This window comes from Xenopus tropicalis, chromosome 5 (assembly GCF_000004195.4).
Source record: "Xenopus tropicalis strain Nigerian chromosome 5, UCB_Xtro_10.0, whole genome shotgun sequence".
Taxonomy (NCBI): Eukaryota; Metazoa; Chordata; class Amphibia; order Anura; family Pipidae; genus Xenopus; species Xenopus tropicalis.
The window spans coordinates 7312344-7384432 of record NC_030681.2 but is presented as its reverse complement, the minus strand read 5'-3'; the positions used below and the strand labels follow the sequence as shown (position 1 = coordinate 7384432).

Below are 72089 nucleotides of genomic sequence, written 5' to 3'. Positions count from 1 at the left end.
TCTTTTTGGCATTTGGTGCAGGAGATTAAGGGGAAATCAGGGACTTTTCAGTAAGAATCCGGGACTGTCCAGTGAAAATCGGACAGTTGGGAGGTAGGTCATTGTTACTTTTTATTACTTTTCAAGCATGTTTAACTATTGAACTATTGATAACCCTTCTCCATTCATTGTTACCTATAACATTATTCTTGGCCACTGATACCCCTTCTCCATTCATTGTTACCTATAACATTATTCTTGGCCACTGATACCCCTTCTCCATTCATTGTTACCTATAACATTACTCTTGGCCACTGATACCCCTTCTCCATTCATTGTTACCTATAACATTATTCTTGGCCACTGATACCCCTTCTCCATTCATTGTTACCTATAACATTATTCTTGGCCACTGATACCCCTTCTCCATTCATTGTTTACCCTATAACATTATGCTTGGCCAACTGATACCCCTTCTCCTTCATTGTTACCTAGAAACATTATTCTTTGGCCACTGATACCCCTTCTCCAATTCATTGTTACCAGAACATTATTCTTGGCCACTGATACCCCTTCTCCATTCATTGTTACCTATAACATTATTCTTGGCCACTGATACCCCTTCTCCATTCATTGTTACCTAGAACATTATTCTTGGCCACTGATACCCCTTCTCCATTCATTGTTACCTAGAACATTATTCTTGGCCACTGATAGTCCTCCTCCATTCATTGTTACCTATAACATTATTCTTGGCCACTGATACCCCTCCTCCATTCATTGTTACCTATAACATTATTCTTGGCCACTGATACCCCTTCTCCATTCATTGTTACCTAGAACATTACTCTTGGCCATGGATAGTCCTTCTCCAAGCATGGTTGCCTATGAACTTTTCCTTAGACACTGATACCCCCTCTCCAATCGGGGCTGCCCATGAACTTATGAATGTTGAATAGTTCCCAGTGCAACTGTTCTTAATTCAAAGTGCTACAAATGATAGAGGAGTCACGAGTCCGACTCGTGACCTTGTGAGTCACTTAATCCCCTCAGATCCCAGCATGCACAATGCTACTCAAAATGGCTGCCTTGACCGCCGTAAAAGTGTTACGAGCACCCATGGGAGAACCAGCATGTCGCCGTATTGTAAATCTGCGTCTGTTCTATGGTTAATGCAAGGAACTCGCCTGCTCTAGAGAAGGGATTAGCAGATCAGCCACATTAATCCTCAGTTACTGTTATTACGAAGGCGTTGACAGAAGAGGAAATACTGTGACTTTACCTACGGGAGAATCATGTTCTTGGTGTTCGTTTGGCACCGTGCTGCCAGCTATGGCATTTACCCTGGCACAGACATATATACACATCATCGTTTGGCACAATAGCAAGTCGTGCATCTCTAACTGGGTGGGGTTTATCCAATAAGGATGGAGTCCTTTTTGGATACATTTTTGGAGATAAACCTGCACCTCCTATAGTGGGCTGCTGTGTCTGTGGAGCTTACAGTCTAATTTCTGGTGCTTTAGGTACAGGTGGGATGAAAATAATATTGCATGGAGTCCCAGGTGGATTCTTATTGTATTGCCTCATATCTCACTATGGCTCTCGGCACCAAAGTATTTCAGCCACCACCCCTGGACTTCAATGGGGATCATCTGGCCCCATCAGTACAGGCAGCTCTCAGCCCTAAATGCCTTAATATCCATATTAGATAGTGAAGAAATTACACTACTGTCAGTCCCAGTGATGTTCAGGGGAGGGGGGTAATTGGGGCTTCTCCGCCAGCTGAACTACCCAGGTACCAACAGCCTGAGAGTAGCCAAAGCCCACGGCTCTCTGATTGCTCCATTATTTCCGATTTTGGGTGTCCTGTGGGTGTTGGGTATAAAGTATAACAGCTGAATATTCCTATTACTATATATTTCAGCATACAGCATATGACATGTCTGATGAGAACCCCAGCCAGGAATTTAGTTTGTCATGGAGGAAAGAGATTTTATTATCAGTCTGTAGCCAAACGGGTTTAACCTGTCCTGTAATGTATGGGATGCCCTCCAGCTGGTAATGAGAATCTGGGTCTTGTTTAATATAAATACTTACTGTATAATGTATATCCTACAGATACAGAGTGATTCCTTAACCTGTATAACTCAGCCTGCAGCCTTGTGCCTTTATATGGGGGGCACAGAACCCCTCAGTGACTGCTAATATCCTTATCATTTACAGTAGGGGGTACATTATCCCTTATAATACATGAGTGATACTCAGAGTTTCCCTGTATAACTCAGCCTGCAGCCTTGTGCCTTTTATGGGCACAGACCCCTCAGTGACTGCTAATATCCTTATCATTTACAGTAGGGGTACATTATCCTTAATAATACATGAGTGATACTCAGAGTTCCCTGTATAACTCAGCCTGCAGCCTTGTGCCTTTATATGGGCACAGAACCCCTCAGTGACTGCTAATATCCTTATCATTTACAGTAGGGGTACATTATCCCTTATAATACATGAGTGCTACTCAGAGTTCCCTGTATAACTCAGCCTGCAGCCTTGTGCCTTTATATGGGCACAGAACCCTCAGTGACTGCTAATATCCTTATCATTTACAGTAGGGGGTACATTATCCCTATAATACATGAGTGATACTCAGAGTTCCCTGTATAACTCAGCCTGCAGCCTTGTGCCTTTATATGGGGGGCACAGAACCCCTCAGTGACTGCTAATATCCTTATCATTTACAGTAGGGGGTACATTATCCCCTATAATACATGAGTGATACTCAGAGTTCCCTGTATAACTCAGCCTGCAGCCTTGTGCCTTTATATGGGGGGCACAGAACCCCTCAGTGACTGCTAATATCCTTATCATTTACAGTAGGGGGTACATTACCCCTTATAATACATGAGGGATACTCAGAGTTCGCTGTATAACTCAGCCTGCAGCCTTGTGCCTTTATATGGGGGGCACAGAACCCCTCAGTGACTGCTAATATCCTTATCATTTACAGTAGGGGGTACATTATCCCTTATAATACATGAGTGATACTCAGAGTTCCCTGTATAACTCAGCCTGCAGCCTTGTGCCTTTATATGGGGGGCACAGAACCCCTCAGTGACTGCTAATATCCTTATCATTTACAGTAGGGGGTACATTATCCCTTATAATACATGAGTGATACTCAGAGTTCCCTGTATAACTCAGCCTGCAGCCTTGTGCCTTTATATGGGCACAGAACCCCTCAGTGACTGCTAATATCCTTATCATATACAGTAGGGGGTACAATATCCCTTATAATACATGAGTGATACTCAGAGTTCCCTGTATAACTCAGCCTGCAGCCTTGTGCCTTTATATGGGGGGCACAGAACCCCTCAGTGACTGCTAATATCCTTATCATTTACAGTAGGGGGTACATTATCCCTTATAATAACAGAATTTGAGTCACTATATGTGGATTTCTGATTCTGCTTAATACTGAGAGCCTGAAGAGCTAAAAGTGACAGTTACTTTGCTGTTTATTTCCTGCCTGGCAGTTGGTACCACAGTAGCTGCAGGATAAATTAGTCACTTCCAGTCAATAGATAATAAAGTGCCCCGTGATAGGGTATTTATTGCCTTCAGTGCACTTTACAGTTCTTTGGAAGTGCAGAGTCCGGGCAGATTTATTTATACCTGAGGCCGCACAGAATAAATCAGCATTTATGTCTCTGATTTTTTTTTTAAATAAAAACCAAAAACATTCCTGCAGCCAAATAATGGGAGCATTTCAAACACTACTACTACTGGAGAAACCATGTCCCATGTGATACAGTCAGTACCGACTGGCGCCCATTTCCTTATCCAGTACCCCTTGGCCCAAATCTGCTTATGGCCCTTCAGCTAAAGGCTGGGTATGGGGAAGTGAGGAACAGTAGGGAGGGAAACACAAATATGAAGTTATAGTATCTCCATACACTACTGTCTCCATCTTGCCCTACTGTCTCCTCCTTGTCCTACTGTCTCCATCTTGCCCTACTGTCTCCTCCTTGTCCTACTGTCTCCATCTTGCCCTACTGTCTATTCCTTGTCCTACTGTCTCCCTCTTGCCCTACTGTCTCCTCCTTGTCCTACTGTCTCCATCTTGCCCTACTGTCTCCTCCTTGTCCTACTGTCTCCATCTTGTCCTACTGTCTCCTCCTTGTCCTACTGTCTCCATCTTGTCCTACTGTCTCCTCCTTGTCCTACTGTCTCCATCTTGTCCTACTGTCTCCTCCTTGTCCTACTGTCTCCATCTTGCCTACTGCTCCTTGTCTACTCCCATCTTGTCCTACTGTCTCCCTCTTGCCCTACTGTCTCCATCCTTGTCCTACTGTCCCATCTTGTCCTAACTCATCTCCCTCTTGCCCTACTGTTCCTCCTTGTCCTCTGTCTCCATCTTGCCCTACTGTCTCCATCTTGCCCCTACTGTTCCATTTGCCCAACTGTATCCTCTTGTCCTACTGTCTCCATCTTGCCCTACTGTCTCATCTTGCCCTACTGTAATCCATCTTGCCCTACTGTCTCCATCTTGCCCTACTGTCTCCATCTTGACCTACTGTATCCATCTTGCCCTACTGTCTCCATCTTGCCCTACTGTATCCATCTTGCCCTACTGTCTCCATCTTGCCCTACTGTCTCCATCTTGACCTACTGTAATCCATCTTGCCCTACTGTCTCCATCTTGTCCTACTGTCTCCACCTTGTCCTACTGTCTCCACCTTGTCCTACTGTCTCCATCTTGCCTACTGTCTCCATCTTGTCTACTGTCTCCAACTTGTCCTACTGTTCTCCATCTTGCCCCTACTGTCTCCATCTTGCCCCTACTGTCTTCATCTTGCCTCACTGTCCCATCTTGTCTACTGTCTCCATCTTGCCCTACTGTCTTCATCTTGCCCTACTGTCTCCATCTTGCCCTACTGTCTCCATCTTGCCCTACTGTTTCCATCTTGCCCTACTGTCTCCATCTTGCTCTACTGTCTCCATCTTGTCCTACTGTCTCCATCTTGTCCTACTGTCCTTCATCTTGCCCTACTGTCCCCATCTTGTCCTACTGTCTCCATCTTGCCCTACTGTCTTCATCTTGCCTCACTGTCTCCATCTTGCATTACTGTTTCCATCTTGCCCTACTGTCTCCATCTTGCTCTACTGTCTCCATCTTGTCCTACTGTCTCCATCTTGTCCTACTGTCTCCATCTTGCCCTACTGTCTCCATCTTGTCCTACTGTCTTCATCTTGTCCTACTGTCTCCATCTTGCCCTACTGTCTCCATCTTGCCCTAACTGTCTTCATCTTGCCTCACTGTCCCCATCTTGTCCTACTGTCTCCATCTTGCCCTACTGTCTTCCATCTTGCCTACTGTCTCCATCTTGTCCTAACTGTCCCCATCTTGCCCTACTGTCTCCATCTTGCCCTACTGTCTTCATCTTGCCTCACTGTCTCCATCTTGCCCTACTGTTTCCATCTTGCCCTACTGTCTCCATCTTGTCCTACTGTCTTCATCTTGTCCTACTGTCTCCATCTTGCCCTACTGTCTTCATCTTGCCTCACTGTCCCCATCTTGTCCTACTGTCTCCATCTTGCCCTACTGTCTTCATCTTGCCTCACTGTCTCCATCTTGCCCTACTGTCTCCATCTTGTCCTACTGTCTCCATCTTGCCCTACTGTCTTCATCTTGCCTCACTGTCTCCATCTTGCCCTACTGTTTCCATCTTGCCCTACTGTCTCCATCTTGCCCTACTGTCTCCATCTTGTCCTACTGTCTCCATCTTGTCCTACTGTCCCCATCTTGTCCTACTGTCTCCATCTTGCCCTACTGTCTCCATCTTGTCCTACTGTCTCCATCTTGCCTCACTGTCCCCATCTTGTTCTACTGTCTCCATCTTGCCCTACTGTCTCCATCTTGTCCTACTGTCTCCATCTTGCCCTACTGTCTTCATCTTGCCTCACTGTCTCCATCTTGCCCTACTGTTTCCATCTTGTCCTACTGTCTCCATCTTGTCCTACTGTCTCCATCTTGCCTACTGTGTCCATCTTGCCCCTCTCTCTCCATCTTGCCCTGTTGTTGGCACCCTCTGGATACCCCGGGCTGATAAGAAACACCCCTTTCTGTTATTTCCTTGTGTTTACAAACAGGTTGTGACAGTACAAAGCCCATTTGCTGTGGATTCCCTGCTCCCAGGAATACAATGGGAGTGTCCCAGTGAGTAAGATGTGAGAGTTCTGTTCCGGGAAGCTTTATTCTAAGAATCTTGGGTTCAATTCCCCTACCTGCTCTCTGTGACCATGTGACCCCGGAGGTAAGTATAATTTGCATGCCACAATAGAGCAATCTGTAAAGGGAAACTCCACCCAAAAACTGTTTATTGCCTAATAAAGGGAAATGTCATTGTAAGCAACTTCCCAATATAAATTCGGTTTTCAGTAATTTGTAAATGTCATCACTACTGAGTGTCAGTCTGGCTGTTTGTACTCCCTGCACTGCTGGCTCTGACTCCGGAAACAATGTATCCCATGGTCCTGGCCCCCTTGATGCCCCGGCCCCCCTAGGGGGTCAGCTGTATTTGTAGCCAATGGTAGCGAGGGGCCGACGATCCGACACAAGATATAACTGGATAAAGGGGTTATGGGTTGATGGTTACAATACAATTAATTACAAATAACAATAACAATGACGTAATGATCTTCATGTTGCTCAATTAAATTCCTGTTCCATTGAGTTGCATATTAGATCTGATTATTACTGACCTCTAGTGGTGACAATGTAGAATGCAGATTTGCACAATCCAGTTTCCCACTCAGCAATAACATCCGGTGTAACTGGGTTTATATGAGCCAATCAGCCTGAGGGGCTGACAGTTACATGGCAGTTTGACTCATCTGAGCTACCGTATCTATAAATATATAGTTCACACTTGGAAATAAAAGCTATGCGTGAGCGGGTGATTTTCCTTGGAATCTATAGATACTGTATATATAGTCAGTTTAGAAAAAGTTCCCTGCCCTCTTGCTGTTTGGTCTGATTGTAATTACCCCTAACGACTGGCTGGTATTTATTAAAAAAAAAGGCAAAGTGCAAAGACCCCAAGACCCAAGTATTTAGCCAATCACAGACTGAGAGCCTGGTGTCTCCATTATTATTATTGTTTATATAGCAACAGCATATTCCATAGCACTTTACAGAGATTATACACCATTCCCATCAGTCCCTGCCCCAATGAGCTTACAATCTAAGGTCGCTATCACATTCCCATCAGTCCCTGCCCCAGTGAGCTTACAATCTAAGGCCCCTATCACATTCCCATCAGCCCCTGCCCCAGTGAGCTTACAATCTAAGGCCCCTATCACATTCCCATCAGTCCCTGCCCCAGTGAGCTTACAATCTAAGGTCCCTATCACATTCCTCATCCTGCCCCAGTGAGCTTACAATCTAGGGTCCCTATCCCATTCCCATCAGTCCAGCCCCAGTGAGCTTACAATCTAAGGCCCCTATCACATTCCTCAGCCCCTGCCCAGTGAGCTTACAATCTAAGGTCCCTATCCCATTCCCATCAGCCCTGCCCCAGTGAGCTTACAATCTAAGGTCCCTATCACATTCCATCAGCCCCTGCCCCAGTGAGCTTACAATCTAAGGTCCCTATCACATTCCATCAGCCCCTGCCCTTGAGCTTACAATCTAAGGCCCCGTATCCCATTCCCATCAGCCCCTGCCCCAGTGAGCTTACAATCTAAGGTCCCTATCACATTCCCATCAGCCCTGCCCCAGTGAGCTTACAATCTAAGGTCCCTATCACATTCCCATCAGCCCCTGCCCCAGTGAGCTACAATCTAAGGTCCCTATCCCATTCCCATCAGCCCTGCCCCAGTGAGACTTACAATCTAAGGCCCCTATCACATTCCCATCAGTCCCTCCCCAGTGAGCTTACAATCTAAGGCCCCTATCACATTCCCATCAGCCCCTGCACCCAGTGAGCTTACAATCTAAGGTCCCTATCACATTCCCATCAGTCCCTGCCCCAGTGAGCTACAATCTAAGGTCCCTATCCATTCCCATCAGTCCCTGCCCCAGTGAGCTTACAATCTAAGGTCCCTATCACATTCCCATCAGCCCCTGCCCCAGTGAGCTTACAATCTAAGGTCCCTATCACAATTCCATCAGCCCCTGCCCCAGTGAGCTTACAATCTAAGGTCCCTATCACATTCCCATCAGTCCTGTCCCAGTGAGCTTACATCTAAGGTCCCTATCACATTCCCCATCAGTCCCTGTTCCAGTGAGCTTACAATCTAAGGTCCCTATCCCATTCCCATCAGTCCCTGCCCCAGTGAGCTTACAATCTAAGGTCCCTATCACATTCCCATCAGTCCCTGTCCCAGTGAGCTTACAATCTAAGGTCCCTATCACATTCATCAGTCCCTGTCCCAGTGAGCTTACAATCTAAGGTCCCTATCCCATTCCCATCAGTCCCTGCCCCAGTGAGCTTACAATCTAAGTCCCCTATCCAATTCCATCAGTTCCTGCCCCAGTGAGCTTACAATCTAAGGTCCCTATCCCATTCCCATCAGTCCCTTGCCCAGTGAGCTTACAATCTAAGGTCCCTATCACATCCCATCAGTCCCTGTCCCAGTGAGCTTACAATCTAAGGTCCCTATCCCTTTCCCATCAGTCCCTGCCCCAGTGAGCTTACAATCTAAGGTCCTATCCCATTCCCATCAGTCCCTGCCCCAGTGAGCTTACAATCTAGTCCCTATCCATCCCATCAGTCCCTGCCAGTGAGCTTACAATCTAAGGTCCCTATCACATTCCCATCAGTCCCTGTCCCAGTGAGCTTGCAATCTAAGGTCTCTATCCCATTCCCATCAGTCCCTGCCCCAGTGAGTTTACAATCTAAGGTCCCTATCCCATTCCCATCAGTCCCTGCCCCAGTGAGCTTACAATCTAAGGTCCCTATCACATTCCCATCAGCCCCTGCCCCAGTGAGCTTACAATCTAAGGTCCCTATCACATTCCCATCAGCCCCTGCCCCAGTGAGCTTACAATCTAAGGTCCCTATCACATTCCCATCAGTCCCTGCCCCAGTGAGCTTACAATCTAAAGGCCCCTATCCCATTCCCATCAGTCCCTGCCCCAGTGAGCTTACAATCTAAGGTCCCTATCCCATTCCCATCAGTCCCTGCCCCAGTGAGCTTACAATCTAAGGTCCCTATCACATTCCCATCAGCCCCTGCCCCAGTGAGCTTACAATCTAAGGTCCCTATCACATTCCCATCAGTCCCTGCCCCAGTGAGCTTACAATCTAAGGCCCCTATCCCATTCCCATCAGTCCCTGCCCCAGTGAGCTTACAATCTAAGGTCCCTATCCCATTCCCATCAGTCCCTGCCCCAGTGAGCTTACAATCTAAGGTCCCTATCACATTCCCATCAGCCCCTGCCCCAGTGGAGCTTACAATCTAAGGTCCCTATCACATTCCCATCAGTCCCTGCCCCAGTGAGCTTACAATCTAAGGTCCCTATCACATTCCCATCAGCCCCTGCCCCAGTGGAGCTTACAATCTAAGGTCCCTATCACATCCCCATCAGTCCCTGCCCCATGGAGCTTACAATCTAAGGCCCCTATCACATTCCCATCAGTCCCTGCCCCAGTGAGCTTACAATCTAAGGTCCCAATCACATTCCCATCAGTCCCTGTCCCAGTGAGCTTACAATCTAAGGTCCCTATCACATTCCCATCAGTCCCTGCCCCAGTGAGCTTACAATCTAAGGTGCCTATAACATTCCCATCAGTCCCTGCCCCAGTGAGCTTACAATCTAATGTCCCTATCCCATTCCCATCAGCCCCTGCCCCAGTGAGCTTACAATCTAAGGTCCCTATCCCATTCCCATCAGTCCCTGCCCCAGTGAGCTTACAATCTAATGTCCCTATCACATTCCCATCAGCCCCTGCCCCAGTGGAGCTTACAATCTAAGGTCCCTATCACATTCCCATCAGTCCCTGCCCCAGTGAGCTTACAATCTAAGGTCCCTATCCCATTCCCATCAGTCCCTGCCCCAGTGAGCTTACAATCTAAGGTCCCTATCCCATTCCCATCAGCCCCTGCCCCAGTGAGCTTACAATCTAAGGTCCCTATCCCATTCCCATCAGTCCCTGCCCCAATGAGCTTACAATCTAATGTCCCTATCACATTCCCATCAGCCCCTGCCCCAGTGGAGCTTACAATCTAAGGTCCCTATCACATTCCCATCAGTCCCTGCCCCAGTGAGCTTACAATCTAAGGTCCCTATCACATTCCCATCAGTCCCTGCCCCAGTGAGCTTACAATCTAAGGTCCCTATCACATTCCCATCAGTCCCTGCCCCAGTGAGCTTACAATCTAAGGTGCCTATCCCATTCCCATCAGTCCCTGCCCCAGTGAGCTTACAATCTAAGGTCCCTATCACATTTACACACACACTAGTATCAGTTTTATTAGGAGCAAATGATTTTGGAGTGTGGGAGGAAGGTATTTGCCTGGCTTAGTACATACCTACACACCGTCAGCAACGCCCCAAGTCTGATCACTGTACAAACTAAATTGTGAAAGATAAAGGTACGTTAATACTTTTGAAAGGACAAAAATGCTGATAAATACCCTAAATGCACTGCTTTGTTCCACAGAAAAGGGATTGTTTACCTGCAGCTTTTCCAAAGAACTATGAATTACAGCAAAAGCAAATCAGGTTACACGGCACATTTTTTTGAAAGACCTGAATGTCTCAATTTTGCCTAAAGCTACTGTATCAGCAACATCCAATGTCAGTAAATGATAAGGATATTAGCAGTCACTGAGGGTTCTGTGCCCCCCATATAAAGGCACAAGGCTGCAGGCTGAGTTATACAGGGAACTCTGAGTATCACTCATGTATTATAAGGGATAATGTACCCCCTACTGTAAATGATAAGGATATTAGCAGTCACTGAGGGGTTCTGTGCCCCCATATAAAGGCACAAGGCTGCAGGCTGAGTTATACAGGGAACTCTGAGTATCACTCATGTATTATAAGGGATAATGTACCCCCTACTGTAAATGATAAGGATATTAGCAGTCACTGAGGGGTTCTGTGCCCATATAAAGGCACAAGGCTGCAGGCTGAGTTATACAGGGAACTCTGAGTATCACTCATGTATTATAAGGGATAATGTACCCCCTACTGTAAATGATAAGGATATTAGCAGTCACTGAGGGGTTCTGTGCCCCCCATATAAAGGCACAAGGCTGCAGGCTGAGTTATACAGGGAACTCTGAGTATCACTCATGTATTATAAGGGATAATGTACCCCCTACTGTAAATGATAAGGATATTAGCAGTCACTGAGGGTTCTGTGCCCCCCATATAAAGGCACAAGGCTGCAGGCTGAGTTATACAGGGAACTCTGAGTATCACTCATGTATTATAAGGGATAATGTACCCCCTACTGTAAATGATAAGGATATTAGCAGTCACTGAGGGGTTCTGTGCCCCCCATATAAAGGCACAAGGCTGCAGGCTGAGTTATACAGGGAACTCTGAGTATCACTCATGTATTATAAGGGATAATGTACCCCTACTGTAAATGATAAGGATATTAGCAGTCACTGAGGGGTTCTGTGCCCCCCATATAAAGGCACAAGGCTGCAGGCTGAGTTATACAGGGAACTCTGAGTATCACTCATGTATTATAAGGGATAATGTACCCCCTACTGTAAATGATAAGGATATTAGCAGTCACTGAGGGGTTCTGTGCCCCCCATATAAAGGCACAAGGCTGCAGGCTGAGTTATACAGGGAACTCTGAGTATCACTCATGTATTATAAGGGATAATGTACCCCCTACTGTAAATGATAAGGATATTAGCAGTCACTGAGGGGTTCTGTGCCCATATAAAGGCACAAGGCTGCAGGCTGAGTTATACAGGGAACTCTGAGTATCACTCATGTATTATAAGGGATAATGTACCCCCTACTGTAAATGATAAGGATATTAGCAGTCACTGAGGGTTCTGTGCCCCCCATATAAAGGCACAAGGCTGCAGGCTGAGTTATACAGGGAACTCTGAGTATCACTCATGTATTATAAGGGATAATGTACCCCCTACTGTAAATGATAAGGATATTAGCAGTCACTGAGGGGTTCTGTGCCCCCCATATAAAGGCACAAGGCTGCAGGCTGAGTTATACAGGGAACTCTGAGTAGCACTCATGTATTATAAGGGATAATGTACCCCCTACTGTAAATGATAAGGATATTAGCAGTCACTGAGGGGTTCTGTGCCCCCATATAAAGGCACAAGGCTGCAGGCTGAGTTATACAGGGAACTCTGAGTATCACTCATGTATTATAAGGGATAATGTACCCCCTACTGTAAATGATAAGGATATTAGCAGTCACTGAGGGGTTCTGTGCCCCCCATATAAAGGCACAAGGCTGCAGGCTGAGTTATACAGGGAACTCTGAGTATCACTCATGTATTATAAGGGATAATGTACCCCCTACTGTAAATGATAAGGATATTAGCAGTCACTGAGGGGTTCTGTGCCCCCCATATAAAGGCACAAGGCTGCAGGCTGAGTTATACAGGGAACTCTGAGTATCACTCATGTATTATAAGGGATAATGTACCCCCTACTGTAAATGATAAGGATATTAGCAGTCACTGAGGGGTTCTGTGCCCCCCATATAAAGGCACAAGGCTGCAGGCTGAGTTATACAGGGAACTCTGAGTATCACTCATGTATTATAAGGGATAATGTACCCCCTACTGTAAATGATAAGGATATTAGCAGTCACTGAGGGGTTCTGTGCCCATATAAAGGCACAAGGCTGCAGGCTGAGTTATACAGGGAACTCTGAGTATCACTCATGTATTATAAGGGATAATGTACCCCCTACTGTAAATGATAAGGATATTAGCAGTCACTGAGGGGTTCTGTGCCCCCCATATAAAGGCACAAGGCTGCAGGCTGAGTTATACAGGGAACTCTGAGTATCACTCATGTATTATAAGGGATAATGTACCCCCTACTGTAAATGATAAGGATATTAGCAGTCACTGAGGGGTTCTGTGCCCCCCATATAAAGGCACAAGGCTGCAGGCTGAGTTATACAGGGAACTCTGAGTATCACTCATGTATTATAAGGGATAATGTACCCCCTACTGTAAATGATAAGGATATTAGCAGTCACTGAGGGGTTCTGTGCCCCCCATATAAAGGCACAAGGCTGCAGGCTGAGTTATACAGGGAACTCTGAGTATCACTCATGTATTATAAGGGATAATGTACCCCCTACTGTAAATGATAAGGATATTAGCAGTCACTGAGGGGTTCTGTGCCCATATAAAGGCACAAGGCTGCAGGCTGAGTTATACAGGGAACTCTGAGTATCACTCATGTATTATAAGGGATAATGTACCCCCTACTGTAAATGATAAGGATATTAGCAGTCACTGAGGGTTCTGTGCCCCCATATAAAGGCACAAGGCTGCAGGCTGAGTTATACAGGGAACTCTGAGTATCACTCATGTATTATAAGGGATAATGTACCCCCTACTGTAAATGATAAGGATATTAGCAGTCACTGAGGGGTTCTGTGCCCCCCATATAAAGGCACAAGGCTGCAGGCTGAGTTATACAGGGAACTCTGAGTAGCACTCATGTATTATAAGGGATAATGTACCCCCTACTGTAAATGATAAGGATATTAGCAGTCACTGAGGGGTTCTGTGCCCCCATATAAAGGCACAAGGCTGCAGGCTGAGTTATACAGGGAACTCTGAGTATCACTCATGTATTATAAGGGATAATGTACCCCCTACTGTAAATGATAAGGATATTAGCAGTCACTGAGGGGTTCTGTGCCCATATAAAGGCACAAGGCTGCAGGCTGAGTTATACAGGGAACTCTGAGTATCACTCATGTATTATAAGGGATAATGTACCCCCTACTGTAAATGATAAGGATATTAGCAGTCACTGAGGGGTTCTGTGCCCATATAAAGGCACAAGGCTGCAGGCTGAGTTATACAGGGAACTCTGAGTATCACTCATGTATTATAAGGGATAATGTACCCCCTACTGTAAATGATAAGGATATTAGCAGTCACTGAGGGGTTCTGTGCCCCCCATATAAAGGCACAAGGCTGCAGGCTGAGTTATACAGGGAACTCTGAGTATCACTCATGTATTATAAGGGATAATGTACCCCCTACTGTAAATGATAAGGATATTAGCAGTCACTGAGGGGTTCTGTGCCCATATAAAGGCACAAGGCTGCAGGCTGAGTTATACAGGGAACTCTGAGTATCACTCATGTATTATAAGGGATAATGTACCCCCTACTGTAAATGATAAGGATATTAGCAGTCACTGAGGGGTTCTGTGCCCCCCATATAAAGGCACAAGGCTGCAGGCTGAGTTATACAGGGAACTCTGAGTATCACTCATGTATTATAAGGGATAATGTACCCCCTACTGTAAATGATAAGGATATTAGCAGTCACTGAGGGGTTCTGTGCCCCCCATATAAAGGCACAAGGCTGCAGGCTGAGTTATACAGGGAACTCTGAGTATCACTCATGTATTATAAGGGATAATGTACCCCCTACTGTAAATGATAAGGATATTAGCAGTCACTGAGGGGTTCTGTGCCCATATAAAGGCACAAGGCTGCAGGCTGAGTTATACAGGGAACTCTGAGTATCACTCATGTATTATAAGGGATAATGTACCCCCTACTGTAAATGATAAGGATATTAGCAGTCACTGAGGGGTTCTGTGCCCCCCATATAAAGGCACAAGGCTGCAGGCTGAGTTATACAGGGAACTCTGAGTATCACTCATGTATTATAAGGGATAATGTACCCCCTACTGTAAATGATAAGGATATTAGCAGTCACTGAGGGGTTCTGTGCCCATATAAAGGCACAAGGCTGCAGGCTGAGTTATACAGGGAACTCTGAGTATCACTCATGTATTATAAGGGATAATGTACCCCCTACTGTAAATGATAAGGATATTAGCAGACACTGAGGGGTTCTGTGCCCATATAAAGGCACAAGGCTGCAGGCTGAGTTATACAGGGAACTCTGAGTATCACTCATGTATTATAAGGGATAATGTACCCCCTACTGTAAATGATAAGGATATTAGCAGTCACTGAGGGCTTCTGTGCCCATACTCACTGCCTGATTTCCATCATCCCTGTGTCTGATTTCCGTTTTATTAAACCACAGGGCTGGGAAAGGGTTAAAGTGCTGAACTCAATAACAGGCAGAAATATTACCAAACAGGTCTGTATGCGCTCAGGATTATTCCAGGGAAGTGGGAGGAGACAAATACCATTGTGTTTAATAGACACCTTATGGGCGGGGCTTGTTACAAGGTATAACCTGCGCTAGTGCCCGGCTCACTATTAGTGAACTGAAGTATCTGGGAGGCTGAGGCGGCGGAGGGACGGCCATCGTTGTGCTGCTGTCGGGGCTCATCTTTAACCCTTTGGATTCTCCGTCTGCGCAAAGGTCAGCGATTTCTTAATGTTTTGATTGAGTGATTTGTCTGTGGGATGTTGGGATTTGTAGTTCAACGCTAAACCTTCCTTGGTTTATAACAATCTACAAGGGAACAAGGCGTAACTAGGAGCTTACAATCTAATGTTCCCAAGCGCTGTATAGAAGGCTGTTACTGGGACTCGATGAGTCTGCAGTTTTTAATGAAATTATTACTCGTTTAAAGGGGAACTCCACCCAAAAAGCTGCGTTTGGATATATTTATTGGGGAGGTTCACTTTTAGTATGTTACAGAAAGGCCAGTTCTAAGCAACTTTACAATTGGTCTTCATTATTTATTCTCATGTTTTTTTAATTATTTGCCTTCATCTGCTGCTTTCCAATGGGGGTCACTGACCCCGGCAACCAAAACTCTGTCACTCTGTCAGACAATTTTATTATATTGTTACGTTTTATTACTTATCTTTCTATTCAGCCCCTCTCCTATCCATATACCCATCTTTTTCAAACCATTCTCTGGTTGCTAAGGTAATTTGAGCCCTAGCAACCAGATAACTGCTAAAATTCCAAACTTGAGAGTTCCTGAACAAATACTGAAATAATTTAAAAAAAGCCCCAAATAATAAACAATAAAGACCAATTGCAAATTGTCTCACAATATTACTCTCTACACCTTACTAAAAGTTAACTCCAAGGTGAATATCTCCTTTAAAGTTGAATGTAAATGTAATTGATATTGAAAACAGGGGGGGGGGAGAGGGGGCGGGGCCCCTGGCAGAGGTACCTTGGGGGCACCCCCAGTCCAACCCTGCTCTCTGTTCCCTGGTTCTGACTCTTGAAACAATATAGCAGAAGCCGGCTGACCTGGTCCTGGGTTTATTTTTAGGAGTCAGAACCAGCAGTGCAAAGAATAGAAACCAACAGAAGATAATTATGTACTATAACCAGTTCAGATCTGGGCTGGAACTGGAATTCCAGGACTGGGAGTCAAAATAGGCCCTTGAATTCCCAGTACCCAGAGGCACAAACAGCCCCCCCCAGCCCAATAAATAGTGACTGTCTGTGGCACCTTACAGCCCCCCTGGCATTCCCAGTACCCAGAGGCACAAACAGCCCCCCCAGCCCAATAAATAGTGACTGTCTGTGGCACCTTACAGCCCCCTGGCATTCCCAGTACCCAGAGGCACAAACAGCCCCCCCAGCCCAATAAATAGTGACTGTCTGTGGCACCTTACAGCCCCCCTGGCATTCCCAGTACCCAGAGGCACAAACAGCCCCCCCAGCCCAATAAATAGTGACTGTCTGTGGCACCTTACAGCCCCCCTGGCATTCCCAGTACCCAGAGGCACAAACAGCCCCCCCAGCCCAATAAATAGTGACTGTCTGTGGCACCTTACAGCCCCCCTGGCATTCCCAGTACCCAGAGGCACAAACAGCCCCCCCCCCCAGCCCAATAAATAGTGATTGTCTGTGGCACCTTACAGCCCCCCTGGCATTCCCAGTACCCAGAGGCACAAACAGCCCCCCCCAGCCCAATAAATAGTGACTGTCTGTGGCACCTTACAGCCCCCCTGGCATTCCCAGTACCCAGAGGCACAAACAGCCCCCCCCAGCACAATAAATAGTGACTGTCTGTGGCACCTTACAGCCCCCCTGGCATTCCCAGTACCCAGAGGCACAAACAGCCCCCCCCCCCCCAGCCCAATAAATAGTGACTGTCTGTGGCACCTTACAGCCCCCCTGGCATTCCCAGTACCCAGAGGCACAAACAGCCCCCCCCAGCACAATAAATAGTGACTGTCTGTGGCACCTTACAGCCCCCCTGGCATTCCCAGTACCCAGAGGCACAAACAGCCCCCCCCAGCACAATAAATAGTGACTGTCTGTGGCACCTTACAGCCCCCCTGGCATTCCCAGTACCCAGAGGCACAAACAGCCCCCCCAGCCCAATAAATAGTGACTGTCTGTGGCACCTTACAGCCCCCCTGGCATTCCCAGTACCCAGAGGCACAAACAGGCCCCCCAGCCCAATAAATAGTGACTGTGGCACCTTACAGCCCCCCTGGCATTCCCAGTACCCAGAGGAACAAACAGCCCCCCCCAGCCCAATAAATAGTGACTGTCTGTGGCCCCTCTGGCATTAGCCTGAACCCACAGGTTGCCAGTCCGGGTCTGACTACAACTCCCAGCATGCACTAATCTTTCATTATATGTTGAGGGATGCTGGGAGTTGTAGTCAGACCACATCTGGGAAGCCAAGGTTCAGGAGCAGGGCACAAACTGCTCATTGGGGCAGTGGGGTGCATATGGGAATACGGCCCATGTTTGGTTGGGTTCCTGAGACAGGATTAAGTGCATCTCTAACGAGCGTGACGCTTCCACGCTGAGTGCATAATGATTAGGGAATGGCATCTTAAACGGTGCTAAATTATTGGCCCGTCAGTGGCTTGGAATGAAAGCAGTCGCCCTGCCGTGCCAGTGAGTTGGTCGGAGAATATTTCCCTGCATGGAATCCCTATTCTCACATGTGGGCCAGGGGCAGTCACACCGGACCAGTCTTGCAGTTGGTCTGATTGTTTTGTGGCTTTTGTGACAATTGTAACTGCTTTCGCTGTTCCTAGCAACCGGGTCATGGTTTGAATGACAAACAAAAAGATAAATAGGAAAGGCCATTAAAAAAGAATCAAGTATCATTATAAGTGAGTGTGTGGCAGAGAATGCTGGGAAATGTAGTTAAATCACGCACAGCCTTGGAAGGCTCCAGAGCCAAGCCTATGTAATAGGCACCATTCCTAGAATTCCCAATAAGCCTATACCTGAAAATCTCTGCCGGCACCCCAGGTCTGCTTGTAAATGTAAGATTTGTTGCCGGGGTCAAGGACCCTAACAACCAAATAGCATGTTTAGACGTAACCAATGAACAACGACTGAAAAATTTGCCAGTAGGTCCCTATATGACATTCTAAACATTAACGGAAAGGTAAACTTTCCCTTTAAAACCATGACCATATTCTGAGGATGAGTATCCCATAGCAACCAATGCTATGCAGTTAGAATAATGAAAGCTAGTCCCTGATTGGTTAAAGGAATTTTACAACTAGGAAGTAATCTAGGAATCCTTTATTGCCTTATAGGGGGTAGGAATATTAGTTTTTGCCTCCAGAAGATTCAAACCAGCAAGTTAAATAATGTGGATATGAACTGATTAGCTGCACTGCAATCAACCAATCACAATTATCCCCCTTGTGTCCCACCCTTTGGTACCCCCAATGCCTGTATGGCGTAACTGCTCAACTTGGCCACTAGTGGGTGCTCTTCGGATACATCGTTTGGTATCTAAAAGCGACATTATGGGGTGTAAATGTATCATAGACCTGTACTACAGGGAGCTTGGTGAGACAGAACTACAGCTCCCATAACCCTTAGCAGCACAGAATGACCCAGGGAAGCATAGTGGAGGATTGTGGGACATGTAGTCCTATCACAGCAGCTGGTCAGTGAGGTTGGCACAACCCTCCCATAAACTCCGAGACCTTGAATGAACCCGGTGCCACTGCCTTCCAGGAAAGTGACCAATTCCCTACGGGAAACAAAGGGCCATTGTTACATAAGCACTAATTAAGGAGCACTAACGAGGCTCCACTTGCGCAATGTTGTGGTTCTGTAGGTGTCAGAGATATTCCGTCAAATACCGGATGGTAAAAATGTAGATGCATTCTGCTTCCCTGCAATCCTAAAGGGATCAGCACCTTGCTTTTATATCCTTACTGTGCACATCACAGTAGTAATGGGTGAAATTTTTCCCCTGCTATGGATTCGCGGTGAATTTCTGCGTTTCGCCATTTGCCGGATTTTTCCGCAAAATGGAATGGACAATGTTTTGCCAGTTTGCAAAGTTTTTTAAAGATTTGCGCATTTCTCGGCACAGATTCGCTCACCATTATTTACGTTTCATGTTAAATATAGCATGGTTGCTATGCGTAGTGTCTCTAGCGACCACAGAGCAAGATATAAATAACATTTATTTATAAAGCGCCAACATATCCCGCAGCGCTGTACAATAAGTGGGTTTCATACATTGGACATACAGAGTAACATATAAAGCAATCAGTAACCGATACAGGAGGGGAAGGGAGCCCTGCCCAAAAGAGCTTACAATCTACAAGGAGTAACATATAAAGCAATCAGTAACCGATACAGGAGGGGAAGGGAGCCCTGCCCAAAAGAGCTTACACTCTACAAGGAGTAACATATAAAGCAATCAGTAACCGATACAGGAGGGGAAGGGAGCCCTGCCCAAAAGAGCTTACACTCTACAAGGAGTAACATATAAAGCAATCAATAACCGATACAAGAGGGGAAGAGAGCCCTGCCCAAAAGAGCTTACACTCTACAAGGAGTAACATATAAAGCAATCAGTAACCGATACAGGAGGGGAAGGGAGCCCTGCCCAAAAGAGCTTACACTCTACAAGGAGTAACATATAAAGCAATCAGTAACCGATACAGGAGGGGAAGGGAGCCCTGCCCAAAAGAGCTTACACTCTACAAGGAGTAACATATAAAGCAATCAGTAACCGATACAGGAGGGGAAGGGAGCCCTGCCCAAAAGAGCTTACAATCTACAAGGAGTAACATATAAAGCAATCAGTAACCGATACAGGAGGGGAAGGGAGCCCTGCCCAAAAGAGCTTACACTCTACAAGGAGTAACATATAAAGCAATCAGTAACCGATACAGGAGGGGAAGGGAGCCCTGCCCAAAAGAGCTTACACTCTACAAGGAGTAACATATAAAGCAATCAGTAACCGATACAGGAGGGGAAGGGAGCCCTGCCCAAAGAGCTTACACTCTACAAGGAGTAACATATAAAGCAATCAGTAACCGATACAAGAGGGGAAGGGGGCCCTGCCCAAAAGAGCTTACACTCTACAAGGAGTAACATATAAAGCAATCAATAACTGATACAGGAGGGGAAGGGGGCCCTGCCCAAAAGAGCTTACACTCTACAAGGAGTAACATATAAAGCAATCAATAACCGATACAAGAGGGGAAGAGAGCCCTGCCCAAAGAGCTTACACTCTACAAGGAGAAAGGGTTGAGACACAAGGTGTGGGATACCCCTGTCCCTAAGGGCAATTGCCCACTTTCATGGGTATAAAGGATATTTGTGCACCCCAAGTGTGGCCCTTCTTTGGGGGGGGGGGTGAAGGGCCAGGGAGTGCATTTTGGTTTGGGGGGAAACAAACAAATACAAACATAATTATAGTCTTATATAAGTAATAATAACATGAAGGTAAACTTCCCCTTTACATAAGAGTTGGAGATGATAGTACTGTGGCACGGGGCCCCGTCATTAGGAACAGCAGCCACGTGACTCCCGGCCGTGGGTAAAACTAGGGCAGCGCTGACTCATGGCACAACCATCGGGGAAAGAATCTGCTCGAAGTCGCATCCCGTTCCACGAGGCAATAGGCCCGGAGACCCGAGCCTTCATCACTCTCATTCTGGAGCTTGGTCAGAGCTTAGGAACTTACTGACGAACAAGCGTTTCATTTCTGAACCCTTCCCTTCTCATTAAAGGGGAAGTAAACCCAAACATTGGTTCATCCTCACCAAATGAATTAAACCGCTACATTGTTTCAAGAGTCGGACCCAGAGAACAGAAAGGGATGAACAAATACTAATAGAATGGTCAATTCTAAACACCTTTCCAATTGGTCTTCATTATTAATTATGGTTTTCTAATTATTTCCCTTCTTCTTCTGACTCTCAAATGGGGGTCACTGACCCCGGCAGCCAAACCCTATTGCTCTGTGAGGCTTCAGTTTTATTGTTATTGTTACTTTTTATTACCTACTTTTCTATTCAGGCCCTCTCCTATACATACACCAATTTCTTATTCAAACCACTCTCTGGTTGCTAAGGTAACATGGACCCTAGCAACCAGATGACTACTGAAAAACTGGAGAGCTACTGCACAAAAATTAAAATAATTACAAAACAACTAAAAATTATAAAAATACTGCTAGGGTGGAACTGTTTTCTCCCTAGAGAAGAATGTATACACTACTAAAGGGGAACTTCACCTTTACTGACCCCGGCAACCAAAAACCTATTGCTCTGTGAGGCTCCAGTTTTATTGTTATTGTTACTTTTTATTCCTTATCTTTCTATGCAACCCTGCTGCTATTCCTATTCCCATCTCTCATTTAAACCACTGCCTGGTTGCTCGGGTAAATAAGACCCTAGCAACCAGATAGCTGCTAAAATACCAAATGGGAGAGCCGCTGAACACAAAGCTAAATAACTGAAAAATCATACAAAATAAAAAATGAAGACCAACTGCAAATTGTCTCAGAATATCAACGTCTACCTCATATTAAAAGTTTGGTGAACTACCCCTTTATAGAACTTATTTTTCTATTCCTTCCCTTTTCTATTCATATACCAGTTTCTCATCCTAACCACTCCCTGGTTGCTAAGGTAATTTGGACCCTAGCAACCCGATAGCTGCTGAAACTCCTAACTGGAGAGCTGCTGAATAAAAACTGAAATCATTAGAAAAAAAAAAAAAAACTACTAATAATAAAAAATGAAGACCAATTGCAAATTATCTCAGAATATTACATATATATAAAGGTGACCAACCCCCTTGGAAAGTAAATGTGATGTAAATTTCATTCTAAAAGTCATTGATTCTTCTTTTTCTTGCAGACTTTTGGGGGACCCTTCTCCTGGGGCATCTCCGGGGGGACCATGGGGCTGCACTGTATCATGCCTCGCCTGTCCTTCATCAAAGGAGGGAAGAAAACGAAGCCGCTGCTGCGTACGGGGACCCTGAGAAAGCCGCGTAGGCTACAGAGTCAGGACTACCAGGCCCTCCTGGAGAAGAGCTTAGGGGGGAAACAGTTGTTTGTGGACGAGACTTTCCCGGCCAGTTTGGCCTCCATTGGAAGTGGGTGCCTGCTGGACAAGCTCCCAGACTGCGTGGAGTGGAAAAGGCCTCACGTGAGTTACCCCTCTGTTTGTGTAATGGAGAACTACAACTCCCATCAGCCTCTGCTGCCCCAAGAGAAATAGAAGTCTAAATAAAATGTGTCATTTACTAGTAAATACATGGAACATTCCATCCCTGCACATTTGCACTGGGGGCTGCCATATTGCTTCCCTTAGGTATGAAGTGAATAAAGTACCCCCTATTGGAAAATATAGGGATGTTATAATATTTATACAGGTCATGGAACGCCAATGTGTCTTCTTATATCCCCATATTTTACAACAGGGGGTACTTTATTTATTATAATATACAAGTGTCAGTGAGTCATGTGACAGAAATGACATCACTACGCTCCGATTATAAGGATATCATTTTCAGGTTGGTCCTATAGGGAAATGACCAAACTCTGTATTATATATATATATATGTGGATGTGGAAAGGATGAGCTGTAATTACACGGGGCCGGGGCCCAGCATTACCCTGGGAATATACACACAGCAAGGAATGGACCAAAGTTGCCCCAACCAAAATATTCCCCTTTCTCAGCCTAAAATCAAGCGAATCTGTGATTATTTTGTGTTTCTCACAGGAGCTGGTGCAGAACCCCCAATTCTGTACGGAAAATGCCAGTGAATTTGGGCTCCACCAAGGCCTCACAGGTACCCACCTATATTCTATATCTTTACAGCTGTCTGTGGGGGGTCCGAATAGCAGTGACTGCCCAGCGCCTCCCTCAGTAGGGCAAAGGTGGGCAAACGTGGGCATAGGCAAGCATAGGTGGGCATAGGCAGGCATAGGCAGGCATAGGCGGGCATAGGCAGGCATAGGTGGGCATAGGCAGGCATAGGTGGGCATAGGCAGGCATAGGTGGGCATAGGTGGGCATAGGCAGGCATAGGCGGGCATAGGCAGGCATAGGTGGGCATAGGTGGGCATAGGCAGGCATAGGCGGGCATAGGCAGGCATAGGTGGGCATAGGTGGGCATAGGCAGGCATAGGTGGGCATAGGCAGGCATAGGCGGGCATAGGCGGCATAGGTGGGCATAGGCAGGCATAGGTGGGCATAGGCAGGCATAGGTGGCATAGGTGGGCATAGGCAGGCATAGCGGGCATAAGGCAGGCATAGGTGGGCATAGGTGGGCATAGGCAGGCATAGGTGGGCATAGGCAGGCATAGGTGGGCATAGGCAGGCATAGGAGGGCATAGGTGGGCATAGGCAGGCAAAGGTGGGCATAGGTGGGCATAGGCAGGCATAGGAGTGCATAGGTGGGCATAGGCAGGCATAGGAGTGCATAGGTGGGCATAGGCAGGCATAGGTGGGCATAGGAGTGCATAAGCAGGCATAGGCAGGCATAGGTGGGCATAGGCAGGCATAGGAGGGCATAGGCAGGCATAGGTGGGCATAGGAATGCATAGGTGGGCATAGGCAGGCATAGGAGTGCATAGGCAGAAATAGGTGGGCATAGGAGTGCATAGGTGAACATAGGCAGGCATAGGAGGGAATAGGCATAGGCAAGCGTAGGTGGACATAGGCAGGAATAGGAGGCCAAAGGCAGGTATAGGTGAACATAGGCAGGCATAGGAGGGCATAGGTGGGCATAGGCAGGCATAGGAGGGCATAGGTGGGCATAGGCAGGCATAGGAGGGCATAGGTGGGCATAGGCAGGCATAGGAGGGCATAGGTGGGCATAGGCAGGCATAGGAGGGCATAGGTGGGCATAGGCAGGCATAGGAGGGCATAGGTGGGCATAGGCAGGCATAGGAGGGCATAGGTGGGCATAGGCAGACATAGGAGGGCATAGGCAGGCATAGGTGGGCATAGGAGGGCATAGGAGGGCATAGGTGGGCATAGGTGGGCATAGGTGGGCATAGGCAGGCATAGGAGGGCATAGGAAGGAAGAGGAGGTCCTTACTCTGCAGCAACAGTACTGGGACAGCAGGGCTTCAGGGCTTCAGGGCTTCAGGGCTTCAGGGCTTCAGGGCTTCAGGGCTTCAGGGCTTCAGGGCTGTGGGGGTAGAACTCCCAGTAACTGTAGGAATTGAGAAAAACAACTGGGACCAAAGGTGACTTCTTGCTGTGGGGCAGATCCTGTGCGCTCAGTGTGCCCATTGTAACTGCAATACATTGTTATAGTGATTTATTGTTACACTGTAACCCTATTTGCTGATTACCTTTAAAGGGGTAGTTCACCTTTAAACTTTTAATATGAGGTAGACGTTGATATTCTGAGACAATTTGCAGTTGGTCTTCATTTTTTATTTTGTATGATTTTTCGGTTATTTAGCTTTTTGTTCAGCGGCTCTCCCATTTGGTATTTTAGCAGCTATCTGGTTGCTAGGGTGTTTTTACTCTAGCAACCAGACAGTGGTTTAAATGAGAGATGGGGATATGAATAGGGGAGGGGCTGAATAGAAAGATAAGGAATAAAAAGTAACAATAACAATAAAACTGGCGCCTCACAGAGCAATAGGGTTTGGCTGCCGGGGTCAGTGACCCCCATAGTAAGGGCCTACAGCGGCCTGTCAGACTAGGACTTCATCATTGGGCCAAAGTAGACCTCTCTCAACAAGACTGCCAGGTGAGGGCGAGGGCGGGCGGTGGTTCTGCTATAGTAGGCCCATCCTGGGTGGCATTGGCACGAGCCCAAATAGATTTCCTTAGAGTTCTGAGGAACCTCAACGTCCAACTCAGATCCATCAAACTGCCACCCTTGTGTTTGAGACCTGTAATTGGCTGTTACAGAGAACTGCTGGTTCCTGGCCGCCCTCTCCTCCCTGACGTTCCATCCTGACATCCTGACCAACGTGGTGCCGCAGAACCAGAGCTTCAACAAGAGTTACGGGGGCATCTTCCACTTTCGGGTGAGTGCAGCCTTACTGTATGTCCCACCCTGCTACCCATAGGGAGAGCCCATAGCAAGTCTAAGCATGCTGGGAGATTTAGTCGACAGTAGCCAGGTGGCCAGAGACATGACCTTAGGGGGTTCAGAAATTACTACCCTGTAACCCACAGAGGTTAACCTCCCATCCATCTTCCATCTTATAATAGCCATCCCTGGTTGCTAGGGTCAGTCAGTCCAGCAACAAGATATAAGTTGAAACCAGTTTAAGTTTAAGATGAACTTTACTGGAACGTGACTGGAGCAGACAAGAGGTTGATCAATGGGCCCCGTTAGCATTTCTGCTGGGGGCCATTCACTTGACATTGTCACGGCTGCTCCGAGAATGCGTGGCCCTATGCTCTGGGCAGGTCACAGTCCGAGAATGTGGATTTTCCAGTTACAGTGCATGCTGGGAGTTTTAGTGGACATTAGCCACGTGGCCTGAAACGCGACTCTTTCTTTAATCTCAGGGGCTCAGCAACCAGAGAGGATCATTAGTACAATTACTTAACCCCTATTCATCTTCCAGTCTGGCTTATAACACCCAATCCCTGTTGCTATAGCCAGTCAGTCTAGCAACAACATAGGCAATGAAATTTTAATTGAACTTTGCCTTATAATGGCGCTGAGGAATGCGACCGGACCGGACAGGAGGATGATTAATGAGCTCATTAGCGCCACTGCTGGGGGTCATTCACTTGACATTGACATTATTATACCCTTTCTCCTTGTTGATTGTAAGCTCTTTTGGGCAGGGCTCCCTTCCCCTCCTGTATCGGTTACTGATTGCTTTATATGTTACTCCTTGTAGAGTGTAAGCTCTTTTGGGCAGGGCTCTCTTCCCCTCTTGTATCGGTTACTGATTGCTTTATATGTTACTCCTTGTAGATTGTAAGCTCTTTTGGGCAGGGCTCCCTTCCCCTCTTGTATCGGTTATTGATTGCTTTATATGTTACTCCTTGTAGAGTGTAAGCTCTTTTGGGCAGGGCTCTCTTCCCCTCCTGTATCGGTTACTGATTGCTTTATATGTTACTCCTTGTAGATTGTAAGCTCTTTTGGGCAGGGCTCCCTTCCCCTCTTGTATCGGTTATTGATTGCTTTATATGTTACTCCTTGTAGAGTGTAAGCTCTTTTGGGCAGGGCTCTCTTCCCCTCTTGTATCGGTTACTGATTGCTTTATATGTTACTCCTTGTAGATTGTAAGCTCTTTTGGGCAGGGCTCCCTTCCCCTCTTGTATCGGTTACTGATTGCTTTATATGTTACTCCTTGTAGAGTGTAAGCTCTTTTGGGCAGGGCTCTCTTCCCCTCCTGTATCGGTTACTGATTGCTTTATATGTTACTCCTTGTAGAGTGTAAGCTCTTTTGGGCAGGGCTCCCTTCCCCTCTTGTATCGGTTACTGATTGCTGTATATGTTACTCCTTGTAGAGTGTAAGCTCTTTTGGGCAGGGCTCTCTTCCCCTCCTGTATCGGTTACTGATTGCTTTATATGTTACTCCTTGTAGAGTGTAAGCTCTTTTGGGCAGGGCTCCCTTCCCCTCTTGTATCGGTTACTGATTGCTTTATATGTTACTCCTTGTAGAGTGTAAGCTCTTTTGGGCAGGGCTCTCTTCCCCTCCTGTATCGGTTACTGATTGCTTTATATGTTACTCCTTGTAGAGTGTAAGCTCTTTTGGGCAGGGCTCCCTTCCCCTCTTGTATCGGTTACTGATTGCTTTATATGTTACTCCTTGTAGAGTGTAAGCTCTTTTGGGCAGGGCTCTCTTCCCCTCTTGTATCGGTTACTGATTGCTTTATATGTTACTCCTTGTAGAGTGTAAGCTCTTTTGGGCAGGGCTCTCTTCCCCTCCTGTATCGGTTATTGATTGCTTTATATGTTACTCCTTGTAGAGTGTAAGCTCTTTTGGGCAGGGCTCTCTTCCCCTCTTGTATCGGTTACTGATTGCTTTATATGTTACTCCTTGTAGAGTGTAAGTTCTTTTGGGCAGGGCTCTCTTCCCCTCCTGTATCGGTTACTGATTGCTTTATATGTTACTCCTTGTAGAGTGTAAGCTCTTTTGGGCAGGGCTCCCTTCCCCTCCTGTATCGGTTACTGATTGCTTTATATGTTACTCCTTGTAGAGTGTAAGCTCTTTTGGGCAGGGCTCTCTTCCCCTCCTGTATCGGTTACTGATTGCTTTATATGTTACTCCTTGTAGATTGTAAGCTCTTTTGGGCAGGGCTCCCTTCCCCTCCTGTATCGGTTATTGATTGCTTTATATGTTACTCTGTATGCCCAATGTATGGAACCCACTTATTGTACAGCGCTGCGGGATATGTTGGCGCTTTATAAATAAATGTTAATAATAATAATAATAATAATAATAAGTTTTCTATAGCCATAGACTGCCGGGTATTAATACCACAACCTGCGCCTAAGGATTCACTCTGCTTCTCCCAAATAATTACTACATTAACCCCCATTTGTATCCACCCCCCAGTTCTGGCGTTTCGGGGAATGGGTCGACGTTGTGGTGGATGACCGACTTCCCGTGAATGGTGAAGGAAAACTCCTGTTCGTCTCGTCGGTCCGAAAAAACCTCTTTTGGGGCCCGCTCCTGGAGAAAGCCTACGCCAAGTAAGACAGGGGCCCGCCGTCGCTTCCCTAAATGCCAGTTTAAAGGGGAAATAGCGCTGACTGGGCGCATATTCTGCAGAGATGAAACGGAGTTGAACCTAATAAATCTTCCCTGACTCTGGCAGGGCAATTAGGTGCCTCGGTTTTATTGCCATCCCAGCCCAAAACTGCCCCCGGCAGATGGAAGCGTCTGAACAGGTTTCCAGGTCCTTAACTGAACCTGTTTCCAAACAGTTTGCTGCTCTTTGAAGTCTGAAAGGCAGCGTCGGGGGCTGCTGAAGGGCCACAAAGGGATGCGGGGAGTTGTAGTAGTTATAGCAGGGATCCCCAGCGCAGGAGGAACATGTTACTGAGGCTCCTGTAGGCTGCCAGGCACATAGGGGCTACCCAATAGCCAATCACAGCCCTTATTTGGACCACCATGTTGCCTTTGTGTTGCCCCCCAACTCTTTTTACATTTAAACAATTGGGGACCCCCAAGTTAGACAAGGACAAGAAGTCCTCTGCCCTCACCTATTATTAATACACAAGAGCCACCAATATCCTGTATATTATATCCTTATTCTGTCACATGACGCACTGAAACTTGTGTATTATAATAAATAAAGTACCCCCTGTTGTAAAATATGAGGATATTAGAAGTCACCTCGGAGTTCCATGACCTGTATAAAAGCACGAGGCCGAAGGCATCGTGCTTTTATACAGGTCATGGAACTCCTCTGGGGCTTATAATATCCCTATATGTTACAATAGGGGGCACTTTATTCACTATATATTATAAGGAACTCCTCGGGGGCTTATAATATCCCTATATGTTACAATAGGGGGCACTTTATTCACTATATATTATAAGGAACCCCTCGGGGGCTTATAATATCCCTATATGTTACAATAGGGGGCACTTTATTCACTATATATTATAAGGAACTCCTCGGGGGCTTATAATATCCCTATATGTTAAAATAGGGGGCACTTTATTCACTATATATTATAAGGAACTCCTCGGGGACTTATAATATCCCTATATGTTACAATAGGGGGTACTTTATTCACTATATATTATAAGGAACTCCTCGGGGCTTATAATATCCCTATATGTTACAATAGGGGGTACTTTATTCACTATATATTATAAGGAACTCCTCTGGGACTTATAATATCCCTATATGTTACAATAGGGGGCACTTTATTCACTATAATTATAAGGAACTCCTCGGGGACTTATAATATCCCTAAATGTTACAATAGGGGGCACTTTATTCACTATATATTATAAGGAACTCCTCGGGGGCTTATAATATCCCTATATGTTACAATAGGGGGCACTTTATTCACTATATATTATAAGGAACTCCTCGGGGACTTATAATATCCCTATATGTTACAATAGGGGGCACTTTATTCACTATATATTATAAGGAACCCCTCGGGGGCTTATAATATCCCTATATGTTACAATAGGGGGCACTTTATTCACTATAATTATAAGGAACTCCTCGGGGACTTATAATATCCCTATATGTTACAATAGGGGGCACTTTATTCACTATATATTATAAGGAACCCCTCGGGGGCTTATAATATCCCTATATGTTACAATAGGGGGCATTTTATTCACTATATATTATAAGGAACTCCTCGGGGGGCTTATAATATCCCTATATGTTACAATTGGGGGTACTTTATTCACTATATATTATAAGGAACTCCTTTGGGGCTTATAATATCCCTATATGTTACAATAGGGGGCACTTTATTCACTATATATTATAAGGAACCCCTCGGGGGCTTATAATATCCCTATATGTTACAATAGGGGGTACTTTTATTAATAATTCATTGAAAATGCAATTAATGGGCACAGGGAAGCTTCTCAGAATGACATAAATGTTTTGTGTCTGTAGTGTCCATAGTGTCCACTAGGTGGCACTGTTGCCTCTTGTAAATCCCTTTGTGCCACAGACTTCTAGGAGTTCATCTCTAGGTCCCCCCTTGTCGCTGAGCTGCTGATTATGCCTTCTTGGCACAACTCTCTGAGCTTCTGAGCGGTGCCAGGGCCTGGCATGACCTGCTATTCATATTGCCTCTCATTGCTCTGGCACAGCGTCCTGAAATGTAAATATCACATTAATGAGCTTCCTGTTGTATCCCGCAGACTGTGCGGCTCCTACGAGGACATGCAGATTGGCCAAGTGTCCGAGGCCCTGGTGGACTTCACCGGTGGGGTAAATATGAGCATCAAGATGGCGCAGGCGCCCCCAGACCTGTTCCAGATCATGATGAGAGCTCAGAACAGCGGATCCCTAATGGGCTGCCAGACGCAGACAGGGGTAAATGGCATTGATTGCTAAACTACAATACCCAGAATGCTCTAAGAGTCTTTGATGTGTAACTATAGGCCTTAGCTTTCCCACTGCATGTAATTAAAGGGAAACTACACCCCAGAATGAATACGTAACCAACAGGCAGTTTATATTATATTAAGTGGCCTATTAAAGAATCTCCCCAAACTGGAATATATATATCAGTAAATATTGCCCTTTTACATCCTTTCCCTTGAGCCGCCATTTAGTGATGGGCTGTGTGCTCCCTCAGAGATCAGCTGACAGGAAGTGATGCAGCTCTAACTGTAACAGGAAGTAGTGTGGGAGCAAAAGGCAGAACTCTGCCCATTCATTGGCTGATGGGGCCTAGCATGTATGTGTGCCTTGGCTTGTTTGTGTGCACTGTGACTCCTATGATCCCAGGGGGCGGCCCTTAGTACATAAAATGGCAGTTTCCTATTTAGGATTACCCAATGGCACATACTGCTAAATAAGTATATTTATATGAAAATGGTTTATTTAGATGAAGCAGGGTTTTACATATGAGCTGTTTATGCAATATTTTTATTACATTGTTTGGGGTATAGTTTCCCTTTAATGATTTCATTATTGTGTTTTTTTCCATAGCCTGAAAGGGTTCTGGACAACGGGCTGGTTACAGGCCACGCCTACACGGTGATGGACGTCAGGCAGGTGACAGTCAAATCTGTGACGGAGAACTTGGTGAAACTGAGAAATCCCTGGGGAAAGATCGAATGGACGGGAAAATGGAGCGACAGGTGAGTTTCTACTTAAAAAAATACAAAAATGATATTTGTTTGTGTGTGTGGCGCCCTCTAGTGGCAGGACCCATACTGCAGGCTTTCACTATAGAGCCTGGAACCCCCCCCCCATAGAACTGACTGGTACCTTCCTCTCTCCAGGTGCCCCAAATGGGAGCAGCTCAGCTACAAGGAGAGGCTTTTCCTCAGAAAGAGAAGAGAAGATGGAGAATTTTGGTGATTATATTTCTGTAAATCTCATGTTATCGCTTTCCTGGTCATTCTCTGTGGCTCCTCCTATTGATTATACCAAGGGCTCTGCCACTGCTGAGAGATCAAATCACTGCTGGTATTGCTGTAACCTATAGCTAGTGGCGCTCTTCTGTTGGTTCCTATGGAAAGGAAACTAGTGGTAGACAATGGGTACTGCAAGTCAGCTGAATAAGCTATAATGTTCATATACTTTCCCTTTACAGAGCCCCCCCCCCCACACATACACACAGTGTGATTGGCAGACCCGTGTCACTTTCTTAAACAGCTGACAGGGCCGGTTCAAAGGGGGAGTATGAACATTATTGTTCAATATTTTCATTATATTTGTCTCTACATAACAATAAATGTCTCCCTGAACAATATACAGGTATGGGATCCCTTATCTGGAAACCCAATATCCAGAAAGCATATTTTTCTCTGTAAAAATAAAACAGTACCTGTACTTGATCCCAACTAAGATATAATTACCCCTTATTGGGGCAGAACAGCCCTATTGGGTTTATTTAATGGTTAAATGATTCCCTTTTCTCTGTAATAATAAAACAGTACCTGTACTTGATCCCAACTAAGATATAATTACCCCTTATTGGGGCAGAACAGCCCTATTGGGTTTATTTCATGGTTAAATGATTCCCTTTTCTCTGTAATAATAAAACAGTACCTGTACTTGATCCCAACTAAGATATAATTACCCCTTATTGGGGCAGAACAGCCCTATTGGGTTTATTTAATGGTTAAATGATTCCCTTTTCTCTGTAATAATAAAACAGTACCTGTACTTGATCCCAACTAAGATATAATTACCCCTTATTGGGGCAGAACAGCCCTATTGGGTTTATTTAATGGTTAAATGATTCCCTTTTCTCTGTAATAATAAAACAGTACCTGTACTTGATCCCAACTAAGATATAATTACCCCTTATTGGGGGCAGAACAGCCCTATTGGGTTTATTTCATGGTTAAATGATTCCCTTTTCTCTGTAATAATAAAACAGTACCTGTACTTGATCCCAACTAAGATATAATTACCCCTTATTGGGGCAGAACAGCCCTATTGGGTTTATTTAATGGTTAAATGATTCCCTTTTCTCTGTAATAATAAAACAGTACCTGTACTTGATCCCAACTAAGATATAATTACCCCTTATTGGGGGCAAAACAGCCCTATTGGGTTTATTTAATGGTTAAATGATTCCCTTTTCTCTGTAATAATAAAACAGTACCTGTACTTGATCCCAACTAAGATATAATTACCCCTTATTGGGGCAGAACAGCCCTATTGGGTTTATTTCATGGTTAAATGATTCCCTTTTCTCTGTAATAATAAAACAGTACCTGTACTTGATCCCAACTAAGATATAATTACCCCTTATTGGGGCAGAACAGCCCTATTGGGTTTATTTAATGGTTAAATGATTCCCTTTTCTCTGTAATAATAAAACAGTACCTGTACTTGATCCCAACTAAGATATAATTACCCCTTATTGGGGCAGAACAGCCCTATTGGGATTATTTAATGGTTAAATGATTCCCTTTTCTCTGTAATAATAAAACAGTACCTGTACTTGATCCCAACTAAGATATAATTACCCCTTATTGGGGCAGAACAGCCCTATTGGGATTATTTAATGGTTAAATGATTCCCTTTTCTCTGTAATAATAAAACAGTACCTGTACTTGATCCCAACTAAGATATAATTAATCTTTACTTGAAGCAAAACAATCCTGTTGGGTTTAATTAATGTTTTTAGTAAACTTTAGGTATGGAGATCCAAATTACAGAAATACCCCTTATCCAGAATATCCCTTATCCTGTTCTGTATACACTGCGAAAAATGAATCAATAGGCAACTTTTTTCCCCCCATACAGGATGTCCATCGAAGACTTTGAAGCCCACTTTGTAGAACTGGTGATCTGCAAACTGACCCCAGACCTAATGAGCCACGAGATTGGGAAAGAGTGGACTTTATCCATGCAGTGCGGCAGATGGAGCGCCGGAAGCACGGCCGGGGGCAGGATGACTTACACAGGTCAGTTAATCAGCTTCTAGTTCAGCAGCTCCCCGGTTTGTCATTTCAGCAGCTGTCTGGTTGCTAGGGTCTTGTTTACCTTAGCAACCAGGCAGTGGTGTGAATGAGAGATTGGATTATGAATAGAAGAGGGACTGAATAAAAAGTTAAGGCATTAAAAGTAACAAAAAAAATCATAGTAGTAAAGTATTTTTGGTTGCCGGGGTCAGTGACCCCCATGTGAAAGCTGGAAAGATGTAGACAACAATTCCAAAACTATAAAAAATAAATAATGAAGACCAATTGCAAAGTTGCTAGGAATAGTACATTCTATAACATACTGAAAGTTAAAGGGGAACCACTAGTAAGTAAGTAAGTTTTTGCTTTCTATACAGAGTCCTATTGGCTGAACCCACAGTACCGCCTCAAGATTCTCAAAGGGGACGACATGGAAAAATTCACAAATTCCTGCAACGTTCTGGTGTCCCTTATGCAGAAACAGAGCCACAAACACAGGAACCAATCCCCTCCTCTGTACATTGGCATGTCTGTATTCCTGGTGAGCACTATGTAACGAATGAATTCCACTTATAGGAGGACTAAGGCCTTACAATAAATATGGGTAGAAATGCTGCATTTTATGTAAAAACATACTGTATCAGCAGCCCTATAACAGTAATGACCCAGGCCTTTATATTTGCCCCCAGCAGCCCCCCATCTTGGGGCTTTTTAGGCCGTCTTGTGTGTCAGTGGCACTGCACATGCTCAGTGGGCTCTGGGCTGCTGCTGAGAAGCTAAGGGGGCGGGGAAATCATCAAGCAGGAAGTGAGGTTCATCTGCCATAGAAGCTGATGCTACAGGGCTGATTATGGATCAATTCAGATGATGCAGACTGCACTGATTTCTATGCTGCCATGTAACTGTATATTGTGATTATTATAGTGTATATATACTGTATATTGTGATTATTATAGTGTATATATACTGTATATTGTGATTATTATAGTTTATATATACTGTATAGCTTTAGTTCTCCTTTAATAAGGAATTTGTATAAAGTTGTTCCAGTCTATAAGATATGTAACATTAATTCTAAGGGGTTAACGTCTCCCTTTCTCCCCCCGTTTCTCTCCCCTAGGTGCCATTTGAGGTGAGTACAATCAATTCTTTACTTTTCCCCCCTCTGGGGTTTGGGAGCTTACAGTCGGGGGGGGGGGGGATGGGACGGCGTAAATGATTTTAGCGCTATCAGGAAACCGCAGGCAACGTTTGCGACCGTAAATCCAGCCTCTTGTCCTGGCAGCGCGCGGGGCCCCTATAAAGCTCTCCAACCCGGCGCTTGCAATCATGGCAGGATCAATGGCACAATGAATCTGTGATGCCGGAGAATTGATGCCCCGGGGCAGGGCTAATAAACAAAGCATTACCCCCCCGGGGTGGGATTGGCCGGGTGAAACAGCATTATTGTTTCCCCCTCCCTGCGCTGTATATTCTCAGGCATTGGCATCATTTAATAATAACAATTGTTTGGCCATAATTGCATGCCTGGCCACCAGGAGAAGGATTAGGGCAGAGGGGCTGATGGGTAATGGCGAGAGCGCTAGGGCGAAATCGCAGCGAAGGTCAAATTCAGATTTAATTGAACGGAAAAAAATGCAGGGGATTGTAAAATGCAGCCATTCGTTTCTGTACAGCGTTGATAAATCAGCGCTTCTCTTAGAACAGAGTACCCTACACCTGCATAGTGCATTGTGGGAAATGGGAACTCATGGGTTTCTGTTGGGATAAATAGACCCTGAGATTAGAAATTTTGGGGGATTCTATAATAGAAGAAATAATTTTTATTTATTGAACCATATTCTAGATAGACCTAGAGCATATTGGATTATAGACCTAGATTACATTGGCTAAAATGACCTAGAGCATATTGGATTATAGACCTAAATTACATTGGCTAAATTGACCTAGAGCGTATTGGATTATAGACTTAGATTACATTGGCTAAATTGACCTAGAACATATTGGATTAGAGACCTAGATTGCACTGGCTAGATAGAACTAGATCATATTGAATTTGAGGCCTAGATCACATTGGCTAGATTGACCTAGAACATCTTGGATTAGATTCCTATATCACATTGGCTAGATAGGCCTAGAATGTATTTGATTAGAGACCTACAGTAGATCACATTGGCTATATAGACCAAGACCATCTTAAATTACAGACTTACACATTGGCTAGATAGACCAATGTAATAGACCCTATTAAATTAGAGGCCTAGCTTACATTGGCTAGATTGACCAAAAAAATATTGGATTAGAGACTTAGATCACATTGGCTAGATAAACTTAGAACACATTTGCTAGAGAGACATAAATCATGTTGGCTGGAATGACCTAGAATAAATTTGCAAAAGTGACCAAAAGGTCATTGGCACTGAGTAGACAGACCTAGAACATAGCGATAAGAGACACTTAGAACCCACAACACTTTATGGCAATCCTGTTCTTTTGTGATCATTTTCACGCAGTCTCTTTCTATTCCGTACAGTACCAAGGTGTAAAGAGATTACCACAGAAATTTTTCCTGACCCACCGCCCAATCAACAACAAATGTGTATTTATCAACGAGCGAGAGGTGACTCAGGATTATCACCTGATGCCGGGATCTTACGTTATCATCCCGTCCACCGCTGAGCCAAACCAGGAGTGTGAATTCATCCTGAGAGTGTTCTCTAGGAAGCACCTGCTACAGTAAGTGCCTGTCGGACTGGGATGCCAGGAACCCCAGAACACTTCAGACCATGGGGCCACTCTCCAAACTATTTTTCTTCCTCTTCTCATTCAACCTCTTTGTTCTACTAGTTTTCTTTTATACACGATTATCTATTCTTCAGTCTCTTTGTTCCCAAGCAAAAATAGGGAATGGCAATGGAATAGGCCAAATGGTTAGAGGCAGGAGGGCCCACTGGTACTCAGCCCCGCAGTCTTCTCCTGTTGTCTCCTTTTTACCTTACTCTTACCATCTTACTCATTTTGTGTTACTGTCTCCATCTTGCCTTACTGTTACTATCCCCAAGGTTTAAGCCTTCTTCTATTGTCTCCTTTTCACCGTACTGTCTCCATCTTGTCCTACTGTCTCCATCTTGTTCTACTGTCTCCCTCTTCTTCTACTGTCTCCCTCTTCTTCTACTGTCTCCATCTTGCCCTACTGTCTCCATCTTGCCCTACTGTCTGCCTCTTCTTCTACTGTCTCCATCTTGCGCTACTGTCTCCATCTTGTCCTACTGTCTCCATCTTGTCCTACTGTCTCTAACTTGTCCTACTGTCTCTATCTTGCCCTACTGTCTCCATCTTGCCCTACTGTCTCCATCTTTCCCTACTGTCTCCATCTTGACCTACTGTCTCCATCTTGACCTACCGTCTCCATCTTTCTCTGTTGTTACCATCATGCCCTACTGTCTCCATCTTGACCTACTGTCTCTATCTTGCCCTAATGTCTCCATCTTGCCCTACTGTCTCCATCTTGCCCTACTGTCTCCATCTTGTCCTACTGTCTCCATCTTGCCCTACTGTCTCCATCTTGTCCTGCTGTCTCCATCTTGTCCTACTGTCTCCATCTTGACCTACTTTCTCCATCTTTCGCTGTTGTTACCATCTTGAACTACTGTCTCCATCTGTCCATTTTGCTCTGCTGTTACCACCCTGACCTACTACACCTTCTCTCCCCCAGCTGCTGCTCCAGTGAGGCCAACTATATGTGGGACACAGAGAAGTCACCAATATTTAGAGGGTTTTGCTTTATTAAGAACTATTTTCATCCTCTGATGCCCTAATGTTGGCCAGTTGGCCAGCCTGGGCCGGTACTTAATCGCATAGGATAAGTTTCCAGTACAAACAACAGTATTTCCCAGGACTCCAGAGGCCCATTTTCCAGCCCATGAATTTACTATGGGTGCAGTGTTTGTGTGGGGCAGTGAGAGGGAATAGCCGGGGGCAGTACTCCCTGTACCCCTTCAGGATAAGGTGATAAATATTTCTCAATTCTCTTCCCAGGGAGCAGACGGAGAGTCCGAACATCGTCCTTTGCTGCAAGGTAAAAACATATAAATATTCCTGCAAATATATAGGAGTAAAAACAAGTTTGTGGGACCTTCAGGTTAACCTTCTGTATGTTACTACATGGCCTACTCTTAGAAAACTTTCAGATGGTCTTCATTTTTTATTTTTCATAGTTTTTTAATCATTTCCCTTCTTCTTCTGCCTCTTTGCAGCTTTCAAATGGGGGTCACTGACCCCGGCAGCCAAACCCTATTGCTCTGTGAGGCTCCAGTTTTATTGTTACTGATCTTTCTATGTAGGCCCTTCTCTATTCATATTCCTCTTCCTTTTACAAGCCACTGCCTGGTTACTAGGTTACATCGGACCCTAGCAACCACATAGCTGCTGAAATTCCAACCTGGAGAGCTACTGAACAGAAAGACAAATTATTCAAAAACCACAAATAATAAAAAATAAAGACCAACTGCAAGTTGTCTCGGAATAGTCTTCTCTACTTCTACTATAAAACGCCCTCTTATAGTCGATAAGGATAATTAAATGGAGGGGGGGGGTCATCATTAATCCCAAATGAATTCTTGGGTCACAAAGCTAACTACTAGACTTAAAGGGGAAGTTCGCCTTTATTTCAGTTACAATTCACAGCGTTTGCTTTGCCATTTCCTAATCTCTGATGTTTATATTTTTATTTATTAGAAAATTGCTGAAAGACACAGAAATGGCATCTGGGAAACTTTCTTCAACAAGTACTTTGAAAAGGTAACGGCTTCGGAGTCATGGAAGCAACCATTACCAGTGGCGATCGGCCAATCACTGATTGGCATGTCATAACCCCACCCCTTCACCATGAACCACGCCCCTGATGTCACCAATCACTTCCCTATGACATCACTGCCTCGCCCCCCGCTCCGTCGGGACATGGCAACCCTATTAATGAGTTTCCCTCAATAAATCTGGAAATTTGCCCCAAATTTGAGCTTTAGACATATTGCCCCTCCTACCCACTAAATATTATATTTTAAAAAAAATAATACAAATAAATAAATATAAATTTACAAAATAAAGCCCTTCACCCCGAAAGGCTGAGAATATGGATATTATTATTGTTTCTTTCTTCTCTAAAGCACCCGGAAATCAAAGTCGCCCAACTGCAGCAGCTGTTGAACAAAATCACATGGACAAGTAAGTGTATTTGCATAGGAACACCCCCCGCCCCTTGGTATCTTCCATTTCCTGCTCTGCAGAGCCCCACAGGAAGTTGAGCTGAGCCTCTAGCAGCACAACCAAGAATCCTTTATAAAAAGATTTACTGCAGGGGGTATACAGGGCTGCCTTAAGGTACCAGCGGGCCCAGGGGCAAAATTTAATTGGTGGGCCCCCACTGCCCCATATATGATATTCTGAGACAATTTGCAATTGGTCTTTATTTTTTATTACTGCTATTTTTTTAAGTGATTTTACTTTTTGTTCCGCAGCTCTCCAGTTTGGAATTCCAGCAACTATCTGGTTGCTAGGGTCCAGTTTACATTAGTAACCAGGTAGTGGTTTGAATGATATATGAATAGTAGAGGCGCAGAATAGAAAGATAAGGAATAAAAAGTAACAATAATAATAAAACTGGAGCCTCACAGAGCAATAGGGTTTGGCTGCCGGGGTCAGTGACCCCCATTTGAAAGCTGCAAAGAGTCAGTCCTGGTGGGACCTGGGCAATTGCCCCTTTTGCCCAGTTATTAAACAGCCCTGGCTGTATAAGTAGCTGCCCAATAAAACTAGAGTAGAGAGTGTATTTGCCCGTAGCAGATATATCTGCATAATCCTGAGTTATTTTGCTGAATTCCATGTTTTCACGTGTTGCCTATTTCTCTCGCAGACTCCAAGCAAGCGCCGGGAAAATTCAGTTTTGACGACTGCAAACTCATAATGGCCCTATTGGATGTATCCTTTCTTCTTCTGTGATTCCAGCCTCCTCCTAGGGCCCAAAGCGCCTTCTCAGGCCAATATACTGGGAGCCTTGGGTTTTGTTATCAATGTGTTGGAACGCACCAAGTGTCCAAACCTGCCCAGTCTAGATACTGTATTGGAACACACCAGGGTATTGAAACACACCAAGTGTCCAGACCTGCCCAGTCTAGATACTGTATTGGAACACACCAAGTGTCCAAACCTGCCCAGTCTAGATACTGTATTGGAACACACCAGGGTATTGAAACACACCAAGTGTCCAGACCTGCCCAGTCTAGATACTGTATTGGAACACACCAGGGTATTGAAACACACCAAGTGTCCAGACCTGCCCAGTCTAGATACTGTATTGGAACACACCAGGGTATTGAAACACACCAAGTGTCCAGACCTGCCCAGTCTAGATACTGTATTGGAACACACCAGGGTATTGAAACACACCAAGTGTCCAGACCTGCCCAGTCTAGAAACTGTATTGGAACACACCAAGTGTCCAGACCTGCCCAGTCTAGATACTGTATTGGAACACACCAAGTGTCCAAACCTGCCCAGTCTAGATACTGTATTGGAACACACCAGGGTATTGAAACACACCAAGTGTCCAGACCTGCCCAGTCTAGATACTGTATTGGAACACACCAAGTGTCCAAACCTGCCCAGTCTAGATACTGTATTGGAACACACCAGGGTATTGAAACACACCAAGTGTCCAGACCTGCCCAGTCTAGATACTGTATTGGAACACACCAAGTGTCCAAACCTGCCCAGTCTAGATACTGTATTGGAACACACCAGGGTATTGAAACACACCAAGTGTCCAGACCTGCCCAGTCTAGAAACTGTATTGGAACACACCAAGTGTCCAGACCTGCCCAGTCTAGATACTGTATTGGAACACACCAAGTGCCCAGACCTGCCCAGTCTAGAAACTGTATTGGAACACACCAGGGTATTGGAACACACCAAGCGTCCAGACCTGCCCAGTCTAGATACTGTATTGGAACACACCAAGGTATTGGAACACACCAAGTTTCCAGACCTGCCCAGTCTAGATACTGTATTGGAACACACCAAGTGCCCAGACCTGCCCAGTCTAGATACTGTATTGGAACACACCAAGGTATTGGAACACACCAAGTTTCCAGACCTGCCCAGTCTAGATACTGTATTGGAACACACCAAGGTATTGGAACACACCAAGTTTCCAGACCTGCCCAGTCTAGATACTGTATTGGAACACACCAAGTGCCCAGACCTGCCCAGTCTAGAAACTGTATTGGAACACACCAGGGTATTGGAACACACCAAGCGTCCAGACCTGCCCAGTCTAGAAACTGTCTATTGCCAATGTTCTGATTTTAACTCTGGCCTCTTATTTGGAATTCAGCTTGCCCAGGCCTCAAGCCCAGTTTCTTTATCAAGACCAGTCTAAAGCCCAGAGCTATTGCTGACGGTGAGGTGGAACTCAAGACAAAGAGTAGAATTTCAGTCTTTTGCCTTGAGAGGGGTCTTCACAGTATTTACAAATAGTTCATTCAAGGTCCATCACTTCTGTAGGGCATCCTGGTGTGCCAGTGGCTTGGGGCATTATCTGATGTAAACAACCAAACTGAAGTAGAACTTGGCACCTTAACTCAGAACACAGATGAAAACATCTGGAACCCTAAACATGCAAGAGTTCCGAGGTCTGTGGAAGCGACTTCTCTCTTATCAAGTGAGTAGAATAAATCCATAATGTTGATGATCATGATAGGAAAGGGCAGTCCTGGGCCAAGCCATCCAGGCACCCTAGGCAACAGGGGCAGCCACCTTGTCTCCAAGGCGATGGGGGGGGTCAGGATGATGGCCTTGGAGACAAGGTGGCTGCCCCTGTTGCCTAGGGTGCCTGGATGGCTTGGCCCAGGACTGCCTAGTGCCTCCCCACTTGCGCCCTAGGAACATGTCTTTTCAGCCTACCCCTAGTTTTGGCCCTGGAAAAAGGAAACACCTAATGGAGGTTTTATGGGTAGGAGAAGGGGAAAGAGAGTAGGTTGGATACAAAGGGGATATCGGAGGGAGGGGGTATGAGGGAGCTGATGGGAAAAAAGAACTGGTAAGTAGTAAAGGGAATAAGCTGTGTATCATTTAACTGCCCCATGTAGAGAATAATTTCTCCAGCATTCAGTGCAAAACATCTTGGGGGTGATTTATAAACAAATTTACTCCTGGGCTGTAACTCATGGCAACCTGCAGATGGCTGGAAAAATCTAATCACTGATTGGTTGTTATGGGTTACGTTACAGGTGCAAATTTGCCCAGTGTTTATAAATGAGCCCCTTTGAGTTCAATGATCATTTTTGGTGGCGAAAGAGGATCAGACTTGCCCCATATTTGGCACTTCTATCCCTTGTCAGCAGTATCCATTTATTTTCCCTGCACTAAACCTCCGATATCTTTCAAAGCCAATAAAAAAGGCCCTTGGCTTAAGTGGCATAAAAAGGCTACATTCAGGGCATTCTCCACGGAGGCCTCGCGCCACGTTATAGTCCGACGAATCTGAACGTTCCGCTGTGCCGTGTCCATTCGCTCATTATGTTCCAAACGACAGCGCAATTCCAGTCCATCTGCTTTTTTTATTGCTCGTATTTGGTGCCGCATCCAAGCAATTGTCTCTGCGATGAAGGAGACCGCGGCTTTGTCCTTCCTTAGACAGCCGGCCGTAAGAAAGGTCGTAGCCAGCGCGTCCTTCCTAATCGCTTCCCGCGCGGTACAGGACATCCAGTGGCACAGGCATAATATAGTGATTTATGGGCTTCGGTCTCTGCCCCGACTCCGCTCATTCTATTTTTAATCGGGTGGAAGGAGTCACCCAGTAACCTCTTTGTTTCTGCAGGAGATTTTCCAAAGGAGGGACGTGGATAAAACCGGATATTTAAAGCTTAATGACCTGCAGGCTGCCATTAAAGAAAGAGGTAAAGAAACAAAAACAAATATAGGCTTCTTGGCACGGGCATCAGAAACATATAATAAAGGATACTTATTGGCCAAGGGGACTAAAGGTGGCCATACACCTTCAGATCCGCTCGCCAAGCAAGCGGATCTTCTCCCGATATCCCCACCTACGGGTGGGCGATATCGGGAGAATCCAGGCTAATTCGATTGTTTGGCCCTGGGGCCAAACGATCAAATTATAACAACGGGTACAGGCAAAGTCATTCTGGGGACCGCATCAGCGAGCCGATGCGGTCCCCGATCCGACTAGATTTTTTAACCTGCTGATCAATAACCTGCCCGATTTCAGGCCAAATATCGGTCGGGCAGGCCTGTCGGTAGTGCCCCTACACGGGCCGATTAGCTGCTGAATCAGTCTAAGGGAACCATATCGGCAGCTAGAATCGGCCCGCGTATGGGCACCTTTAGAGTCTGTCATGAAATAGAAATGAATGAAATGACTAATCTGCCATTTTTTTCCCCCCAAAGGAATTACGTTGCACCGTCAGTTCTACAACCTCGTGGCTCTGCGATACGGTGACTCGCTCCTGAAAATGAGTTTTGAGAATTTCGCCTGTCTTATGCTGAGGATAGAGATTAATGATGGTAAGTACATCGCTGCACACTAATTGCAGATGGAATTTCCACCGACGGAGAACAGGGAATGGAGGCACCTTAGTGATGCAAGAAGGTTGGGCCCCTGTAGGTTGCATCTCCTCAACTACTAGAAGGCATCAAATGGCTTCTATTGAGTGTATTTTATATCTGCTTCCCAACAGGGGGCTATTGTGAGGCTGGTTAGGGTCCCCAGGAAAATTCCTGCCAGTTCCCATTTTCTTAAGATCTCCAGGCATGTTCCTCTTGCCATAACGTCTTCTCTTCCCTTGTGGAGAGTTTGGTTATTGAAGAACTTTGTTCTATATGCAGGGCTGCCATCAGAATCCCACTTTTGCCTTCTGTAACTTAATGAACCATCAAAAATGTTGTTTCAGAGCCTTGACAATGCTTAGTGGGTCCTCTAATGACTACAGCCATAAAATCTCGAGTTGATATGCCTTAGACCAGGGGCCTCCACCGTTTTTACTCATGGGCAACATTTAAATGTAAATGTTGTAGAGCAACACAAGCATGAAAAGGTTCCTAGGGTTGTCCAAAAAGGGCTGTGATTGGTTATTCAGTAGCCCAATGTGGACTAGCAGACTACAGGAGGCTCTATTTGGCAGTACAAATAGTTTTATGCCTTCAATATGTGCCTCCAAGCCATAGATAAAAAAATAGGCACCTGCTTTGAGGCCACTGGGAGCAACATCCAAGGGGTTGGTGAGGAACGTGTTGTCCCTGAGACACTGGTTGGGGATCCCTGCCTTAGACTAATGATGAGCAGGTTGACTTGAAACCCACAGAACCTGCAGGTTGAAGGGGTTTGGGTTCAGAATATTCAGGATCAGGTTGGTGGCAGGTCAGACAAGCAGAGTCCTTTCTTCTGTTGAGATAACAGTCCTGACCTCTCTCCTGTGGTTACTGATCCCACCCATATATGAGCCATCAGTGGGGAGTCAGGTTCTGTAATACTGTAGAAAAGAACTTCAGGCTGGGTTTGCTGTGAGTTGGAAAGTAGTGAGTTGGGTTGGGTTGGGTTGGGTTGCCGAATTTCTGACCCGTTCATCACTATCTGAGACATTGGGAAACTAAGAAAAATAAAAAAAAGTCATAAAGTAAACAAATTATAGAATCTTAATGAACATAACACAACAGTAAATATCATGTTTGATTTAGCAAATCTGATCTTAATTTAATGTAGTCATTAATAATGTTGGTTGCCATGACAAAAATAAAAAAAAGAGACCTGGAGAGGAGGAGTTACAGACTGCAAGAGGAACAGCCCTGTGATCAATTTTTGTATTATTACTAATTTAGGCTCTGCTGGTCCTCCCTCTATATCAGTACCTAGGCTCCAACGCTCATTGTCATTAAAGCCCCTTCAACCACCTGCACCACGGGTCTTCTCACACCCTTTCGCTGCTTCATGCCGCCGTCACCGCAGTCCAGCGGGACAGGTAGGATATAGGGATAATAGACTGTAAGGTATAAAATAGCTGCAATTTCTAGTTCAGCCACCAGGTGTTTAACAGAAAAGGCTGGATAAGGAGGAGAAAGCTAGGGTACCACCTCCTCTTTGGCCAATGAGAAGGTGGTAGAACATGATGTCGGGGAGCCTGAGGTAGGCCTGTAGGATTAGTTACATAGTCATAGGGTAGAAATGTTGTAGCTCAATGCAGGTGGTGAGAGTGAGTGGTAGGCTAGGTAGACAAGCAGTTAAGGCTCCAGTGTCTTGTCGGCACCTTGCCCAGCTGACCCCTATGAGGTCTGTAAGAAGGTACAACATTTCTGATGAGAAGGAAGGAGCAGGGAAGTAGGCATCAGGCTGGGGCAGTGACCTGGGGAACCTTAACTGTGTGTTATTTCAGAACTGGGGGTTCAGCAACTAGGGTTGCCACCTGTCTGGTTCCCCCAATTTAGAAAACTGGCCAAGACTCTTTCAGTTTGACGCAACGATCGGCCAGTGAGTTCAATGGTAACTCCAGTTTATTCATCTCTAAAGTGAGTATTGCGAGTTCCCTAAGCTTTGACTGTGGTGTGTGTTTGGGCCAAGTATCCCATGAGGGCCTGGGACACCACGTTTCAAGCCAAGGTGTGGAGGGGAAACATATCAGTATCATAGACTTGGGATGGGAAAGAGTAGAAAGAGGAGGATAAAAGGCAAAGAATGGAATCTGAAGGCCTTTAGGTGCATATGGGATGGCAGTTTGATGTGATTTCTTGCCTTACAGCTCCTCTTTACTGGGGTTGGTGGCCACTATCTGCCGTATGGATTGCACTCTTGGGCAAAACTCCTAGAAACTCATTTATTGATTGGTGAACGATTGTCATGTGAACAAGAATGAGTCCAGTGTCACGGTCCATTTTACTACTGGGGATTATCTACAGTAGCATAAATAAATCTAAAGCAACTGGACTTGTTAAGTAATCATTGAAGACATTTCACTACTCATCCGAGCAGCTTCTTCAGTTCAACTGGTATGGGAAGCCCTCAGCATATGTACTCTTCCACTAATCCAATCACAATGGCCATACCAGTCAGTGGAACTGAAGAAGCTGCTCGGATGAGTAGTCAAACGTCTTCAATGATGACTTAACAAGTCCAGTTGCTTTAGATTTATTTTTACTGGATATACCATGACCTGGATGGATGAAAATCTTCATAGTCATATTGGGGATTAGGTCTCCAGCTGTCAAAGCTGAAGGGCTTTAAATGAAAATGGTGAAGATAGTAGTATACTCCGGGCTGGTTTAAGGTAGAACAAAACCGAAATAATCAACCCGATGGGTTTAGATGTTCTGGTTAGAAATGTTCACAATGGTTTTATCTAAGTCTGTGTCCTGTCCGACTGGCTCGTTCCATGTGAGCTTAGCCTATTGGGGACAGATTTGAGTCTTTTATTCATTTACTGATTCTTGATTTTTTTTCAGTTTGGGTTTTTTTGACAACGAAACGCGATTTTGCTGCGAAACCTGTTTTAGTTGCCATTTATTATGTGACAAAAACACAACAAATCCGAGGGCAAAAATGTGCCACCTAAACCCCGTCGAGATCATGTAGAAGTCAATGGCTGATGTCCCTTTTACAACTGGAAGATCTTTCTTTGCTTCGTGGTTTTAAAGCTTTTCAGCTGGTTTTATGCTGGGTTCGGCAAAACAATATGAAAAAGTTGCAAATTTTTTTCTGCTTGTGCTTTATTAATTTGGATTTTTTGATAAGCGACTGTGGAAATGAGATTAGTCGTGGTGCCCCCCTAGATGTCTTGGTTTGAAGGCCCTTGTGTTGCAGTTGATGTTCCGTCTTCCCCCATACAAACATGGCGGTCAGAATGCGTTTATGTATATGGCGGACTCCGTTGTGCTGCGTTCCCATGGGACGGGTTGATGGGACCTGGTGGTTAAGAAACAATAGGAAATATTATTTTGTTGGGTGAAGATATTGCAATGTTCTTCTCAGGGTTATTGTTGTCCATTGTAATGAACTCGCTACCTGCTCCACCGTATTTATTGCCTATTTTATTTTTCTGAGTATTTTCTGCAGAATTTTCCCCGACAATAACCAGTTTTCCTCCTTCTCTTTGCAGAAGTTTTTCACAACCTGAGCCAAGATGGGAAAGGGATTTATCTCCAGGAGGCCGAGGTTGGTTCCATAAATGTATCTTTCCTTTCATCTTCCAATATAGATTATTTGCCACTAAGTCACCCCCAGCCCCCAGTTCCCAGTTCCCGTTGCTCTAATAAAAAATGTCCTCGTAAACCTTCCCCCGACCCTACAGATAAACGGAAGGGAAAAATATCACGGTATATTAGAAAGAGCAGAAAATAGCAGAAATGATTTCATTTCCTAGAATGGAACTTTAGACTTGGAAGCAACAAACTGCCAGTCCTGATAAAGCGCTTTATTAACGCGGCGCCTGATTTAATCGCCGGGGGAACGGAATGAATGATTATATCTTGTAAATGAATTGTTATTAATTATAAATCAAAGCCATGATTGAACCAGCTTGTACTGTAGTGACCCCGGGGGGCTACTGACATCGGGGAAAAATCCTTAGATGCCTTACCTGGGGGTGGCAAAAAATCTCCTCTGGTAACTTAGCACTACAGTGAATAAGGGGTTATTTTGTGTTTCAGAGCAGGCACTCAGTGAGAAAATCTTTAGGCAGAATTCTTCATTTAAATAGTTTTTGTTGGAGTATCCTAATTTTGAGAAAATTTAGAGAAAAATTCGATTTTTTTTTACTTCGAGATTTACGAATGGGTTTTTGCGAGTACTCAATTTTTCTGATACTGTTTCTCTAAAAATTTACGTTTTGCCCCCCATTAAAAGTGGTTTTAGAAAATAACTCCCATAATTCGTGATTTATTAACGTTTACTTAACTTTTTTGTAAAAAAAATAACATTGAGTCCTATGGAGACTTATATAGAATAGTAGAGAATATATAGAGAATAGTAGAGGAATAGAACAGTCAGCCTGTCCTTGGCACATTTTCAAGGAGAAGTTAACCACCTCCTTGTTTTCTATTTCACAAACTTTCAAGGAGAAGTTAATCCTATCATTGTTTTCTATATCACATATTTTCAATGAGAAGTTGATCCCCTCGTTGTTTTCTATTTCACGCATTTTCAAGAAGTTAATCCCCTCGTGGGGCCCACCAGGTTATCTCCTAATGCCCCCTGACCCAACCGTGTCCACATGTGGCCCCCAAGATTCCATTTTGGCTAGCCTGCCTCATACAGTATAATATTAACCTATTACCCCACCACTTACATTTTCCCTATTTGTTGATATTCTATCACATTCATTATTCCCTGTTGTTCCAGTGGATGCTGCTGACTCTCTACTCGTGAGGAACATATAGACCTACAAGCTGAACCCTCACGGAAAACTTGCAGAATTTTTTAAGAATTCAGACAATTTGTCAATATTTTTGTATTTTTTTTAAATATTGGACCAAACCTTCTTTGAACTCAGGAAACTCTCGATGTCCGGAAACATTTCACCATATTTCCCTCGCACTTTGGCCGGGGCAGCGTCTCGTGTATTTTTAAATATTTTATTTCAGTCTTAAGTATTTGCCGTATTTATTTATTTTTCCATCGCTCCCATCCGAGCGGCTCCGCCCAATTACAGAGGTAAGAGCATTCATTTCCTTCTCCCTTTTTATTCATTAATCAAACCCACAGAATTTAGATTATTTCTATCCTTCCTGACATTTTTTTTTAGGATTAACTGAAATCTCTGGGCTTCGTAGATGGGGCGGAAAAAAAGAAAATCAAAATTTGAAATGATTTTTTTTTCAGTGGAGGTTTGTGAACCGCTCGGTTAGAAATTAATCTCGGGGGGGGTATTATCCCAATAGAGAAGCTTTAATGGATTATAAATGAGCTATAAACACCTTCCACTCCTGATATCATGCCTGAGAAAGGGTCGGTAGGAAGTTGGCCAATACAGAATATCCCTTTAAAGCAGTGATTCTCAACCTTCCTAATGTCGTGACTAGTGATGAATGAATCTGTCCCGTTTCGCTTTGCTGAAAAATTCGCAAATCTTTCAAAAGATTCGCGAAACGGCGAAAATGTTGCACGTAAAAAAATTTGACGCCCCGTGACTATTCCTTTGACGCGGCAACTATTTATTTTGCCGCACGACTATTTATTTTGCTGTGTGACTATTTATTTTGACGTTGGAATTATTTATTTTGCCGCACGACTATTTATTTTGCTGTGTGACTATTTATTTTGACGTTGGAATTATTTATTTTGCCGCACGACTATTTATTTTGCTGTGTGACTATTTATTTTGACGTTGGAATTATTTATTTTGACGGCGCGACTATTCTTTGACGCCGCCATAATTGATTTTGCCGCGTGACTATTTATTTTGCTGCTGCGACTATTTATTTTGCCGCGTGACTATTTATTTTACCGCGTGCCGCGTGACTATTTATTTTGCCGCGTGACTATTTATTTTACCGCGTGACTATTTATTTTACCGCTGACTATTTATTTTGCCGCGTGACTATTTATTTTACCGCGTGCCGCGTGACTATTTATTTTGCCGCGTGACTATTTATTTTACCGCGTGACTATTTATTTTACCGCTGACTATTTATTTTGCCGCGCGACTATTTATTTTGCCGCGTGACTATTTATTTTGCCGCTGCGACTATTTATTTTGCCGCGTGACTATTTATTTTACTGTGTGACTATTTATTTTACCGCGCGACTATTTATTTTGCCGCGTGACTATTTATTTTGCCGCTGCGACTATTTATTTTGCCGCGTGACTATTTATTTTACTGTGTGACTATTTATTTTGCCGCGTGACTATTTATTTTGCCGCTGCGACTATTTATTTTGCCGCGTGACTATTTATTTTACCGCGTGACTATTTATTTTACCGCGTGACTATTTATTTTACCGCGTGACTATTTATTTTACCGCTGACTATTTATTTTACCGCGCGACTATTTATTTTGCCGCGTGACTATTTATTTTGCCGCGTGACTATTTATTTTACTGTGTGACTATTTATTTTGCCGCGTGACTATTTATTTTACCGCGTGACAATTTATTTTACCGCGTGCCGCGTGACTATTTATTTTGCCACGTGACTATTTATTTTACCGTGTGCCGCGTGACTATTTATTTTGCTGAGTGACTATTTATTTTACCGCGCGACTGTTTATTTTGCCACGTCACTATTTATTTTTACGCCCGCGACTATTTATTTTGACGTGTGCCAATTCTTTTGACACCCGTGACAATTATTGGACACGCGGCAAATATTTCCGCGTCAAATTTTTTCATCCGTTTTGCGAAACAATCAGCCAATGGCGAAACGTGGAAATTTGCTGCGAATCCATGCCTGGCGAAACCTTTCGCCCATCACTAGCCGCGACCCCTTAATACAGTTCCTTATGTTGTGGTGACCCCCAATCATAAAATTATTACTAAGACCATTGGCAATATGGGTTTTCCGATAGTCTTTGGGGACCCCTGTGAAACGGTTGTTCAACCCCCAAAGGGGTCCCGACCCACAGGTTGAGAACCGCTGCTTTAAAGGACATTTAAATGGTTGTTTCTCAGACGGAGTGTAGAGCTAGAGCAGAGTTTCTATGGAAACTAGGGATGCACCGAATCCAGGATTTGGTTCGGGATTCAGCCAAGATTCGGCCTTTTTGGGCAGGATTTGGAATCCGAATCTTAAAAATCACATGACTTTTTTGTCACGTAAACACGAAAGTTGAAATTTTTTTGCTGCGTGGAAATGTAACATGTCCAAAACCTAATTAGCAAATTAGGATTCGGATTCAGTTTGATATTCAGGCGAATCCTTTACGAAGGATTGAGGGGTTCGGCCGAATTAAAAGAAGTGGATTCGGTGCATCCTTAATGGAAACCAGCAGTGCCATCAGTTTATTGGCTGCTAGACTGAAGGGCGTGTTTGGTAGCCTGCAGGGTCGGACTGGGGGGTGAAGGGCCCACCGGGGTGTCCCCCTAACCCCCCCCGCAGGGGCCCCCCTAACCCCTAACCCCAGTCAGGCAGGGGGAGCACCGCAAGAGTCAGGTCTGGGCCGCTAGGGCCCACTAGAGCCGGGGGCCCACCAGGATTTTTGTCAGTGTCCCGGCGGCCCAGTCCAACCCTGGTAAGCTGAGTTAAGAAGAACTGAGCATGCTCAGTAGCCAAGAGCCAAAGTAAGTTCCTAATGGAGGGGGCCGAGTGGGTTAGAAGAGGAGAAGGAGTCTCAAATAAAGATGAGCACATTTTTTTTCACCAGGCACGGATTCACTGTGAAATTCCACATTTTGCCATTGCTGAATTTTTTCGTGAAACTGCGGCTTAAAAAAAATTCTCAGAGATAAGTTGCCAAGAGAATAAAACGCCCGTTGACTTTAATGCATTTAGAGTGTGAATAAACCCCCCTGGCAAATTAGCATATGCTAATTAGGATTTGGTTCGGCCGGGACTGTGGAGTCCTTCAAAAAAAGGCTGGATTTGGCCAAACTGAATCCAGGATTCGGTGCAACAAAAGAATAGCCGCAAGTGACAAAAGAATAGCCGCAAGTGACAAAAGAATAACCGCGCAACAAAAGAATAGCCACGGGTGACAAAAGAATAGCCGCAAGTGACAAAAGAATAACCGCACGACAAAAGAATAGCCACGGGTGACAAAAGAATAACCGCAAGTGACAAAAGAATAACCGCGCGACAAAAGAATAGCCACGGGTGACAAAAGAATAACCGCAAGTGACAAAAGAATAACCGCACGACAAAAGAATAGCCACGGGTGACAAAAGAATAGCCACGGGTGACAAAAGAATAACCGCAAGTGACAAAAGAATAACCGCGCGACAAAAGAATAGCCACGGGTGACAAAAGAATAGCCACGGGCGACAATTTTTTTTTTGACGCGCGACAGGACAGATTTGCTCATCACTATTTACATGTCCTTTAATGCAACTCGTTCCTACCTTTCCAGGCAAGTCGATATGTACAGTCAGGCCGGGTTAACTCAGTTGTCTAGTAAAGCAAAAAAACAAAAGGGGGGAGTCGCTGAAATACAAGGAAACCAATCCCAAAGCATGAAATGAAAGTATCAGTGTGGGAAGCTCCCATTGTGCGGAACAATCAGGCTCTTTCCCACAATTAGCCTGACAATGGTCGGCCCATTAGCCGCGCCGGTGTTTATGTAGAATCACTTTGCTGCTGACAAATGTTTTGTGTCGCCGCTCGCTCAGTGTTTACCGGCGTCTCTGTGTTTCATTAAGTTCTGTTTCCTGCGGTGACACCGCCTGAATTAATTCCTCCCGTCGCTCCTTCCATTGCAAATACCTGGAGCCCCCCCCCCCGCGGTTCTGAGACTTGATTTGTATTTCATTGAGCAAAACAGGGAATGTGCATTAAGGCCGCCATGATTAATAACACGCTTGGCGCCGCCGTTGTCATTTATAGGGGAAGAAAACCGTAAGATTTATCCACAGGGGCAGCGAATGTCGGACTTTTTTGAGATGAAGTCCTGTTGGGGCCCGAACTTTGCCCAGGGGCCCCTTCCCTCACTACAAGGTCAGTCGGCCTTGGTTCCATGGATATGTAGGTAGTGATGAGCAAATCTGTCCCTTTTCGATTCACCATAAAATTCGCGAAACAGCAAGAAAATTTGCGAAACGCATTTGTCGCGCAATTTTTTTGTCGTCCGCGTCTCTTTTGTCGCCTGCGTCTAATATTTTTGTCGCCCACCGGGTTTTTTAGACACGAAGGCACCCTTTTATTGAAGCGACCGTGCCGGTTTGACGCAACTTGACGTGCAACAAAAAATAATTCCATGCGACGAATTTTCCCTTCCAAATGCTAATTAGCATATGCTAATTTATGCTAATTAGGATTTGGTTCTGATTTAAAGGTGAGTTTTGGGAGTTGTACTCGTAGTAGAGCCAGTAGGCCACATGGGGGTACCAGTAGCCAATCACAGTCCTTATTTGGCAACCCCAAAGGACTGGGGATCCCTGATCTAGAAGAGCAAATAGGCTTTCTATCCAAATTGTACCCTCAATGGCCTTCCGACTGTGCCCCCCCACCACTGCTCCGAGTTGTCCAAAGGGAATCCATGCCAACACCAAACTAGGATCTAAAGGTGGCCATACACGGAACCACCAAACTAGGATCTAAAGGTGGCCATACATGGAACCACCAAACTAGGATCTAAAGATGGCCATACACGGGCCGATTGTAGCTGCCGATATGGGTCCCTTAGACCGATTTGGCAGCTTATTGGCCCGTGTAGGGGCAGCAATGACGGGCCTGCCCGACCGACATCTGGCCTGAAAATGGGCAGATATCGATCGGGCAGGTTAAAAAATCCAGTCGGATTGGGGGCCGCATTGGTTCGTTGATGCAGTCCCTGAACCGACTGCACCCATATCCGTCGGTATAATTCGATTGTTTGGCCCCTGGGCCCACCCGTAAGTGGGGATATTGGGAGAAGATCCGCTCGCTTGGCGACCTCGTAACGTTTATGGCCACCTTAAGGCAGTGGTTGTCTGACTATTTCACATCAATTCCCACTTGGAGGTCCAACTCTGAGCTCCTTATAGCTTACACCAAGGTTACAGATATAGTAACACATCAGTATAACAGTTATTGGTAGTTCCAAGAATATCTAGGACAGCAAAATGGTGTTCATCCCTCATCCTCGCTGACCTACAGGGGTATCTTAGAGAGCCAATAGGGATTCTCCCCAAATCTCACCTGTCTATAATAGAGCATTTCCGAGTAGCCTCCTAAAATGGCCACCACAAGGGTTGTGGATTACCTGACTGAAACCCCCATCAGAGTTAATAACTCTGTAGGGCATCCTTCATCCTGGTGAGATAAAGTAGGAGTCTATCTTTTATTGGGCTTTTATTGGAGGACTTGGACCTGAGTCCAGCTGCATCACAGCCAAAGCCAGAGTTATGGCAAGATTATACCCTAGGATACCATGGCCGAAGGTAATATAGGGGCTACATGGCCTAATCTAGATGCTACCTCTGTTGAGGACCATGTTGGCTGCATCTGAAACAAGTTCTCTTCTCATACCCAAGGGACACAGTATATTTTTATTTTATTTATGGTTTGTTTGACACGAGCAGAATGATAAACCCCTGCCGGATACGTAAATATATCCCAACTTAATATGCCATACCCAGCCAGACTCCCAAGCTGAGCTTTGTCAGATCTGATCTTTCTCAGCGCAGATTCCAGCCAACTCAGCCCCCCCCCCCTTCATTCTTTAAGTTAAATGTTTAATGTTTGTTTTCTGCAGAAAAAGAACTTTGCACTAAGAAGAGCGGAACAAATGGTCGCATTATTTGAAGCCATTTAACAAGAGGAAGAATGCGCCGTGACATACAGAGGACGCCAGGATGCTCTCCAAACCGCCGCGGATGCATTTTAAAGCTTTTAGCGGGGACGTCGGAGCACAGGGGGAAAAAAAAAAAATAAAAGTTTGAAAAAAATGTGAATAAAGTCGGCCCCGTCGGAGACGCCGATCTCTGAAACTTGAAAATGGGAATTGTTTACATTACGTTCTAAACTGTATTTACTGCTATTTATGTTCCTGTGTATTTGTGTTGCACTGACCGACTGCGTATTCTCTACTTGTTGTTTTGGGGAAAAAAAAGTGAAATTTGATTAAATTATATTTTTGTGTAAATGCTTCGACTGGTAAGGTTTTATTTGTTCATTCTTAATGGAGTTAATGGCTTAACCCCCCCTACATGGCAGTCAGGAGAATCCAGGATTCAATGTTTTTGGGATCCGGGGGTTCTACTGTTCCAGGTTCCTTATTGCATGGTGTCTCTGCATTGGTAGTAGCAAAGGGTTAAACAGGTGCAATGTTCTGACTCTTTCCAGCTTTCACATGGGGGTCACTGACCCCGGCAGCCAAAAAAAGTTCTTCTCTTTGAAATTACAATTTTATAGTTATTCTTACTTTTGATTCCTTATCTTTCTATTCAGTCCCTCTCCTATTCATATTACAGTCTCTCAGTCACACCCCTGCCTGGTTTCTAAGGTTAACAAGACCCTAGCAACCAGATTAGCTGCTGAAATCCCAAACTGGGGAGCTGCTGAACGAATATCTAAATAACTGGAAAAACCACACAAACTAAAAAATGAAGACCAATTGCAAATTGTCTCTGAATATCAATGTCTACATCATACTAAAATTTAATTTTAAGATGAACAATCCCTCATAAACCCTACAGGGCACATTTACAGCCATAGCTGGCATTATAGATATGGGGCCCCTAGAAATGCACTGATATTGGGGGTACACAACAACAGCGCCCTAATTGTCCAGTCCAGGGGTTCATGGGATAGCGAATCAGCATGCAGCCAATATGTAATGCTCAGTGCTGCTCATGCTGGACCCCCATATGTTGGTTAATTTGGGGGAACCCCAGCTCTAGGGGGAGGCAGATTGGGGGTTACATATAGATAATATTTTTTGCCTCCTCTACTGACACAATTAGTGATCTGGGGAGGTTTGAAGTTAACGTTTTCCCAGTATGAAAGAACAAAGTGGGATTTTTTGGGGATAATATTGGCGATTATTGGAGTTAAAAACCATGTAAAATACCTGAATTCCGTAGGTGTGGGTATTTAAATCCCTGCAGTACATATCAGACATTATGGACACCACTTCAGGCGACAGCAGGCAGGCCATCCCAATTAACACAAGCCTTAAGGTCCCATACACGGGCCGATTCTAGCTGCTGATATCAGTCCCTTAGACCGATTCGGCAGCTAATTGGCCCGTGTATGGGCACTACCGACTGGCCTGCCCAACCAATCTCGGCCAGGTTAGAAAATCTAGTCAGATCGGGGGCCGCATCGGCTCGTTGATGCGGTCCCCGAACCAACTGCCCCATTGCCGCCAATATAATTCTATCGTTTGGCCCCAGGGCCAAATGATCGAATTAGCCTACACGCTCCCCAGTATCGCCCACCCGTAAAGTGAGCGAATTTTAACGTGTATGGGCACCTTTAGAGGATTCTGCTTCTGTTCCATCCCATCGTGTTGCGCTTTTCCTTTTTATATATCCTTCTCATATAGAACAGGACATTTATAGAACTGGGACAGGTCATGGTTTTGTCTCGGGAGCTGCCAACCACCCTGGAAATCAGCTCGGCACTAGGAATGTTTCCCTGGGGATTCCTGCAGGAATCTATATCCCACAGTTGCCCCTCTCAATAGCCCCTGACTCCATTATATCTGTCCAGCCTGACATACCGGGACAGGTTATTAACCAAAGACAGTGATGTTCCACTCATTCTGCACCCTTCCCTCCCCTTATGCTACATTCTGCAGCAGGGTCGGACTGGGGGGGTGAAGGGCCCACCGTGTCAGGGAAGGAGCGGTCGGGAGGGGGAGCACCGGCAAGGGTCGGGTCTGGGCCGCCAGGGCCCAATAGAGCCGGGGCCCACCAGGATTTTTCCTGGTGTCCCAGTGGCCCAGTCTGACCCTGTTCTGCAGGGAGATTCAGTGGGGGGAGAGGGGGGTCTCTCAAGAACCTGGGCCCCCGGTGGGTTAGGGACTGTGGCTGTTGTGCAGACCCTCTTATTGCCAGCACTACTGCCTTACTCTGAAAAGTCCCTAGTCAGGCCCAGACCGGGATACAACACAGGCCCTGGCATTACAAGTACACAGAGGCCCAAACAGCACCCCCCCAGCCCAATAAATAGTTCCTATTGGGCTCCTGAGTAATGTCGAATATCATTGTAATACAACGAATGTTAAGATTTGGGGGCCAATTTAAAAAGATTTTTGCATCCGTTTTACACAACTGGCTCCACTTCTGCCGCTCCTTTGCCAAGAGGGTTAAGCAAGTAGATATATAAAGTGTAACGATGCGTGAAGGAACCTGCCGAGTCTGAGTGCATCGCTGTTTGAAGTACATACGGTTCTTCTCGCTTTACTTCCCATTGCGCAATGCAAAATGAGCGGAGAAGTCTGATGTTGTCCCCAGCGGGAGCCTCCGGCAAATAGAGCTCAGGCGATTCACCCCCTGCCTTTTATTATCTCCACTGTCTATTGGTTTATTGTAGGCAACCTGGGTATTGTGCTTTCTTATTTGGGGAGGAGACAGAGGGGATCTAGAAGGTCAACGCGCTGCTCGTGCAAGAGATTAATGTTTAATTCTTGAACCAACAAATGTATTTGTAGCTGTAATATTGGTGTGTAGGCGCCATCTCAGTGCCTTGTGCCTGAGTCTGAGCTTTCAGCCAGCGCTACACATTAGAACTGCTTTCAGCTAACCTATTGTTTCTCCTACTCCCATGTAACTGGAGGAGTCCCAAGCCGGACTTGGATTTCTTACTATTGAGTGCTATTCTGATACCTACTAGGAGCTGCTATCTTGCTCCCTTCCCATTGTTCTGCTGATCGGCTGCTGGGGGTGAGGGGGGGGGATATCACTCCAACTTGCAGCGCAGCAGTAAAGTGTGCCTGAGTCTGAGCTTTCAGCCAGCGCTACACATTAGAACTGCTTTCAGCTAACCTATTGTTTCTCCTACTCCCATGTAACTGGAGGAGTCCCAAGCCGGACTTGGATTTCTTACTATTGAGTGCTATTCTGATACCTACTAGGAGCTGCTATCTTGCTCCCTTCCCATTGTTCTGCTGATCGGCTGCTGGGGGTGAGGGGGGGGGATATCACTCCAACTTGCAGCGCAGCAGTAAAGTGTGCCTGAGTCTGAGCTTTCAGCCAGCGCTACACATTAGAACTGCTTTCAGCTAACCTATTGTTTCTCCTACTCCCATGTAACTGGAGGAGTCCCAAGCCGGACTTGGATTTCTTACTATTGAGTGCTATTCTGATACCTACTGGGAGCTGTTATCTTGCTCCCTTCCCATTGCGCTGCTGATCGGCTGCTGGGGGTGAGGGGGGGGGTATCACTCCAACTTGCAGCGCAGCAGTAAAGTGTGCCTGAGTCTGAGCTTTCAGAAGGAGCCAGCGCTACACATTAGAACTGCTTTCAGCTAACCTATTGTTTCTCCTACTCCCATGTAACTGGAGGAGTCCCAAGCCGGACTTGGATTTCTTACTATTGAGTGCTATTCTGATACCTACTGGGAGCTGTTATCTTGCTCCCTTCCCATTGTTCTGCTGATCGGCTGCTGGGGGGTGAGGGGGGGGGGGTATCACTCCAACTTGCAGCACAGCAGTAAAGTAAAGTGTGAGTGAAGTTTATCAGAGCACAGGTCACATGGCTGTGGCACCCTGGGAAATGAAGAATATGGCTAGCCCCATGGGAAAAACAGATTACAATGCAGGATTCTGCTGGAGAAGCAGAAGTATCAACATTCAAATATAATCCACAGAGAAGAACATAGTTCAGTCCCCAGTGCAAAGGAAACATCAGGTTGAACATTTAATAAAAGTCAATGATGTTTCATTTCTTTTGTTTAATTGTTGCAGCACCGTCGGAAAGCGCCAAATCCCCGTATCCCATTTTCAGCCTCCATGGTCGCACAATAACACAATAACAAAGAGCAGGAGAAAATCAAGATATCAAGGGAAAAAAAACTCCAAAAAAAACTACAAAACCCGTCAGAGGCAATAATTCAGCTTTAGGGCCTTTGGAATGAATGATGCCATTGTCACCGTCGCCGGGAAGAGATAGAAAGACAGAAAATTCTCTCATTCCGTTTACGTTCCTCCCACTGGTTTTCATTTTTATTTGGGATTTTATTTGGGTTTCGGCTGCTCCTCGTCGGGGGGTTTGAGAAAAAGCAAAAAACGTCGGAGCGGAAAGCTCGGGGCGCCCAATCTGTTCCTTGTTTCACTTGCCCCCGGCCCATTTCCCGGGCCATCTCCGAGCCCCTGATGCGAATCGTTTTAAAATACTTTTTATTTCCCTCGACTTCTGATCGATGGGCTCGTAAATCCCGAGAATGATTTGCCAAAAGCTATAGAGAAGGAATAAATAAGCGCAATTACTTTTCTTTCAGCGGTAATGACTTCGCGCCGCGCACATCTAAAACTATAAAGACGGATTTTTTTTTTTCTTCCGGGCTGTTTTTGTCTTCTTTCAAAATCAAAAGGTTGCGCGTTTGCTACATTGAAAATTATTCAGTCGAAAAGTAACGCTCCTGGCGTGGACGATACCATTCAAGTTCCCAGCCGCCACTTTGTCTGGTTTATCCGTTAGGAACAGGCAATAAAGGCACAAAATCCGATGAAGAGGAAACTGTTGTCGAAATAGAACCTTAATATAAACCCAATAGGGCTGTTCTGCCCCCAATAAGGGGTAATTATATCTTAGTTGGGATCAAGTACAGGTACTGTTTTATTATTACAGAGAAAAGGGAATCATTTAACCATGAAATAAACCCAATAGGGCTGTTCTGCCCCAATAAGGGGTAATTATATCTTAGTTGGGATCAAGTACAGGTACTGTTTTATTATTACAGAGAAAAGGGAATAATTTAACCATGAAATAAACCCAATAGGGCTGTTCTGCCCCAATAAGGGGTAATTATATCTTAGTTGGGATCAAGTACAGGTACTGTTTTATTATTACAGAGAAAAGGGAATCATTTAACCATGAAATAAACCCAATAGGGCTGTTCTGCCCCCAATAAGGGGTAATTATATCTTAGTTGGGATCAAGTACAGGTACTGTTTTATTATTACAGAGAAAAGGGAATCATTTAACCATGAAATAAACCCAATAGGGCTGTTCTGCCCCAATAAGGGGTAATTATATCTTAGTTGGGATCAAGTACAGGTACTGTTTTATTATTACAGAGAAAAGGGAATCATTTAACCATTAAATAAACCCAATAGGGCTGTTCTGCCCCCAATAAGGGGTAATTATATCTTAGTTGGGATCAAGTACAGGTACTGTTTTATTATTACAGAGAAAAGGGAATCATTTAACCATTAAATAAACCCAATAGGGCTGTTCTGCCCCCAATAAGGGGTAATTATATCTTAGTTGGGATCAAGTACAGGTACTGTTTTATTATTACAGAGAAAAGGGAATCATTTAACCATTAAATAAACCCAATAGGGCTGTTCTGCCCCAATAAGGGGTAATTATATCTTAGTTGGGATCAAGTACAGGTACTGTTTTATTATTACAGAGAAAAGGGAATCATTTAACCATTAAATAAACCCAATAGGGCTGTTCTGCCCCAATAAGGGGTAATTATATCTTAGTTGGGATCAAGTACAGGTACTGTTTTATTATTACAGAGAAAAGGGAATCATTTAACCATTAAATAAACCCAATAGGGCTGTTCTGCCCCCACTAAGGGGTAAATATATCTAAGATGGCCTATCTTATAAGGGATCCTATACCTGTACCTGAAAACAAGGTTTTATATACTGTAGAAATGATAGAGAATTTTGGGAATTGGCTGCACAATGAATCCTTCACGGAAGATTCTGAACTGAATCCAAGTTCTACAAATCTGAGGAAAATATAAAAATACCATCAATTGTCAGATGTCCAGAGCACTGGAGTCACGTGACCCCCGTTTCGGATTTGGTTTGACCAAAAAAGGGGTTCATCTTTGAGTTAACTTTTAGAATTATGTAGAGAGTAATATTCCAAGACAATTTGCAATTTGTCTTCGTTTTTTATTATTTTTATAAACTATTTCACTTGTTGTTCAGCAGCTCTCCAGTCTGGAATATCAGCAGTTATCTGGTTGCTAGGGTCCAGATTTGGGCATCCATTCAGTACCACCTTCAGCCTAATGCTCCAAGTTCCAATTGGATGGGGGACACTTTCCTTACACACGTTGGGTAGAATTCCTGGAGACCATGAAACATTTGGCACCTTGCACCATAGAAATGAAGGAAGATTCCTTTCTGTATCCATGAATCCCCCCCGAGAGAAGCCCCTATAAACAATTTGAAAACGAACGCATTTCATATTTATTTTCTTTCATGTAAGATCCAGTTTTGCCGGCAGACTCTATAGACTGAATGAGAAAGCCGAGGGGCTCTCGGGAGAGAGAGAAGGGGCTTTTGTAGTTCTCCGGAGCGTTGCTGCTCTTCAGCCCTTCATGTGATTTCAGAGGTGTAAAGTGATATTAGAATTGCAAAGTAATCCGTGCACCATGGAGACAGTTCAAGTGCAGAATGTAACCCAGCAAGTCTGCTCTTGCTGCTGCATAATAACATATATTTGCTCTCGTGGAGAACTCTACAGAACAGATCTAAAGGTTCCTTTGCTCCCTTAACATCCGTCGTCACATAAATTGTGCATAAAACCGCTGAGGTTTTCCTGCTTTCCTCCTACTCTATATTTTCCACAAACTCAACAGCAGTAAAATGGTCTTGGGACCATGGAATGTCTTTAAAATGCTGTTTAAAAGAGAACTAAACCCCCCTACCTACAACAACCCCCTGTTACCTCTCCCTCCCCTTATAGTCTGTTATGTAGAAGGTGCTATTTGGAAATCCCATCCTATCTAGGGATGCACAGTGATCAGCCAATCGCCAATCGCAGCATCATAGCCTAGCCCAGTGACATCACAGCCCCGCCTATTCCCTGCCCCGTGACATCACCACCCGCCCCCTGACCGGTGAAAAAATATGGCAAAGGTGGTAACCATAGGCTGAACCCCAAAATCTTTATGAAAGATTCTTCAGGCAAGCTAAAATAGAGATGGAAAAGGGTATTGCAGAGAGGAGTAAAAATAATCCAAAATGATTCTTTAAATGTGTAAATAGTAAAAAACAATTAAGCAATAAGGGGTGGGATCTTCCAGAAGGAGAACAATTGGTTGATGAGAGCAGGGAAAAAGCAGATTCGGAACTGTTATTTTTTGTCTGAGGAACCAGTTGGTTCCGCCAAGTTTCCTTTCAGTGTCTTAGCTGTCTAGGCTGACCCTAATTCAATTCCCCTGAATCAACTCAAAACTGGATCTAGACCACTGCTATCTTAAACAAACAGAAGGAGCTTGTAGGGCTGTCACTCAGGTGTGGTAATACCCTGCAGGTATTCTGCAGAATAAATATAGTGTTCTAGGTATGGTAATACCCTGCAGGTATTCTGCAGAATAAATATAGTGTTCCAGGTACAGTATGGTAATACCCTGCAGGTATTCTGCAGAATAAATATAGCGTTCTAGGTATGGTAATACCCTGCAGGTATTCTGCAGAATAAATATAGTGTTGTAGGTGTGGTAATACCCTGCAGGTATTCTGCAGAATAAATATAGCGTTCTAGGTATGGTAATACCATGCAGGTATTCTGCAGAATAAATATAGTGTTGTAGGTGTGGTAATACCCTGCAGGTATTCTGCAGAATAAATATAGCGTTCTAGGTATGGTAATACCCTGCAGGTATTCTGCAGAATAAATATAGTTATCTAGGTATGGTAATACCCTGCAGGTATTCTGCAGAATAAATATAGTGTTCTAGGTATGGTAATACCCTGCAGGTATTCTACAGAATAAATATAGTGTTCTATGTGTGTTAATACCCTGCAGGCATTCTGCAGAATAAATATAGTGTTCTAGGTTTGGTAATACCCTGCAGGTATTCTGCAGAATAAATATAGTGTTCTATGTGTGTTAATACCCTGCAGGTATTCTGCAGAATAAATATAGCGTTCTAGGTATGGTAATACCCTGCAGGTATTCTGCAGAATAAATATAGTTATCTAGGTATGGTAATACCCTGCAGGTATTCTGCAGAATAAATATAGTGTTCTAGGTATGGTAATACCCTGCAGGTATTCTACAGAATAAATATAGTGTTCTATGTGTGTTAATACCCTGCAGGTATTCTGCAGAATAAATATAGTGTTCTAGGTTTGGTAATACCCTGCAGGTATTCTGCAGAATAAATATAGTGTTCTAGGTTTGGTAATACCCTGCAGGTATTCTGCAGAATAAATATAGTGTTCTAGGTGATACTAATGTTGCAAATCTATTGGCAGTAAATGCCTTTCCTTCTTCTTTAAATAATATATTTGCAGAGGGAAGGGGCCCTATGGGCCTGCCTACCTTAGCTTCTCCCAGTTCTACTCTAAGCTCTTCCTCTGCTTCTACCCCAGGGGAACATCAATCTGCAGGTAGGATCCTCATACTAAAAGGTTCCATTCCGGTTTAACCATGGCCCTTACCCCTTACTCAGCCACACAACGAAGCCTCAGCCTTTACAGCCGACACTGACGTGTGTGTGTTTTTAATTCCCGCTCGTCACCGTTAAAATGAATAATCTGCAATTGATATGCAAATAGGATTTTTCCCTCCATTCCAAGAAGAATAATATCCGATAATTACTTCTTATTAACCTAATGTATTTACAGCGCGCTTGTCTTGTGTTTGTCAGCGCCGGTTATTTACAAATTTGCCGGCGAATCGCAGGGGAGAAGGGTATAAAGACGCACTTATTGGCGCGGAAATGATGCCTCGGTGACAGAACGGCCATTAGAACATTGATTCACACGGGTTCCCTGTTTGAGTTACACAAGCCGGCTGGGAATTGGGGATCTGTGGGTTGGGCAGATATCATTGATTTGCTGTTACAGCCAAAGAGCTGTTGTTGGAACAGACAGATCCCCAACCATTTAGCACCCTGAGTATGACTTGTGTCTGGCGGATAATTACAGCGGGGGGGCATGTTGGACATGTAACTATGTGATTTCAGGCCGTATTTCACTTAACCCCATTCACAAACCTTTATTGCGACTATAAACCTTTTTTAAAGGCCGACTTATTAACATAGGCACTAAACTGCATCGGTGCAGTTGCCCATAGCAACCAAACAGCTTTTCTAACGTGCAGTAGTCTGATCAAAATAAACAGCTGATGAAACATCAAAAGGTTTCATAACAGACTATGGAGCGTATTTATTAGCACTGGAGACAAACATCACTGGTGATGGTGCCCATAGCAACCAAGTTAGAAAGAAATAGCAAGGTACTGATTGGTTGCTCTGGGAAGCATCATTGGTGATGTTTGGCTTCAGTGGTAATAAATAATAGGGATGCACCCAAGGCTGGAACTAGGGGTGGGCAGAAGAGGCAACTGCCTAGGGCGCAATTGTGGGGGGACCTCTTCTTCCACCGGTTCCGGACCCTTTTCCCCCCACTGTGCAGCAGTCCCGGTTACCCCACCGCCCTGTGTACGCATACGGACGTGGGGGTGATGGCGGTGGGCGGGTCAAGCCAACCAGGTTGCCTAGGGTGCCTGGCACTGGATGCACCTAATCGTCTATTTTGTCCCAATGGACATCCAAATAAGTGTTACTCCAAGTGAGTAATAATTCACAGACACATCATAATCTTTCCTATAGAGTAACAGCCAATGCACCAATGGAGAAAGCGAGCTTTGCTAACAGGGCTGCCAACCTACATTAACTCCACTCTACTCCATTCACAACTACCGACGGCAGGTTGGGCTTTTATATACTGTATTTCCATTCTCCGCTATGGCTTTCCATTCAAAGAGGCACAGGATTTAGTAACAATTAACACATCTGAAATCATTCACATGGATCTGATATTTTCTGGTCTCTTGTTAAATTGTCACCCGCGGCTATTCTTTTGTCGCCCATGGCTATTCTTTTGTTGCCCGCGGCTATTATTTTGTCGCGCGGCTATTATTTTGTTGCCTGCGGCTATTATTTTGTCGCCCGTGGCTATTATTTTGTCGCGCGGCTATTATTTTGTCACACGGCTATTCTTTTGTCGCCCGCGGCTTTTATTTTGTTGCCCGTGGCTATTATTTTGTCGCATGGCTATTCTTTTGTCGCCCGCGGCTATTCTTTTTTGACGCCAGCGCCAATTTTTGGACGTGTGACGAATTTTTCTGTGGCAAATTTTCTCATCCGTTTCGCGAAACAATCCGCCAATGGCGAAACACGGAAATTCGCCGTGAATCCATGCCTGGCAAAACATTTCGCCCATCACTAGCCACGAATAGAGAAAATGTCTGTCACCCACCTTACAATTCATATGTCACGCGGTGGCATAATCACTGCCATCCAGCAGAACATTCCATGGTTTCAGGTCTCTGGAACAGTGGTGTGACTACAGAGGAAGATCCCATGGGGGGCCCCTGTATGCTTTCCATGTTAGGGGGCAAATAGGTGACCCAAGCTGCACCATGTTAGATATAAGGCATGATTAATACTCTAAAGTCAGATTCCTGTACCTTACCAGTCATTCGGAACATAAAAGCCAAGGGGAAACCTAGCACTTCTATGAGGCCTGTGAAGGCTGTACTTGGGAAAGCAGTATACTGTTCTAGGTGTCAGTAAGACATTTGGCCAGTAAGGACATTATTCTAGCCAATTGGAACAGACTGTATATTATCACTGAGAGCACAGGATCTATATAAATAGCACCGCTGGGAAGAACATTTAGACCAAGAGATGACAATGAGGAAGAAATGTTACTTACCGATGGACAAACCCACTGCAGGAACTTCAATCCACAAATGATTTCAGCTGCCAGACACCTAAAGCAAAGGCAAATGGTTCTGATATCAAGGAGTTTATTCTGCTAAAATAAATCAAATAACCACTGTCCAGCTAAATATTCCGCCACACCATTCTGCGGCAGGAGCCGTGCAATTAAACCAAGTGCTTTGTTCTCTTGAGACCGCAGTGATTCTGGAATTCTGGGAAAAAACTCTGCATTGTGTGAAATGAACATGGCGACCGAGTCCTAGCATCTTTCTCTTTAGCAACCAGAGAAGCAGATCTTAGGGTTTCATGGTGCAAAGTGACATTTGTTTGCCCCTCTCCCCAATGTTGCCCCCAGCACTTTTCAGAGAACTACATTTTCCCATATGAACTCCCTGTCCTGTAAGTGCAATGGCAGGTTAACTACCCAATATTACTAACTAGGCCCTAAAGCAAAATGTTAGGGTTCCCCAAAACTCCAGGAAGGTAACCTGTTATACTAACATATATTGCCAGAACACATAGGTTAGGGCCACACTGCCCGCACTACATTCATATAGTTAGAGACCCTACAACAGATGTCGCTATACTCCAGCCAGTAAGGGCTGCTACTGCTCTGAAAGGATAGAGCCATGGGCTTCCCTAACTCCTCCCATCAGAGTTTTTCTCAAGCTGTCCAATGTCACTACTATTGGCCCTATGTGGCAACTGATAGAACCCAGCTGAGGATCTTGGCCACAGCCTGGCCTGTATATTGCCCAGTATATTGCCCACCCGAATGGCACACAAGGAAGCATGCTACAGGAAGGGGGCAGGGACCCACTAGGACTCCCTCAGCTTTACCTCAGCTGTACCTAGGACTCACTCAGCTGTGGTGGGATTGGGGCTGCTCAGGACAAGATTTGGCAAGATCAGGGGATTGGAACAAGCAAGTTTAAAAATAAATATCTAGTCTCAACTGATCTGCATGGTTACAATGAAAACATTTCACACACAATTCAGCAGGAACAGCCCCCTAAGTTTGCTCATAGCCTGTACAGAGAGATACCATAAAACTATGGCACATAGGGATTCCCCTGTACTAAGCACAATTCAGCAGGAACAGCCCCCTAAGTTTGCTCATAGCCTGTACAGAGAGATACCATAAAACTATGGCACATAGGGATTCCCCTGTACTAAGCACAATTCAGCAGGAACAGCCCCCTAAGTTTGCTCATAGCCTGTACAGAGAGATACCATAAAACTATGGCACATAGGGATTCCCCTGTACTAAGCACAATTCAGCAGGAACAGCCCCCTAAGTTTGCTCATAGCCTGTACAGAGAGATACCATAAAACTATGGCACATAGGGATTCCCCTGTACTAAGCACAATTCAGCAGGAACAGCCCCCTAAGTTTGCTCATAGCCTGTACAGAGAGATACCATAAAACTATGGCACATAGGGATTCCCCTGTACTAAGCACAATTCAGCAGGAACAGCCCCCTAAGTTTGCTCATAGCCTGTACAGAGAGATACCATAAAACTATGGCACATAGGGATTCCCCTGTACTAAGCACAATTCAGCAGGAACAGCCCCCTAAGTTTGCTCATAGCCTGTACAGAGAGATACCATAAAACTATGGCACATAGGGATTCCCCTGTACTAAGCACAATTCAGCAGGAACAGCCCCTGAAGGGCTAAAGTGATGAGTGTTTGGTAGAATAACACAACACCTACAGACTGCATTCAACATATTTATTTCCCAGAAGGCACGAGCAGCTCATCTGAATGCCTCAGACAATATGGGTCTCTGTGGATTCCCAGCACCTCCTGGTACCGCTGAGCCCTGAGTGAAAAACATCGAATCGGCAAAACCGCTGCATCAGGGAAACAGGGCAGATTTACTGAATATGCAAAAAAAGAAAGGTGCTAATGATACTGTAGCGCCACTGCCAGACTGCCGGGATAGTGTACTGAGGCCTCAGAAATAGTCGTTACTGTTCCGCACAAAGCTGCTCTTGCCATGGGAATGGGGAAACTACCCAGGGCCACTTACTGTATATAGCGGGGCCCCACTCAGGGGAAGGTGGCAGGTAGGAAGAGTAAGGATAGACGAGATAGTAGGGCAACATACAGACAGTAGGGCTTAGTTCTTAATTAACTAACTACTTCAGTTCTGCCCCAGTGGTGCAACAATAGAGGAAACAGAGTGGGGGGGGGCAGGGACCCAGTCGGCTTCCTCCATTTTACATATAAATGCCCGCTCCATGCCTTCTCTGAGGTAGGAGAGGGGGTGTTTTCTACTTTGCACTGGGCCCCTCTGAAGATATTTTTTGCAGGGGGGCCCAGCACAGAGTAGTTACACCACTGGTCTGCACAGAGCACTTATGTCCAGGCCAATAGCCCTGCAGCTTGTCCCCTGCAGAGTGCAGTGCTGAGGGCCACAAGGCAAGTGTATTCTCTTGTGCCTTTAGGCCCACAGCATTCCCTAACCTGGACGTTTGAATGATGCAGAAGGCGGAGTTCCAGTAGACACCTCCCACCTGAAGGTTGTGGCAAGAAAAGAGCAAACAACCCGAGCCTCAACCCCAATTACATGATGTTCAGTTGCTCTCTCCGTGGAAAGCTCAAGGCACGAGGTAACTACCATTACTTCTAGTCAGGACAGGGTTTTTGTGCAATCATTTCCCCCCCAGTTGCCCCTTCTATTTGTGCAATGAGAATATTAAAAAACAACTATCCCCCCAAACAATGTCGGTCTCTATACAAATATACTGCATAAACAGCTCATATGTAAAACCCTGCTTCATCTAAATAAACCCTTTTCATATAAATATACTTATTTAGCAGTATGTGCCATTGGGTAATCCTAAATAGGAAACTGCCATTTTATGTACTAAGGGCCGCCCCCTGGGATCATAGGAGTCACAGTGCACACAAACAAGCCAAGGCACACATACATGCTAGGCCCCATCAGCCAATGAATGGGCAGAGTTCTGCCTTTTGCTCCTACACTACTTCCTGTTACAGTTAGAGCTGCATCACTTCCTGTCAGCTGATCTCTGAGGGAGCACTCAGCCCATCACTAAATGGCGGCTCAAGGGAAAGGATGTAAAAGGGCAACATTCACTGATAGGCCACTTAAGTCGGTTAAGTATTCACCCAGAAGGTATAGTTTTCCTTTGAGAAATGAAGGGATAATCCTTTTTCTTAGCAAGAAGATGCTCCCGGCACAGTTTCACCCTTCTCTAAGTCTCCATTGTTCTCAGGTTGCTGCTTTCCTTATCTCCTTCCATAGCCCCAAATGTAGCACCATAATCCGCTTATTTACGCGCTTGTTTCCTCCCCTAGCACCACGGTGATATCCATAATAATGAGAATAAATCTGCTTTCAGGTCTCCGGGCACCTCTGACCCCAGCAACCAGATAACATTTTTAATTAAAAAAAAAAATTGATTCCGACTTCTATTGGCAGCCAGAGAGCGTGACACGAACTGCCACAAACTTGCCTGGGGCTGAGGTGCAATTTCAGTTATTAACATGTTAATGTGTCTAAGTTTATAGGTTATACAGGTATGGGATCTATTATCCAGAAAGCTCTGAATTACAGGAAAGCCATCTCCCATAGTCCCCATATTAATCATATAATTTAAATTTTTAAAAATGATTAAACCCAATGGGGCTGTTCTGCCCCAATAAGGGGTAATTATATCTTAGTTGGGATCAAGTACAGGTACTGTTTTATTATTACAGAGAAAAGGGAATCATTTAACCATTAAATAAACCCAATAGGGCTGTTCTGCCCCAATAAGGGGTAATTATATCTTAGTTGGGATCAATTACAGGTACTGTTTTATTATTACAGAGAAAAGGGAATCATTTAACCATTAAATAAACCCAATAGGACTGTTCTGCCCCCAATAAGGGGTAATTATATCTTAGTTGGGATCAAGTACAGGTACTGTTTTATTATTACAGAGAAAAGGGAATCATTTAACCATGAAATAAACCCAATAGGGCTGTTCTGCCCCAATAAGGGGTAATTATATCTTAGTTGGGATCAAGTACAGGTACTGTTTTATTATTACAGAGAAAAGGGAATCATTTAACCATTAAATAAACCCAATAGGGCTGTTCTGCCCCCAATAAGGGGTAATTATATCTTAGTTGGGATCAAGTACAGGTACTGGTTTATTATTACAGAGAAAAGGGAATCATTTAACCATTAAATAAACCCAATAGGGCTGTTCTGCCCCCAATAAGGGGTAATTAGATCTTAGTTGGGATCAAGTACAGGTACTGTTTTATTATTACAGAGAAAAGGGAATCATTTAACCATTAAATAAACCCAATAGGGCTGTTCTGCCCCCAATAAGGGGTAATTATATCTTAGTTGGGATCAAGTACAGGTACTGGTTTATTATTACAGAGAAAAGGGAATCATTTAACCATTAAATAAACCCAATAGGGCTGTTCTGCCCCAATAAGGGGTAATTATATCTTAGTTGGGATCAAGTACAGGTACTGTTTTATTATTACAGAGAAAAGGGAATCATTTAACCATTAAATAAACCCAATAGGGCTGTTCTGCCCCCAATAAGGGGTAATTAGATCTTAGTTGGGATCAAGTACAGGTACTGTTTTATTATTACAGAGAAAAGGGAATCATTTAACCATTAAATAAACCCAATAGGGCTGTTCTGCCCCAATAAGGGGTAATTAGATCTTAGTTGGGATCAAGTACAGGTACTGTTTTATTATTACAGAGAAAAGGGAATCATTTAACCATTAAATAAACCCAATAGGGCTGTTCTGCCCCAATAAGGGGTAATTATATCTTAGTTGGGATCAATTACAGGTACTGTTTTATTATTACAGAGAAAAGGGAATCATTTAACCATTAAATAAACCCAATAGGACTGTTCTGCCCCCAATAAGGGGTAATTATATCTTAGTTGGGATCAAGTACAGGTACTGTTTTATTATTACAGAGAAAAGGGAATCATTTAACCATTAAATAAACCCAATAGAGCTGTTCTGCCCCCAATAAGGGGTAATTATATCTTAGTTGGGATCAAGTACAGGTACTGTTTTATTATTACAGAGAAAAGGGAATCATTTAACCATTAAATAAACCCAATAGGGCTGTTCTGCCCCCAATAAGGGGTAATTAGATCTTAGTTGGGATCAAGTACAGGTACTGTTTTATTATTACAGAGAAAAGGGAATCATTTAACCATTAAATAAACCCAATAGGGCTGTTCTGCCCCCAATAAGGGGTAATTATATCTTAGTTGGGATCAAGTACAGGTACTGGTTTATTATTACAGAGAAAAGGGAATCATTTAACCATTAAATAAACCCAATAGGGCTGTTCTGCCCCAATAAGGGGTAATTATATCTTAGTTGGGATCAAGTACAGGTACTGTTTTATTATTACAGAGAAAAGGGAATCATTTAACCATTAAATAAACCCAATAGGGCTGTTCTGCCCCCAATAAGGGGTAATTAGATCTTAGTTGGGATCAAGTACAGGTACTGTTTTATTATTACAGAGAAAAGGGAATCATTTAACCATTAAATAAACCCAATAGGGCTGTTCTGCCCCAATAAGGGGTAATTAGATCTTAGTTGGGATCAAGTACAGGTACTGTTTTATTATTACAGAGAAAAGGGAATCATTTAACCATTAAATAAACCCAATAGGGCTGTTCTGCCCCAATAAGGGGTAATTATATCTTAGTTGGGATCAAGTACAGGTACTGTTTTATTATTACAGAGAAAAGGGAATCATTTAACCATGAAATAAACCCAATAGGGCTGTTCTGCCCCAATAAGGGGTAATTTTATCTTAGTTGGGATCAAGTACAGGTACTGTTTTATTATTACAGAGAAAAGGGAATCATTTAACCATGAAATAAACCCAATAGGGCTGTTCTGCCCCAATAAGGGGTAATTATATCTTAGTTGGGATCAAGTACAGGTACTGTTTTATTAATACAGAGAAAAGGGAATCATTTAACCATTAAATAAACCCAATAGGGCTGTTCTGCCCCCAATAAGGGGTAATTATATCTTAGTTGGGATCAAGTACAGGTACTGTTTTATTATTACAGAACTTTCTGGATACCAGGTTTCCAGATAAAGGATCCCATTCCTGTACAATAATAGAAATAGACACAGACGGAATGGGCACACAATACATTATACTTTCTTGTCTTTTGAGGCTAAAATAAAGAAAAGACAAAAGCCAGTTATAAATAGGACACATTTTCCCTTTACATCAATGCAGAGATTATTTCTTGCTTTACAGAGGAATCTTTTTATAGAGAGGCAGCAGAGACAGGGGGAAGCACAAGTCAGCATTTTCTCTAAAGACCTGGGAGTGCCCTAAATCCGTCTTTCCCTTACCGGCCTCCCAACCCCACGCGCTATTTACTCTTCTTTAAAATATTCATATAGAGCCGGCTGGGAGCCCTGATCATAAATCCGATGTGCGGCATTCAGAAAAAGACAATTGTTTGTTTCTAAAATCCCCCCCTCCCTTAGGCGCTGCATTGGCAAAACTCAATCGATAGAGGCTTCCCAAACTGCAAATGGACCCGCGGTTGCTGTGGCAACAGAGAGTGCACCTTTGCCTTGTAAATATTAAATACAAAAAGCAAACATTAAAGGGGAATGCATTGCTATTCCTAATGGACAAATCAGATGCAAGGGGAAATTTCCCTTAGATATTATCCTTCTTTATTACTGTTCTCCTATTAAAGATATTCTCATCAAGGTTTCCCTCATTCTGGCTGTCCGTATGTACTCACTGAGATCTGTCACTCAATGAGGCTGCACCCAAGGGGAACACAGTAGTAGGAAATGCCCCTTTATGCTATAGGGGTCTCACAGGGATATTAAGGGACTTGATGTTTTTTCTGGACCCTCAACGCAATCATTATGCACACTGGCAAAAAGATTTGGAGGTCCCTGTTGCACCCCAATAGGCAGCAGGAAGGAATATGGGGATCGAATGAAGGAAACCCCAGTGGAAACCTGTAAAATGATAAGGAATCGCCTTTTCATCAATGCACAAGTATTTGCTTTACATTTTTAGTATAATGTAGAGTCTGTGACTCAAGCAGTGGGTGTGGCTAGAACACTTTGATGGCGGGTTACAGTGGGAGGGACAGGCAGTGGCATAACTAGATGTTAATTGGAC

At 44.5% G+C, this 72089-nt stretch overlaps 1 protein-coding gene across 2 annotated transcripts; it reads left to right on the top strand.

Annotated features, from left to right (window-relative positions):
* Positions 1-15436: 15436 nt before the first annotated feature.
* capn14 (calpain 14) lies at positions 15437-48109 on the top strand. Of its 2 annotated transcripts, XM_031902620.1 has the most exons (22): positions 15437-15528; positions 22233-22526; positions 23106-23175; positions 25259-25377; positions 27877-28013; positions 30169-30343; positions 30965-31116; positions 31261-31335; positions 33242-33402; positions 33777-33940; positions 34520-34531; positions 35933-36135; positions 37438-37477; positions 38137-38199; positions 38565-38622; positions 39311-39375; positions 41048-41116; positions 42275-42353; positions 42862-42978; positions 44290-44429; positions 46557-46612; positions 47798-48109. In XM_031902620.1, exons 2-21 carry the CDS (start codon positions 22275-22277, stop codon positions 46572-46574), a joined length of 2169 nt encoding a protein of 722 aa, XP_031758480.1. In that variant the 5' UTR covers positions 15437-15528; positions 22233-22274; the 3' UTR covers positions 46575-46612; positions 47798-48109. The 2 variants fall into 2 exon arrangements, with proteins under 2 accessions (XP_031758480.1, XP_031758481.1); XM_031902621.1 differs by lacking the exon at positions 44290-44429.
* The last annotated feature ends 23980 nt before the right edge of the window (positions 48110-72089 follow it).

Coding starts and splice junctions, on each gene's coding strand:
- capn14 (XM_031902620.1), top strand. CDS start 22,275: ATGGGGCTGCACTGTATCATGCCTCGCCTGTCCTTCATCAAAGGAGGG. Junction 36,136..37,437: donor TCTAGGAAGCACCTGCTACA/GTAAGTGCCTGT, acceptor TTCTCTTCCCAG/GGAGCAGACGGAGAGTCCGA. Junction 39,376..41,047: donor TCATAATGGCCCTATTGGAT/GTATCCTTTCTT, acceptor CTCAGAACACAG/ATGAAAACATCTGGAACCCT.